The sequence below is a fragment of the Eulemur rufifrons genome, chromosome 8, assembly GCF_041146395.1.
Source record: "Eulemur rufifrons isolate Redbay chromosome 8, OSU_ERuf_1, whole genome shotgun sequence".
In the NCBI taxonomy this organism is placed as follows: Eukaryota; Metazoa; Chordata; class Mammalia; order Primates; family Lemuridae; genus Eulemur; species Eulemur rufifrons.
The window spans coordinates 101,591,562-101,652,509 of record NC_090990.1 but is presented as its reverse complement, the minus strand read 5'-3'; the positions used below and the strand labels follow the sequence as shown (position 1 = coordinate 101,652,509).

The following is a 60,948-nucleotide window of genomic DNA, read 5'->3' as shown; positions in this document are numbered from 1 at the left end:
GGCATGATTCTAATGATCTGTTTTGCACAAGTGGGTCTAAGCACTTTTTTGCGAAGTCTGGCTGATTACTGCCCTTGCGTGAGCACACAGGTGATGCACTCTCAGCTCTGGGAGCTGGCTCCATACCATCTGATGGCGTTTGCTCTGACTGCTTAAGGGTTGGGGCTCCGCTCCCTCACCCTGAATTGCCAATTCGTGGCTAAGCTTCGTATCTCCCAAAGCCACCGAGGGAGAGAGTCTCGGTTCCAGCACCCAACCAAGTTCTAGAAGGAGGGAAGAGGGCAGAGGGCGACATCGCGCATGCGCATCGGTGTACGCAGGCGCAGCCTCTCTCCTTCCTCATCGCCTTGCACTCCCACCCAACCCCGGTGTCGGCCGTCCCGCCCCCCGGGAGCAAAAAAGGGATGCGATTGGGCATGCTGGGTGTCCATCAGACCGGGCTATTTTCTCTTCAATGCAATTGGCATTCGGGGAAAAGGCCTGTCAGCCGTGGTCTTCCTACTCCTTGGAGACTCAGCGCCACCGCGGACGCCGCTATTGGCGGAGGGCAGGGGCAGCGACTGCTCACTTCCGGCGCGGGCCTCGACGATTTCTCCCCCTCCCCCCGCCATCGCCCTCAGCCTTCCTACCCCCCGCCCTTCCACCATGGCCGCCTCTGTGTGGTATAGGGAGAAGCTGGTCCTCCGTGTCCTCCTATAGCGCTTACTGCCTCACCTTTACCCCTTAGGGGCCGGATCCAAAGAAGCCTCGCTCCCCAACCCTCGGGGCACCAGCCAGGAAGGTTTCCTACCCCCTACTTCAGGGGCAGGACTCCTCTTTTCCCCCCACCAGGAAACGGGGTAGAAACTTAGGGTTTTCCCTTCTCTTAGGGTCAGAAGCTCTTAAGGTCCACCACTGCAGGGGCGGAAGCCTCTCCTACCCTACCCATAGGGGCACAGACCTTTACTCCACTATACTTCTGCGCTAACGGCTTTCCTTCAGCATTGCCACTGCAAAGTCAGGACCTAGAGGACCGTCCGCCGTCACCCGCTCCGCAGGCGCGGCCTTTTGGAGGGAGGAGTGGAGCGGACAGGGATCCTTGCCCTCCTCTCCCCCCACTTGTTCCTCTTGCCCCTGGTCCCTGGCAACCCAGAGTTCCCCATTTCTAGGACTCTCCACCCATCCACTCCCTGACCTTTTCCTGTCTCCTGGCTGCAGCCATGGAGTTACAGAAGGGAAAAGGGACAGCAGCAGCAGCTGCTTCAGGAGCAGCGGGAGGTGGAGGAGGAGGAGCGGGAGCAGGAGCCCCAGGAGGGGGGAGGCTGCTACTTTCAACCAGTTTGGATGCCAAGGATGAGTTAGAGGAGGTAGGTGTGGGGGGTGGGAAAGGGAGTTAAGAAATTGGGTTGAGGAGGGATACTGGAGCGGATACGGGGTGAGGGTGGGGGTTGGGGGAGGAGGCCTTCAAGTTTTTTCTGAAGCAACACAAACTGCTCCAGCTTCCTGCTCCTGAAGGAAGAAGTGTGGGCCAACTTCCTGGACAGGTTGTCATAGAAACAGCAGCCACTAGTATGAAAATGGGTGGGGGGCATTGGTGAAGGAAGGGATACAGCATCCCGATGTACCGAATTTATTTTTGACATTCTCTTCCCACATACACACCACAGCTATTTTTTACTGTCAACCCTGTTTCAGACGTAGGTCATATATTGAGTTGAGAAGTAATGTGTGTTTGTATAGGTGTTTGGGGGCTGATAGAAGTGGGCAACAGACCTTGGACCCTCCTGTTAGATGGTTTCGTGAACTTCATGTAGACACAGCCAATTGCCAGTGATGTCAGCTGGGCATTTAGAATGAGTGAAGACTTAAAGAAAAGTGAGTAGTGTTTACTTTGGAGGCATCAGTTACAGCAGTGGGGTGAGAGAGTCAATGGGACCTAGGGGGCTCTCCTTCAGGGCCAGATAGTACACACACAGAGGAGAGAACACATATGTGCTGAGAAAGGGTGGAGTGAGGCAATGTGATGGACCTGAATGGGAACTTTTTGGGACCCCCTCCGTTCCCCACTTGTTCCCCTTGCCCTTGGCAGCCCAGAGTTGATCATGTATGCCTTTCCACTGCTACACAGGAGGTGACATAGTTAGGTATATGAGACCCAGAAGTGGGACATGATCAACTCTTTGTAAGGCCCAGTACATTCAACTCAGTGATTATCCAGGTACAGGATGAAGAAATTAACAGACCCTGGCTCTTCACTGGCCATTTCCCTACTTCTGACTTTGTTACTGCTCTTTATCAGATATTAGAGGGTGGGCAGGCAGATAGGTGAAACTCAAGAGTTTAGATTTGAAAAAATGTTCAGATACAAGATGGTGGAAAATACATGCAAAAGTGTACTTTGTGAATCAAGAGGTGGCTGTATGGCAACTTTGTGGATTATCCACCAGCGAATGTCTACTCACAGTCTGGCTTCCCATCATGCTTTTCCCCAATTCTATGTGCATTTAGATAAATCAGAATTTGTTTTCTGTTGTCTCTTTTTATCAACTAAGGTAGATATAATTAGGAGTGTATATAATACTTCTAAAAATAATGTATTCCCAAAACAAATGAAAATGATTTTACGATTGCCTGGCAATTTGAATTATCCACTTTTTTAGAGATGGCCACTGTCATTGTCAGTATTCATTGAGCCTTGTATTCTAGCACTGGACCTCTAGAATTGTAGAAAGTCAATAGGTGGCTGTTTTAGACCCCTCCACCAGTTTGGGTGGAGGGGAAAAGACCCCAAGGATTGGAATCCCCATCATGATTCTTAGAGGGATCATTGTATCTCTGCTTTCATTTGTACCGCAGGACAGTAAGCATCCTGTTCTGGGTAGTGACATATTTGCTAATAAATCAAATGATACAGCAGGAGGAGACCGCCAAAGAGAGGAAGCATTTATTTTCTTGCTTTTTTAGACTGTCTGAAAATGAACTTTCAACTGTTTCCAGGGAGAAGGGGGAAGGAGGGTCTCTTTGTTTTCTGATCTCCTTCATGATGTGGATGTTTCCTAGCATGTCTCAAACTGCGCCCTTTACTTCTTTGCCCTTTGTCCTTTGCTTTTGAATTTTCCAGCAAGCCTTGTCATGCTATTTTTTTCCCCCACGTGTGTGGTTCTGTTATCCCCACTAGACCAGAGTGTCTCTGAGGGCAAGACTTACTAGCTTCTTCCTCTGGGTCTCCCCACAGATCTCTGCACACAGAAGTTATCAAAACCTGGTGTTGGCCGGGCGCGGTGGCTCACGCCTGTAATCCTAGCACTCTGGGAGGCTGAGGCAGGAGGATCGCTCGAGGTCAGGAGTTTGAGACCAGCCTGAGCAAGAGAGAGACCCTGTCTCTACTAAAAATAGAAAGAAATTATATGGACAACTAAAATATATATATACAAAAAATTAGCCGGGCATGGTGGTGCATGCCTGTAGTCCCAGCTACTCGGGAGGCTGAGACAGGAGGATCGCTCAAGCTCAGGAGTTTGAGGTTGCTGTGAGCTAGGCTGATGCCACGGCACTCACTCTAGCCTGGGCAACAGAGTGAGACTCTGTCTCAAAAAAAAAAAAAAAAAAAACCTGGTGTTGACCGACCGAACTCTGCTTGTTCTGGCTTGGTTATTTTCCATCACAGATCTACCTATTGCCCAGGAACACAGAGTTAGCTTCCTGACCATATATGCTTACTGTGTGCTGAGTCTGGTAGGAAAATAGAATGGGGGAGATCCAAGGTCTGCCTTTCAGAGCGTATCGTCCAAAGGCTTGAGTTAACATACCCACAAGGAAGGTAAAAGGCGTAGTGAAGAGATGGGTCATTATAGCTGGGTGTGTTTAGGAAAGGACCTTTAGAGATCTGGAGTATGAAGCACCATAACTCTTCTACCCTAGGGAGCATTTGTTATATCTTTTCTTCTCTTTGGCCCTGTTCCTCCCTTTGAAGGCGGAAGTCTTCTTGCCCATCCCCTTCCCAGTCTGGGGAGGGAATGAGATAAAAATAGTGCCAGAGATTGGAGAGTTTAGAACATGTAGTTCCTAGTCTCATCAGCCTTTGCAGCTCCTGGTTATTCTGCCAAGGGGGGACCGGTCAGTGGAAGTCAGGTCGAAAGCAGGAGCTGTGGTCCTAGAAGTCAGAATTTCCTTTTAAGCTATGGATAGGTCTCAGGGTTGCATTTAGTTAGAGGTATGACCCTACCGGGTTTTTCCCAAGCAATAATATATGTCCTTTCTGTGAGGAATCTCTAGGGAATGGGTTTCATTTCTAATTTTTGTCCCTTTAAATCGTTATTTTGTATACAAATCACTCTTCGTTGTGGAATACTTAACCCAGTTTGTTCAATAACTCCTTACCAATATGGGTCTTTGCGGATTTTGTAGGTTGGATTGTACCTTCCTTTTCTGAAGATGGTAGAATCCCTCAGGGCCACCGACTTCCCACAAGGGCAGCACTATTTATTATATGCTTATTACCAAACTGTATATTCACCTGGCTGAGAGAGGGGAAATGGAGAGGTGAGAGGGATCCCTCCAACTTGATCTCCAACTTGAGTCTCCAGCTTTGGATATACACTGGCAAACAGAAAGGCCTCCCCCCTTCCTTCCCCATTCTATCTACTGTTGCTGTCATGGAAACCATGGTCAGGTAGTCTTGGTACTAGAAAAATTAGTTCAGGAGCTCCTAGAGATGGTAAATATTTACTCAGCTCTCTGAGGTGCCGTCATGGAGGGCTTACTTTGAACAGAGCCGTTCTGCCCGTAATTGCTGGCAACTGCATGCATGATTCCATCTTTACTAAGGGACTCTAGAGTCTGAAGGAAGAGGGGTACTGTTACTTGATTGTAGGGATCTGGTTTCCTGTGGCTGTCTTTGAGAGGACATGGTCCTTCTGTCACCCTGAATGATTTATAATAAGTTCTCCCATCCTTGTTTAGAAAAGTAATTTCTGTAGTTCAGAAAGAATAGCATCTTCTTTACTTCTGTTGCCAAAAAAGGACTGGCACTCACGTTTCTTTCCCTATTGCATTTATCCACCTACCCAAATTCTGGACTCTCCCACTTTCTGCATCCTTAGCTGGGCCTCCTTGTTCCAAGAGGCCACTTTTCTCGTTCACTGGGCAGTGACCCACAGAATTGACTAAAGCCTCTGAGCAGGGGAGGGGCCTAGAGAAACTGTTCAGTCCAAGGTCTCTTGAGTGTTAGATCGCAGCCAGACTCAGCTAGCCCATAGAGCTATGTAGCCAGCTTTGCAGAATCTTGATACAGGGTATATTAGTCAGAAGGTAGGTAGGAGAGAATTTCAGCCTGGTCAGGCACTTACCCGTGTCCTGTGGTAGGAGTTAGTTTTCAGGAATTTTTTTTTTTTTAAGAGACAGAATCTCACTCTGTCACTTAAGCTGGAGTACAGCGGCGTGATCAAAGCTCACTGCAGCCTCAAACTCCTGAGTTCAAGTGATCTTCCCACCACAGCCTCCTGAGTAGCTGGGACTACAGGTGCACACCACCATACTTGTCTAATTTTTGTATTTTTTGTAGACATGTCTCACTATGTTGCTCAGGCTGGTCTCAAACTCCTGGCCTCCCAAAGTGCTGCGATTACAGGTGTGAGCCACCATACCCAGCCAGTTTTTAGGAATCTTTAAGGACATGCTATTAGAGGTAGTGGTAGATGGGGTCTGGTCCTCATCGATTTAGTTGTATAAATTGCTGAGCTTCCTACAAATTGAACAGAGTCTAATTCTGAGGCTGTATGCTAGGTGCTTTCACATATGATGTCTTGTCTAATCCTCACAGCAACCTTACAGTACAGACATTATCTCCCTTTTTTTGTTTTGAGACAGGGATCTCACTGTGTTGCCCAGGCTGGTCTCAAACTCTTAGACTCAAGTGATCTTTCTACCTTAGCCTTTTGTGCAGCTGGCATTAAAGGCACAACAGTTTAGACATTATCTCTGTTTTTCAGATAAGAAAACCAGGGTTTAGAGAGGCCAAATAACCGAGGATTAGCCTAAGGCTAGCAAGCAGTGGAGGATTCCTTCTATACTGTGTTTCCTGTTGGTCACTGTGCTCTTTAGCTAGCTGCTGTTTGCCTTCTCTTGCCTCTCTGCTCTGTTGATTCAGCAGAGATTTCTCCCTTTGATGGGAAGCAATATCTAGAATTTTAGGATGCTGTGCTACTGTTTGTTCACCATCTCTCTCTACTCTGAAACTGCTTGTTAACCTAGGCTGGATACAGGGTTCCCCCCAGATCTCCCAGCAAGGACAGTCTGGACCTAGCAGCTAAAGTAATTGATCCTTTTCCAGGCCTTGATAACTATCTTGGGTAGAGAGGGATAAGATTTAAAAAGAGAAAATCCAGCCTGAGGTTTTTCCTTCCTGTCCCCTTATATAGGAGTTGGACTAGATAATGATGGATCTCAGAGCTTGTGGGAGAGGTGGGTTGCGAGAGTCACAGCTCAGCTTTCATGTGATCTCACACTTCTTTTTCACAAGTACGCAGGTGCTGTTTATTAAGGCTGAACTGCTGATCTGACCTGATTTGGGGGATACTTAGACCTGACTGATGTAGTACTTTCAAACCCAAGCAACTCTGGGCTTTTTTTTTTTTTTTTTTTTTTTGATATTTCTAACTTTGTTCAGAAGGGCTTATTTTAGGTTGGAGTTTTGTAGCTATGGGAGTTCCTTGCCTTAACACTGAGTTCTACCCTGTGCCACCTTATACTTTTACATAGGATGGACATAGACAACCGGAGAGTCATGGTCAAAGGAGAAACATGATTGTCTTTCATTCTTAGGTCTTTTCCCCATGTCCTTATATGTCAGTTTCTCAAAATGCTGCAATAGAATCACTTCTCAATAAGATATTTGACCTCTAAGATCAGGTGGAAGTAAACCAGCCTGCCTTTGTCCCTGTTTTGCCAGCATCGTTATCACTGGGAATTGGTTTTCCTTAAACAGTTTTTGGGTTAATCTTGAAGATAAAGTTTTAAAGGCCCCAGCAAGTAGTTTAGGTGATGATAATGGAGAGATTCGCTGACTTAACGTGAGATAACATTTTGTCAGTATTTTATGAGTATTGCTTCTTCAGATCAGGAACCAGTGACTAAGATCTCCTTAGAATGTTGAGCACATGCCATGTTAGGGTTGGCCTTTGAAACTGGAGTGGCCCTTGGGTAGGCTTTAATGTGGCTGTCCCCACCTTTGTTTAGCTAGAGACCCTGGCAGGTTTCAGTTTGGTCTTTTGTTCTCCATCACTCCTTTCCTTTCTTCATGCTCTCATTTTTTAAGTTTGTTTTTAACATTTTGGGGGGACATTTTGAACATAAAAAGGAAGAAAATAATATAATCTCCATGTAGCACATGGCAATCTTGTCTTTTTTTCTTTTAAAGTGAAAGCAAGTTTTATTTAGGAAATATAGATCTACTCCACAGACAGGGTAGAGGCTAGTTCTCCCTGCTGAGGAGACAGCATGTTTGGTTTTTTTGATTTTTTAATTTAAGTACTGGCTTCAACAATCTTGTTTTATTTCCCCTCAGCTGCCTCTGTATTATTTTGAAGTAAATGCAAGATCTGTCATTACATCTGTAAATACTTTATATGTATGTCTATGAGAGAAAGACTTTTTTAAAAACTTAGCCACAGCCACAATACTTATACCTAAAAACATTAACAATAATTCCTTAATATAAACACTAGTCAAATAGTGTTCAGATTTCTCTTGATTGTCTCATAAATTTCATTTGTAGTTGGTTTGTTCAAATCAGTAATCAAATGAGGTCCACATTTTATATCCAGTTGATATGTTTCTTTAATTTTATAATAAATTTTTATTTTAAAATAATTTCAAGGCTGGCCTTTAATCCTAGCACTTTGGGAAGCCTAGGCAGGAGGATTGCTTGAGCCCCGGAATTCAAGACCAGCCTGAACAACATAGTGAGACTCCTTCTCTACAAAAAATTTTTAAAAAATTAGCTGAGCATGGTGACACACACCTGTAGTGCTAGCTACTTGGGAGGATCACTGGAACCCAGGAGTTTGACATTACAGTGAGCTGTGATTGTGCCATTGCACTCCAGCCTGGCTGACAGAGCAAGACACTATCTAAAATTTTAAAAAATGAAATAAAATAGAAATAAATTAAATAATTTCAAACTTAAAAAGTATAATTCATAGGACTCTCATAGGACTCTTTACCCAGATTCATCAGTTATTAATATTTGCCACATTTGTTTTGTCATTATCTTTATAAATATTCTTATTTTAACCTTTTAAAAGTAAGCCGCAGCATGATGCCCTTTTAGGTTTAAATATTTCAATGTGTATTTCCTAGGAACAAGAATCTCCTCTTACATAACTACTGTTCTGTTACTAAGATTGGATCATTTAACATTGATATGTTGTTATTATCTCATTTATAGTGCATATTCAGATTTTATCAGTTGTCCAGGCTCACACATTGCATTTAAGTGTCATATCTCTTTATTATTCTATGATCTGGAACAGATTCTTAATCTATGTTTGTCTTTCATGACCTTAAACATTTTTGACAGGCCAGTTAATTTTGTAGGATATCTCTTAATTTGAGTTATCTGAAATTTCTTCCTTTCTTTCTTCCTTTGTTTCTTCCTTCCTTCCTTTTTCTTTCTTTCTTTTCTTTCATCTCGCTCTGTCGTCCAGGCTAGACTGCAGTGGCGTCATCACAGCTCATTGCAACCTCAAACTCCTGGGCTCAAGCAATCTTCCTTCCTCAGCCTCTTGAGTAGCTGGGAATACAGGTGTGCGCCATGACACCTGGCTAATTTTTCTATTTTTATTAGAGATGGAGTCTCGCTCTTGCTCAGGCTATTCTCGAACTCCTGAGCTCAAATGAGCTTCCTGCCTCAGCCTCCCAGAGTGCTAGGATTACAAGGGTGAGCCACTGTGCCCAGCTGAAATTTCTTGATGAATGGACTGAGTTTATGCATTTTTGGCAAAAAAAACCATAAAAATAATGTTAATCTTTTTCAATGAATCGTATCAGAGGCACATGGTGTCAGTTTGTCTCATTATTGGTGATACTAACTTTGGTCACTTGGTTCGGGTGGTATCCTCCAGATTTTCCTATAGTTATTTTTTTCCCTTTGTAATTAATAAGTATTTCAAACCTATGTAAATATTGTCCTCCTCCTGAAAGTTTCAGCTACTGGTTTTAGTGTCCATTGATGATGTTTGCCTCAATCAATCATTACTTCCGCCATTCTTTCTGTGTTTATTAGTTGACATTGTACTATAAGGGAGAGCTTTCCCTTCTCCTTTATTATGTATGTATCTATCAGAATAGACTCATGAATTCTTTTCTTTTTTTTTTTTTTGAGTCAGAGCCTTACTCTGTTGCCCTGAATAGAGTGCTGTGGCGTCAGCCTAGCTCACGGCAACCTCAAACTCCTGGGCTCAAGCAATCCTTCTGCCTCAACCTCCTAAATAGCTGGGACTATAGGCACGCATCACCGTGCCCAGCTAATTTTTTCTATTTTTAGTAGAGACAGGGTCTCGCTCTTGCTCAGGCTGGTCTCGAACTCCTAAGCTCAAACAATCCGCCCTCCTCGGCCTCCCAGAGTGCTAGGATTATAGGCGTGAGCTACTGCGCCCAGCCTATGAATTCTTTTTTTTTTTTTTTTTTTTTTTGAGACAGAGTCTCACTCTGTTGCCCGGGCTAGAGTGAGTGCCGTGGCGTCAGCCTAGCTCACAGCAACCTCAAACTCCTGGGCTCAAGCGATCCTCCTGTCTCAGCCTCCCAAGTAGCTGGGACTACAGGCATGCACCACCATGCCCAGCTAATTTTTTCTATATATATTTTTAGCTGTCCATATAATTCTTTCTATTTTTAGTAGAGATGGGGTCTCGCTCTTGCTCAGGCTGGTCTCGAACTCCTGAGCTCAAACGATCCGCCCACCTCAGCCTCCCAGAGAGCTAGGATTACAGGCGTGAGCCACCGCGCCCGGCCTGAATTCTTATTTTATTCAATGGGTTATAATCTTGGGTCTCTTAATATATGGGTTCCCCTTGCTTTTTTTCCTTGAAATTTATGTGTTAAAGAAATCAGGTCACCTGTCATCGTTTCCACATTGTGGATTTTGCTGTTCATATCCCCATGGTGACTTTACTCATAAACTGGCAATTAGATCTACAGGCACAATCAGATTTGAATTTTTAAATTTTTTAGGGCCAGAAGTACTTCCTAGGTGATGTTATAACACACTTTTCATTTCTTCTCACCCCTTCCCAGAGGTTGGAAAGGTGTATGAGCATTGTGACGTCGATGACTGCTGGTGTCTCTGAGAGAGAGGCCAACGATGCCCTCAATGCCTACGTAAGTAGTATGCTTTTCCCACAGCCGTTTCTGCTGCTGCGAAAGCCCTGAGTCATGGCCAAAAAGACGGAACGACTAAGTAGCTAGGGGACTGAAGTTCATATCTTGGCTTCCAGAACGAGATTTCCCAGCTCCTCTCTCTTACTGTGGGAGCCTCTCTCTTGGAAAATTGGACATCTTTAAATAAGAACTTTTTATTTTTATAGAGACAGGGCCTTGCTGTGTTGCCTAGACTGGAGTGCAGTGACTATTCATGGGTATAATCATGGCACACTGAAACCTTAAACTCCTGGCCCTGAGATCTTCCTGCCTCAGCCTCCCCAACTAGCTGAGACTATAGGTGCACCACTGCACCCAGCTTTATACGTTTTTTCTTTTTCCAGAGACAGGGTCTTACTCTGTCTCCCAGGCTGGAGTATACTGGCACAATCGTAGTTCACTGCATCCTCAAACTCCTGGCTTTAAGCAATCCTCCTGCCTCAGTCTCTCAAGTAGCTAGGACTACAGGCACATGCCACCACACCCAACTAATTTTTGCTTTTAATTTTTTTGTAGAGATGGAGTCTTTACTTTGTTGCCCAGGCTGGTCTAGAACTCTTGGCCTCAAGTGATCCTCCCACCTAGGCTTCCCAAAGTGCTGCGGTTACGGGCATGAGCCACCACACTCAACCTATACATTATTTTTAATATTTTAGCACGTGAAACAAAGTTTTGACTGTGACCCATCACATGAGATCTGTTGTGGAATTTTCCACTTGTGGTATCATGTTGGTGCTCAGAAAGTTTGAGAGGCCGGGCGCGGTGGCTCACGCCTGTAATCCTAGCACTCTGGGAGGCCGAGGCGGGTGGATTGCTCAAGGTCAGGAGTTCGAGACCAGCCTGAGCGAGACCCCGTCTCTACTAAAAATAGAAAGACATTATATGGACACCTAAAAATCTATATAGAAAAAAATTAGCCGGGCATAGTGGCACATGCCTGTAGTCCCAGCTACTCGGGAGGCTGAGGCAGTAGGATCGCTTAAGCCCAGGAGTTTGAGGTTGCTGTGAGCTAAGCTGACGCCACGGCACTCACTCTAGCCTGGGCAACAAAGTGAGACTCTGTCTCAACAAAAAAAAAAAAAAAAAAAAAGAAAGTTTGAGAGTTTGGAGCATTTCAGATTTGCAGATTAGGGATGCTCAACCTGTAACATATTATTCTTATTGTGTCTTCACTTTACAAATTTCAGAAGTTCAATGATTTGCCCATGGGAACAGCTTGGTAGATGTGCTTGTTATTCCATGACTGACTCTTTGCAGCTCTCTTTCTGCTGAAGGCTATTAAGTTCTGATAAAGGTGGTAGTGGAGTAGGATTTTTTGTTTTGATTATTTCCACTTTAAACATTCTTAATTTTCTGCCCCTGTCATGCACCAAGCTTTTGGAGAAAGCAGTAAGAGTTTATCCCTTCCTTCTACCTCTCTCCTAAAACAGCTGCCTCATCCCCTCCCTCCTTTTTATTTTTTTTTTTAAGAGACAAGGTCTCACTATGTTGCCTTGGCTGGAGTGAAGTGACTAGTCTCAGGCATGATCATATCTCATTGCAGCCTCAAGCTCCTGGGCTCAAGCGATCCTCCCACCTCAGTCTCCCAAGTAATTGAGACTACAGGCGTGAGCCATCGCACCTGGCTTCCTTATCCCTTTTAGGAGGAGGAAATCATCAGATTTAAGAGTTGTTGATTACCATTTGCATGTTAAGCAGAAGTCTCATGTATTCTGGGAGAAACTGCTCGAGAACTTTCTACCTATGAGTGACAACTAGTTTTTTCTCATCCTCACAATCCAGGTATGCAAAGGGCCCCCCCAGCATGAGGAAATTTGCCTGGGCCTCTTTACTCTTGTCCTTACTGAACCTGCACAAGCCCAGAAGGTAAGACACCCTGCTCTGGACCCACAAACCCTGCTCATATATGATCTGAGAATATGGTGGAACTTAATAGTTTAACTGGGTTAGTATGAGACTCTTTAACCAGAGCTGGATCACCTTGTTCTCCAAATGTATTTACGCCTCCCTTTTTACTCTCAGTGAATTGGTCATCCTTTAACTAAAGTCATTTCTCTACTTCCAGATTCTGAAGCTAAAAAGCAAGAAAAGGCAGTTGTGAGAGTGAAAAAGCACATAGAATTTAAAACTTTAGATTTATGAGGCAAGGCTAAAAGGATTGGAATTTAATCCAGAGCAGAGAAGAGAACAACTTAACCATGTCCAAGATAACCATGTCCAAGATAACCATGTCCAACATAACCAAGTCCATGCAAGCTCTTATCCAGCAGAGCATGACCTGTAGTTTGCAGGTTCTGCCATTGGCAGGTGAATAGAAAGCAGGCTTAAAATTGCAGCAAGTAGGATTTAGATTAGACAGCTTAATATTACATGATTGATGCAGTAAATAATGTAGTGATTAAGAGAACACTGAGGTACACTGGAGTCAGACTTCCTGAAGAATATTGTATAAAAACTAGTCTGGGGTTCTTCACAAACAGAAGAGTTTCCCTCATGTGGAATGGTTTAAGTAGAGTCCTTCCTTGAGGTGAGGGACTAGACAGGGTGATCTATTTGTATTCTGTTCTGTTTGTAATAAAGTAGCAAAATTCTGTTTTCTGCCTCTCCAGATTTCCTTTTTCCAGCAATTCTGTGTCCTGATATGATGATGTAAAGTCTGTCTCTGGTATCTGGCATTGACTGTGTGACAGTAACAAGAGAAGAACTTAGAGCAGGGGAATTCAGTATTCTCATTGGCTCTTCCCTGAATCAGGGTGATGTGGAAGGAAACAAACGTGCTCTGTGCCCAGCATTCTGTTCAGCTTTATCCAGACAAGATCTCATCTTATCCTTCCCCCAAACCATATGAGGTTGCTGGCTTTATCCTCTCCCCCAGACTACTTCTAGTTTACCTGTGAGGCTTGAAGGTCAGAGATGTTGTCATTTGTTTAATCAAGGAAAACCAAAGGAAAATCATTCCCAGGAACAAGAACAGGATGCTCATGGTCCCCTGGCACAGCTGCTTGAGTTAGCCTCCGGGGAAGGATTTATGGACATGGGAACCTGATCTACTTGTACTTCTCGATGCCAGCTGGAATAGGGTCGAGGATGAGGGTGGGCAGCGAGGCAGCAAGTATTCACAACTCCTTGGTTTCCCAGGACAGCCAAGGCCATTCTGGGCTGGGACCTTGTTGAGTTAAATTGCTATTTCATTTTCATACTGAGTTTATCATCAAGATCCTTGAAGACATATGAATGTCTCCAGGTTGGTGGTGATATGATCCAGTGTAACCCACCTGTTTTAAAGAAATCGTTGGCAACTATGGGGGCAGATGGGTTAGGGTCAAGGTTTAGTCCCCCCCTGCCTTTTTCTTTTTGAGATGGGGTCCCGCCATGTTGCCCAAGCTGGTCTTGAGCTCCTGGCTCAAGTGATCCTCTCACCTCATCTTCCTAAGTAGCTGGGATCACTGTGCCTGGCTAATTTTCTCTGTGTGAATTTTTAAAAATACAATTAAAATCTCATTTAATGATCTCATGCAAATTAGTCTTGTCTGTTAGAAAGCTTTGGTGTGTTTGTTTCAGATGATCTGAATCAGCCAGGGTAAATCACTAAACCTCAGTGAAGGGGCAGGGTGTGTGTGGTAATTCTAGCCCTTTGCCTGGCCTGGCAGTAAGAGGCTCTGCATTGTAAATGCTTGTTATGTCATGAATTTGGCCATCCGGATACAGCAAGAGACTAGAGCATCTCCTCCTCTTTTTGTCCTATGACAACCCCATGAAGGAGGCCCAGGCCCTCTGGGGAGGTGAAATATCTTGCCTTGAGTCTCATAACTGGTTGACAGCTGTGCCAGGATTCATGTTCACGTGCTAACATTTTCTGACTCTGCTACCCGTGAGCCTCCTAGGCTGAGCCCCCAGGTCAGGCCTTTTCAGACAAAGGCAGTAGAGACAGAATTAGGAGGACTCAAGTTTTATGTGAGTGAGGAAGTATCAGGTAGTGACTCATTCAGAGACCTTGAGCCAGGTCAGAGTGTGGTGGAAGAATTAGTGACGTATCTCCCTAGAGCTTTGATCCTTCTCCCTAAAAGAGTAATTAATTACTTTGTAAAAAACTTCTGTCCTGCAGAAAGAAGTTTTAGGTGGGAGTTACTGATGTGAACTGGTCCAAATGCACTGTTTTAGACTTCAGCTTAAAGCAAGGGGACTGTTTTTTAAGGGTTTATATTTGGGGGTGATTCTACTTTTGAAACAGAAACCTCTGGACGGATTTGAGATTTAATTGTCCCTGAATCTCCACAGGCCTAGAGATAGGTGGTGGGGTTGGTAGAGAAAGTAGTAGTGAAAACTGAGTCTTGAACACATTAGAAACCTGCTCTGGAAAAGCATGAGCTGAGGAGCCTGTTAATACTGTCAGGCAGGTTCAAGGAGTCAGGTTCAAGGAGTCAGGGCCAGCTCTCTGGGATTTAGTGGTTGGGATTAGGGTGGATTGAACAGGTGAACAAGAGAACTCAGTTAAGGAGAAAGCAGGTCAGGTATTGGTAAAGAGTAGAATATGCGTAAGACGGATTTTGTTCCAGTTGTACCTTCTTGATTTGCATCTGCTCTTTTGGCAGCTCCTAGGAATGTTTATGTTCTTTGAGTTTATTTTTTTTACAAGCAGGCTCTTGCTCTGTTGCTCAGGCTGGAGTGCAGTGGCATGATCATAGCTCACTATCACCTGGGCTCAAGCGATCCTCCCTCCTTGGCCTCCCAAAGTGCTGGGATTATAGGCATGAGCCACTGTGCAATGCCTCTTGAAGTTTATAATATCCCATTCGGTGTCTGAGCTAAACAGCTGGAACAGGCCTAGGCTGGGGAACTGTTCTGAGGAGGGAGGCTAAGCTGTAGGCCTAAGCTGTGCAGGCACCAGCAGTCAGTAGATAAAGGTAATGGGAAAGGGTCTAACATCAGTGCCAATATCTCTCTTCATCAAAGGGTCAAGGGCCCAGGCAGTTCTTGATGTGGGTGATTCTCCCACCAGGCAGCTCTAGAAAGAAGGTTGGGGGCTATAAAGGCCTAGGCTGGAGCAATACTGCTCTCGACAGGGTCAAAATAGGTGTGCTACCTCAGTGCCAGCCTGTCATATTCTCTTTCTTTTGAGACCCTCTGCTTTTCTTCTCTGTTCTTCGCTGAAGTTCTTTTTCCCCATCTGCCAGTCATCAAACTGGCACAGAGACTGGTAAGACAACTGGTAGCCTCAGGGTTATACTCTTGGTGCCCAGCTGCCGTGTGTAACGAGCAGTTATGGTTAATAAAGTCCCAGATGGAGTATGGAATCAGGCAGACGGTGTCTGCTTTTTTCGTCTGACCCTGTGTCTCCAGAGATACTTGTCCTTCTTCCCTGTCCTGGGTCTATTCTGCACTTCCAGGATTTCTGCTTTCAGTTGAACAAGTTTCTTCTCTGGTTAGCACTGTCTCTATCTTTAGTCTGACACAGATTTTCCTTCTGCCACTTCCCACATCCTCTCTGCCCATTCTGTGACTTACCTGTGGGGGAGGCTCCAGGGTTTCATTACCAACATTTGCTGACCAGCACATTCACGGCAGTTCCCTGGGCCCCCTTATCTCTTCCCTGTTTCCTTGTTCTTTTGATCTCCCAACTGTCCCGCAGATGGAGTCAGAAGGTAAATTCTCCTTTGGGTATAAAAAGTTTGTGGCACATAGGGGATCTCTAACTGTTGGTATTTTTATCGGATCAATTTGTTTGACTTAAGGACAATAGAGGCAGGAGAAAGTAACAGTATCTCATCTATAAGGAGTCCCTTGTCCCACTAAGGCCAGAGGGCAGCTGGTCTTGAGGGGTACATCTCTTTTGAATGCTCAGGATGAAAGAGTTTAGAAATGTAGTTGTCTCAAAACCATCACAAACTCTTACCTCCATCCCTAGAAGCCTCTTTTCCTTCTAGTTATTTCTAACGTTGGTATAAGAGGTTGTTAAGCATGGAATCTAAAATTGGACTGCCTGGATTTGAATCCTGGTTCTTCCTCTAATCTCTGATGTGACCTGGGGTGAATTGCATTAACCTCTCTATGCCTGTCTCCTCATTTGTAAAAATAGAGATAATAATGAATATTATCTATTTCAAAGGTTGTTTTATGTATCAAATGCAATAATATATATTATACAATATAAAGTTTGTCACAGTGCCAGTGATTGTTAGCTATTATTATTGTTATTGTTGATGCCATCTTTGCTACTGGCCTTCAGAGGTTGTGGGAAGCTACCTACCTAATCTCCACCCTTTCTGATGAGACCCTGACAGGACAGAACTCAACGAGTTAAGCAGGTCGCTAATGAGGTCCCCTAAGGTATTCCTCCAGGAGTCCAGCCTCACTATAGAGACAGGGTTAGAAAAGCTCTAAGGGGAAGGGAAGCAATGACTCTCGCAGAAGAAACTGGCATGTCCTCCCTCACCTCCCCCAGGGTTGAGTATGCGAAAGGACCTCTCCTTTTCCAACACTTGGCAGAAGCAAAGGGCATCCCAGTGAAGAGAAGGAAGACATTCGTTAAGGAAGTTCAGTTTTGGTTCTGCCCTTTCTGTCTGGGGCCTGCCCTGATCCTCCTACCTTAGTCCTCCCTTTGCTGCATCTGGCTGGGTCAGTACGGGTCTAAAAACCTCTTTGGGATCCTATCTGGCTTGTTCAACCAACCCCATTCTGAGGTGACCTTTTACTAGCAGATGAAAAGCAGATGGCCTCCACCTGGTTTTGCTCAGCTTGTGGCATCAAACAGTATGACACTTCCTAAGAGGGGAGGGAGGGAGGACGGGGACACGACCAGGAACCTTGCTCAGCAGGCTTTCCTGCCTTATTAGAGGATAGCCCAGTTCCTTTTCCCCACCCTGTGTGACAGAGCAAGAGATAGGTTTGGGACGGAGGAGCCCCGTGGAAGGAGAGTGTTTCACTGCTGCTTGGTATCCCATTGGTGTTATTTAAGTTTAAGAAACTCATGGGTGGGGGTCCACTACAGGTGGGGTCAGGAGCATCGTCCTCAGCCTGCTGGCTGCTCACAGACCTCACTTCTCACAGTGTTACCGCGACTTGGCTCTGGTGAGTCGTGACGGCATGAATATTGTCCTGAATAAAATCAACCAGATACTTATGGAGAAGTACCTGAAGTTGCAGGATACCTGCCGTACTCAGGTAAGGCAAGAAAGAAAAGAGGAACGATGCAGACCTCCTTGGAATGTTTACCTTTGGGGGGAGTTGGGGAGGCTGAGCTCAGCATCATGGGCCAGCCAACTGCCCAGGCCTGGCAGGTACCCCTTTCCTCCCTTCCAAGCCTCCCTTTCCTCTCTCTTACAGGGAAGGAAAGGGGGAGTCGGGGCTAACACACTCCTACCCTTGTGCACCTGAATTATAATGTGATCGAATTAGCTCTTTTCTCAAACTCACAGGCCCTGCTCTTCATCTGTTTTTTCCTCTTTCCTTTAGTTGGTGTGGTTGGTGCGGGAACTAGTGAAGAGTGGGGTTCTGGGAGCCGATGGTGTATGCATGACATTTATGAAGCAGATAGCAGGTGAGTTTGATGGCAGGAGCATAAGGAAAAAAGGAGGGGAGCCCAGAGACTAACTACAGTCAATGGAGAATGTGCCTAAGGGACTCGATTCCTGAGTTGCTTAGACTCTTTTCTTCTGATACAGACATCCTCTGGCCACCTATGTTACTGAAAGAAATTCATTGAAAAATCATAGGAAGTCTTTTGAAGCAATAAGTTTTGCCTCATTTTCTTCCTTGCCAAACCTAGGGCCTGACAGAATATTTGGCCTAATTTAGCCAGTCTTCACTTTGAGGCTTCATGGCATATCAGATCAGGAAGGAATGGCGATGGGGAGAGAAGTGAGAGCAAATAATTTGTTCCCATGTCATTATGCTTTAGGAAACCTAGACATCTTCCCTGACTCCATCCCCATGTTCTGAACACTTGCTCACTAATAATCATAACATCTAATTGGAGCCAGTCTGAGGGACAAACTATGTCACAGAACAGACCCTGACATTTAGGTTGTATTATCATCTTGGCATCGGTGACATCTGTTTGAGCCAATGAATATCCAAGAGGCTAGTCTGAAGATTGCATGTGTTTGTTTAAAAATGACCCTGCCACTCTACCTCACCATTTGCCCATTGGGGCATTGCTTCCTCGTTAGGATTTTATGTAACACTGATGCTCCTGTTTTGATGTGTATGAACCTTAATCTGTGTGATGTGTGACTATGTGAACATTAAATTTTTAAATTGGAACCTGAGGCAAGGCATAGCATTGTGCTGGCTATTTTTATCCTCTCTCCTGGCACTTTCTTCCCTGTTTGGCACTTCCAGCCCCCATTTCTCATCCCAAGAGTTTGGTCTGGCATTGCTGCACATTAATTCTGTCTTAGGAAGTTCCATAGCAAGCACTGAAGACTGTTATCTGGAAACAAGAAACTCTTGGCCGGTTGTGAGCCTGAGCACGGGACTTAGAACATCCAGATGCTGGACTGTAGCTGTTGCCAGCCACCTGTACCTCTCAGGCCCTCTCTGAGATACCATCCCTTCTTTCCAACTGTGGGTTTCTCACACATTCCTTTTCAAGGGCCAGAGTGTTCCCACTCCAGCTCCCAATCTATGGAAAAGTAGCAGCTCTGGTTTCTGGAAAAATCCAGAACCTTCCCTTTCCTTCTCTCTAGAGGGGGAAACTTTAAAGCCTGGCAGAATAGAAGGAGATTATTCTAGCATTCAGGACAACAGTGTTGGAATAACAGTTAGGGTGGACCAGCAGAACGGATGAAGAGATGTATTGGATTAGCTGAGTTGCTAATCAAAGCTATTCTGACTTTCTTTTTCCCCCTTTGAAATCAGGTGGAGATGTTACAGCCAAAAATATCTGGTTGGCAGAAAGTGTTCTGGATATCCTGACGGAGCAGAGGTAGAGTCCACCATGAAGGGTGGGGCAAGAGCCAGATAACGGCCATCAGGGGTGTGAGTGTGGGAAATGGGGATGGAGGGATTGTGTGGCCCAAGAACACCTTCAGTTAGAGAAGGGGAGGAAAGGGGAGGCAGAGACAAGTGTGTTGGTGGCAAGTGAAGGAATTAATGCCATGGTGTGGCCCCATGGATGGAGGAATGGGAAAGAGGTCTTTGCTAAAATATCTCAGAGCCCAGGAAAAACTGGTTTCATCTGATAAGAGTTTATTTTTGATGCAGACCTCCTTGGAATGTTTATCTTTGGGGGGAGTTGAGGGAGAATGAGCTCAGCAGCATGGGGCCAGCCAACTGCCCAGGCCTGGCAGGTACCCCTTTTCTTCCTTCCAAGCCTCTCCATCCAAACCACGCTGTTTTTGAAGTGGCACAGGGGGCAGTGGGCATGAGGAGGTAATAGAGATCAGTGAATCCCGCTAGAGCTTGCATATAGAGCTTGGAGGCTCCGGTGCTATAGAGCGCATAAAGGGGACATATTGGGCTTTCTGGCTGATTCTTTTCCTTCCTTATCAAAATAAAGGGCAAGGATTTTTTTCTTTTTTTTTTTTTTTTTTCCTGAATCTGTGATCCTTCATTGCTCAACCAGAAATTTTAATGAGGGCTGTTCCGTATCTGAACTTGTTTGGGGATAAGGCATTGCCCTTGGCCTCAGTCTTCCTCTTGCTTGACTTCAGAGTCTCTTTCTGGGTTAGGACACCATAGTAGTCAACTGATTGAGAAGGCTAATAGCCCTACTACCGAATGTGGTTTAGAAGAATGGTTCTCCTCCCGTTATTCACGCTGGCTGTGTCCTGTGCTCTGCACAAGCCTAAAAGCTCTGCCAGGTCTGCTATGCAGTGCCACCTAGTGCTCTGGGCGTGGATGTGCAGCTACATCTGGCCCTGCAGCACTTGTTAGTCTTCTGGTTGCGCCGGCACCTGAGATCCTAGCAGTCTCTTAAACAGTCTCTTCTCTTAGATCTCTGTGCCTTTTTAGTGTCCTGGGTCACAGGGTCTCACTTTCATCTCTCTCTTTCTCTTTATTATACCATTCTAGGATTCAGATGTATTTATTACTTCTGTTAACAATCTTCCTAAGAAGTGATTTTTCTTATTTTTTTCCTGGTGCCAGATACCTCCTGTCCCATACCTTAAAGCTGAGTTTTGTACACAAGCGTCACATAACAGCCAGATAACTGCCCCACCTTTTCCCTACCCTCCAAAAACCTCACATCCTTTGGTGAAAGTGAGTACCTAGAAGTTGAAAACTGTGTCTTCCTCTACAACCTCCTTCTCACTCCTTTCCAAGTGTTTCAAGGGCTGTGGAGTTAAAAGGTAGCAGGTGGGGGCAAGGAACCCTCCCCAGTGACCTTGGCTAGTGCTTCTATTCTGTGAAAGGAAAAGGCCAGAGTCTTTTAATTAGGTGGCCTGAGCACTTTTCCAGAATCAGGATGTTGCCTGATTGGATTAACCAAACTCCATGTTTTCTTCCTCCAGTTCCCTGTCCTCCAGCAAGAGTGCCAAAGCCATTACAAACTATTTGCTTGGGGGAGACAGCTTCCTAATTTTGGCACTTAGAGCATTAGAGTTTTGGGAATTTCCTCACTGTGTCCTTTTCTCTACCCCTGTTAAAGCAGCAGGGAACAAACAATTCTTTCATTATACCCTTTTTCCCCAGGGAAATTCTAAAACTCCTTAGGAGATGGGTTTTGCTATCCAGAATGGGGTTCTTTTCTTCAGATTGTGATTTAGGGCTGGTGACTTATTGGTGACTAGAGAGAGAGCCAGGGCAAGGTTTGTGGCATGGTGGGCTGCTAATGGCAAACAGATAACAGGGCCAGTACAATATGTTCTAAAAACTTCAGGGTCCTGAAAGGATCTTGGAACTCCCCAGAGGATTTTGCACCACCCTTAAGAACTAACTGCTAACTTAGGGACACTTAATGAAACTCTTTCCCTACAGTCTGAGCTGAGTAGAAGCGGTAGCTTATCTCTGTCCCTAGTACCTCACACATTTTTTGGTACATGACAGACACTCAGTAAATGTTTGAATGAATGAGCCACAAACAAAGTTATTTTATTCAAAGCTAAGTAGTTATGTGGTAAGAAGAAATTGCTTTCATTCAGCACTTATCTTTATTGGGCACCTGGTAGAGAAAATTAGGACGTTGTCCTTACCTTAGCAGATTGATAGTCCAGGATAGATAATAACAGCATGAGCGAGTGAGCAAAAAACCAAAGGAGCTACTCCCGGTGTCTAATTATCAAACATTGCTGAGGCGCCAGAGGCAAGCCCAGGGCAGGGGTGAATTGGAGGGTGAGTGGGTCTAGGGAGGGTGAGGTGCCAGTGTCTTCCCTCCCTGCAGGGAGTGGGTCCTGAAGAGCAGCATCCTCATCGCCATGGCTGTTTACACATACCTCCGCCTCATCGTCGACCACCACGGGACCGCCCAGCTCCAGGCTCTGCGGCAGAAGGAAGTGGACTTTTGCATCTCACTGCTTCGGGAACGGGTGAGGGTGTTGGACAAAACAGTATGGGGAAGTGAGACCCATGATGGGATACCTCTATAGGTTTTTTTTTTTTTTTTTCTTTTTTTGCTTTTTTCCCCTAGTCTGAGCCAAGCTTGCAACTATAGGTTTTGTGCACCTGGGTCAGGGATGCCTTGTTAGAGATGGAGGTACTTTAAGATCTGATGTTTTTCATTCTTAGGCAGGTGAGGGTAGAGGTGGGGAATCAGTATGGAACAGCTCTAGTTCCTGGAAATGCTAGTTCCCATTATGCTGGCATCCCAGGGGTTTTCCTAGTCAGCTTCATGAGCACTGTTGTACAGCACACGCTAGCTGTCCTTGTGTGCCCACCGTTACATCATCCCCCACCTACCCTCCTGGGTAATTCCCATGTTCAAGTGGGATTATGAATTGTCCACTATCAGATCTTCTAAGAGAGATATCTTAGAGCTGTGCTAATGTGGTGGCCACTGGCCACATGTGGTGATTTAAATTAAAATTAATGTTATGTAAAACTTTAAAATTCAATTCCTTAGTTGCATTAGCCACACGTTGCCGATGGGTTTTGTTTGAACTGCACAAGTATAGACATTTCTGTTACCACAGAGTTGGACCCACAGAATTCTATTGGACAGGATGAGTTCTGGGATAGTCTAGGGCTCAGTTGGCCAATCCCCTTCTATTGGAATCTTAGTCTCCCAAGAACTGGATTGAAACAGTTCTGGGTAAGGGGAATAGATTAACGTGAAAGCCAGTGGGCTCCAGCACTTCCCATTAATCTCTCATTCTTGTTATCAGTCTTTGGCTTCCAGCTCTTTTCCCCTGAATAGCTAGGAGCCTATCCTTTGATTCCAGAAGAAATCTTATAGTCCTTTCAACCCTCTTTCCTTCCCTCCTGAGAACATGTTGTTCCCTTATCCTCCCTCCAGCAGGTAAACAATCCATGTTTTTATTTTCTTTCCTGTCCCCCTCCTTCCTCCTACTCCCCATCAAGTTCATGGAATGTTTGATGATTGGTCGAGACCTTGTAAGACTACTCCAGAATGTTGCTAGGATACCAGAATTTGAACTGCTTTGGAAAGATATTATCCATAACCCTCAGGCCTTGAGTCCTCAGTTCACAGGTAAGTAAGGGCCTGGGCGTCATATCCTTGAGAGGTGGGAGGTCAATGTATATGTCCTGCCTAAATCAAGAAAGTAGAGGTTGAGCTGTGCACAGTGGCTCACACCTGTAATCCCAGCTACTTGAGAGGCTGAGGCAGGAGGATCACTTGAGCCCAGGAGTTTGAGACCAGACTGGACAATGTAGTGAGATCCTGTCTCTTAAAAAAATAGGTAGAGGTTGGTGGGTAAGAGTCTTTGGCAGTCAGATATAGAAAGCTTGGGACAGGGCAGGCTTTGCCAAGTACAGCTGGATGGGGGCAGAGGTGCAGAACAATTCATGTGGTTCTCAGACATTCCCTATTTGGCAGACTCCAGCTGTCATTACTACCAAGAAAAAAGTGAGACAGAGGACTGTGATCCTCCTCCTCCCCTCCCGGCAGCTCCTTGGCTCAGGAGGTGAGCCGATGACCAGTTTCTAGCTTTGCTGAGTCCAGCAGGGGAGTCAGAGGTCAACTCGTGAGACTGAGTCAGCAGAGGGGCTGGAAATAATCCTGTAAGAGAAGACTCCTCCCTGGGAGAAGTCTTGCCTCTAATTCCAAGGACCCAGCTTGTCCAAAATCTTTGGGGGAGGGAAAGAGTCTCTGTGTGCCTCACTTTGACAAGGTCCTTTTCATATGCCTTTCCCTTCCCAGGGTCCTGCTATGGTCTGAACAATAACTGTACAGCTTTGCTCCCCACCCCATCTCCAACACACACATGCACACATACAAACTGAAAGCAATTGTCCAGGACCTGGGAAGTCAGGAAAGAAGAGAGGAAAGTGCTGGGCCTACCTTGTATTGAACATGTGTTGAGTTGCTTTGAGTACCTCCTCTGTGTTAGGCACACGTATGTTAACTCATCTAGTCTTCAGGACAGCTCTGTCAGACGAGTATTTATTTTCCATGTTTATAGATAAACTGAGGGTTAAAGAGATTAAGTAATTTGCCCAAGGCTGCACAGCTAGTAAATGACAGAGGCACAATTTGGATCCATGTCTTTCTGACTCCAGAGCTTGTGTTCATGCCAGAATACCACATTGGTCCTGACCCTTTGATGGGACCATCAGGAGCAGAAAGAGAGGCTACAGTTTCCCATATGATTCCCTTAACTTTGCAACCTGTTGCCAACTGGAATCATGTGGGCAGGGAGCTCTGGAAGGCCAACAGAAGAAGGCAATTAATGTAGCTGAGGCCTGGGGATGGTGGATGGTTGGAGCAGAACACACAGATGCTGGTTAGAATCCCCACTTGTACCTATGCTTGACTTCCCTTGGTCTTGTCTCATTAATCGAATTTCCCCATAATTAAGATCATTGGCCATCAGTACCTGGCCAAGGTTCGCCACCTGTCTTCCATTCCTTCTGGTTCTCAGGCTTTTTTCTTTTCTCTTCCCTTCCACATTTGGTTCAGGTATCCTACAGCTTCTTCAGTCGAGAACATCCCGAAAATTCCTAGCATGTCGTCTAACGCCAGACATGGAGACTAAGCTCCTCTTCATGACATCCCGGGTAAGCTAACCCACTGCAGCGGGAAGAGGGGCTGCGGGTGCTAGCTGGGCTTCTTGCTTCCGTCTGTGGATCTGTTCCCAGTGTACACCACTCTACGGTGGAGTGGTGGCCGAGTGGGTGCCCCTGCTGCCTGGGTGCTGGCTGGCTGCTTTCCTTTGTTCATTCAGTGCCTACACAGCGGCATGGTGCTAAGAATTGGGGGTACGGTGTTGAATAAGAGAGATACAATTCCAGCTCTTGTGATGCTTTCAGTGTCTAAAACAGTCATTAAACCAGTAATTGTATACAAATAATATCATTCAGAAGTGTGAAATGTGCTATAAAAGGGTAGAGTGAGAATGCTCATTCTAGGAAACTCCACAGTTGCTCTAGGGAAACCATGAGCTCTCAGGAAGAGGCTGTGGCCTTTTGGTTTCCAAACATGGCTGAATTATGACAGAATTACCTGAGGAACATGTTAAAGATGCAGTTTCTTGATCCCGCTCTCCCAGAAGATCCGATTGAGGGATCTGTGTTTTTAGCGAACTTCCCAGGCAATTCCTCTACAGTCAGTCTGGCTTTAGGGAACTACTGCCCTAGCCAGCTTTCAGTTTCCCAAGTCATGCAGAACTGTCTAGATCTGTGCCATCCCATGTGGTAGCCATGTGTGGCAATTTAAATTTAAGTTAGTAAAGTAAAATTAAAAATTCAGTACCTCAGTCACAATAGCTGCATTTCAAGTGCTCAATAGCCACCACCATTGCAGAAATGTTCTGTTTGACAGTATTGGTCTAGGAGTATCTTTTTGTTTTACTTTTTATCCTTTTGCTCTATTTTGGTTGATTTCTTCTGACAGATGGGGGATAGAAGAAGAGGAAGACCAGATCTTTTTCCTTATTTGGTGTTACTATTTGTCACCATTTAGGGTCTGTTTAGGGGAAGAACTAGCTGCAAGAGGGTTTGGAGAGTCTATGCTTTGGATAATGGTTCTGTTAGTTTGCTCAACAGCAGGAAGCTCTCAGTCAGTGCTGAGTGGTGAACAGGCTCAGCTCTTGCTCTTGAGGAACATTCCTTGCTATTCACCAGTGGCTCAAGAAAATGAGAAAAGATTATGCTTATGACTGGAGAATCAGTGACCAGTACCAGGAGTGGACTACAGTTGCAGTTGGGGGTAAATTATAGTATCAGCTTGGTGGCAAAAATGAGTGTGCCACTGGCATGTGCGAGGCAAGCTAGAAACTGTCAGCATGCTCTTACATTAGGAAGTCCTCCCAAAAGAGGGGAGACTTGAGAGACAATATGAGCTAATGAATACGATATGGGAAGAAATGGAGGTCTAGGTCAAGGCTAGAGTTGAATGTTGCTTGTTTTCCTCTGTTCAGGGACCCCACCCTTCCTTCTGAGTTTCTTTTTCCAACTTCTTCTAGGTACGGTTTGGTCAACAAAAGCGATATCAGGATTGGTTCCAGCGCCAGTACCTGTCAACTCCAGACAGTCAGTCTCTGCGCTGTGACCTCATTCGCTACATCTGTGGGGTAGTCCACCCTTCTAATGAAGTACTGAGTTCAGACATCTTGCCCCGGTGGGCCATCATTGGCTGGCTCCTGACAACATGCACGGTTAGGGGCGGGGCCGTGGGGCAGAGGATGTTGGGTGGTGCAGGGTGCCTCTTCCTTCGTGTTCCCCATATTTCCATGCTTCCTCCTCACTGCAGGCCTATCTCACCCCTAAGGGCCCCTTTTTCACTCTGGTTCTCTTGAATGCCTTGGCCTTTTGCCCCACTTCCCTTTGAGTCTCTAGAAATTTACTTATACTCATTATTTCCCACCTGGGTTTGGGGTTGAACAGATTCTATTGCCTACCTCCAATGCTTGGATTTCTGAGACATCCCTGCCTTTTTCACTTTAGCTTCCAGAAACTACATAATGGCTATTCCTCTGAATTGTTCCTTTCTTAACTTAGAGCTTGCAGTCTTTAGACCCTCACCTCCATGCCTTTTGGCATCAGCTTGAATACTTCCCTTCTCTGGATGTAGGAAATCTGCAGCGGAGCCATTTCCTTCCCAGCATTTCCCTCCCTGTGCCTGGGGTGGGAAACTGTCCATTCTCTGGCATCTGGCTGCCCCCTGACCTCCTTCTGACAGGGTTACTCCTCCCCGATCTGACTGGGTCTTTGGAATGTGCTGATTCAGATGTGACAACAGGCTGTTCCTCAGGGGTCTCTTCTTCAGGAATGTGCTGAGGGAGCCCAGCAAGGGCAGCCCAGGGGGCTGGTCTGAGTGTTGCCCCAGCTCAGGGGTGATCGGTGGACTCTCAGTACAAGGGTTCTCTCCTGTGGGTATCGGAGATGTGTACTGCTGGGTATGTGAAGAACCCAGGCCAGTCCCCATCCTCTTGGTTGGTAAAGCCACTTACACACACTCATGCATAACACAGACTCAGGTGCCCCTCACCCCGTGGGCGTTCCACCCTGTTTCACTGGGAGCTGACTTTCATAGACGGGGCAGCTAAGTGGGCCCTGGTTCTGCCTTGAGCCTCCAAAGGGAAAGGAGCTGGTTGATGAAACGAGCCCTCTTTTTTTCTCCTCTTTTCCAGTCAAATGTTGCTGCCTCTAATGCCAAGCTGGCTTTGTTTTACGACTGGCTGTTCTTTAGTCCAGACAAGGATAGCATTATGAACATAGGTATGTGACCGAGACCAGGCAGCGCCACTTCCCCATCCCCCAGGTCCCCACTGCCTTGTCTTAGTGATAGCAGTCATAAATCTCAGGGCAGCGTGGCGTGGAGGCAGCTTATCTGGGAGCAGTTCCGCTGTTCCTCGTCAGTTCTCCCTTGACCTAGAAGGAGGATTGCTTTGATGAGGCTGAGCAGTCACTTCACCCCTCTCACCACAGCCTTAGGCTTGGGCTGTGGACGGCCTAGGCAGAGGAAAGGCTGTACCCTGTCCTGCTTTTCCTCTCCTCTGCCTCCTTTCTCCACGCTGAGTGCTGGGGGCAAGAAGGGAGGTAAGGGCTAAGAGCTGTTTGGGGGGCTGTCTACTTTTGGGTTGCTCAGTGGGAATAGGAGGAATAGACACAGCATCCCCAGAGCTGTTCATGTATATTGGCATCCCATGGTACAGAGTTGGAAACTGACTCTCTGATGTGGGGGGCCCTTTAATTCCACACTGTCCAGAACCAGCTATCCTGGTCATGCATCACTCCATGAAGCCTCACCCAGCCATCACTGCCACACTCCTGGACTTCATGTGCCGCGTAAGTGCCCTAGCTCTCTTTTCTCCCCGTGCTGGATGAGCAGAATTAAGTGTATCCCCCCCATCTCCAGTGAATGAGTCTTCTCAGCACCCCTTGACTGTGGGAGCAGAAGTGGCCATGGGTCCTGTCCCCTCAGTGAATGCTTCCCTTCCATACTCCCACCATCTCCAGTGGATCTTCCCATGTTTCCATGGGGTTTCTCAACCACAGGGATGATGACTCATCGTAGAATCTAGTCTCCTTGAGGAGCACCCAGGTCCAGTAAGAGTTTCCCATTTTAGTGGCCCGGAATGGTCAGAAACGCCAATCCTCTCTTCAGCCATACTCCCCTGTGTCCCCTGATCAAACCAAAGCAGCTTTTTAGATCTGGTTCAGCGGAATATTCTGGATAGAGCATCCTGTGCTCATTTTCCCTTCCCGTTCTTCTCTTCCAGATTATTCCCAACTTCTATCCCCCATTGGAGGGCCACGTGCGGCAAGGTGTCTTTTCCTCCCTCAACCACATTGTGGAGAAACGGGTCTTGGCGTAAGAAGTTTGGGGGTGGGGTGGGGGGTTGTTTTCCCATTTTTCATTAGGTCCAGTCACCTGCAGGTCAGGCACATCCAGATACTGCCATACCACTGCTGGCCCTTTTCCTTGACAGGTATAAAAAGTACCGATTCCACCTCAGGCTGCTGGGCGTATGTCCTCCTGACTCTTAGAGGAATTTCTCTCATGCCGTCTTATTACAAAGGGCTTCAAATGCCTTCATGCTCCCTGTTGACCCCGTCCAAGAATCTGAGTGTGGCCCAGTTATACAGATTGGACTTAGACCTATCTCAGTAACTCCATGTTGAGCTAGAAACGAGGGCTCTGATGTTGACCTTCATTTGTGCTCCCCATTAGACACCTGGCTCCCCTGTTTGACAATCCTAAATTGGATAAAGAGCTGCGGGCAATGCTGAGAGAGAAGTTTCCTGAGTTCTGCAGCTCACCGTCCCCGCCTGTGGAAGGTATGGAGCCCTCCCCTTCCATCACCTGTGCCAAAGGAGGGACGCGCCAGCCAAGGCTCAGACCAGAGTCCTGTTCAGGATGTTGTCCCTGCGCGGGTCTCCTCCTCTGTGACACTGCCCATCTCAGCTTTTCCCTCCCCAATTTTTCTGCTTATTCATTTTTGTGTTGTCTCTCTTCATCTAATCTTATCTGACTTTTGCTCATCTTTCTTGCTCTCTTAACTCTAATTTTTTCTCTTACTAACCCCTTCTCAGTAGGTAGAAGGGTTTCTTGTAATGTTTATCTCACTTTAACTTTGCCCATCTCTTCTCTCTGTCGAGCTCTAGGCCCTGGCCCTGGATGAGAGGTCGTCATGTTGGGTCTCAAATCTTGCTCCTGATTCCAGACTGCCGTCTCCCCACCACACTTTTTTGTTTGGGGATGAGGGCTGAAGCCAAGCAGACATCTCACCTTGGTTTTATTTATTTATTTTTTTACAGAACTTCATTTGTCAATAAAGGCCTTAAGCCAAGCAGTACATCCCAACTTTTTTTTTTTTTTTTTTTTTTTTTGAGACAGAGTCTCGCTCTGTTGCCCGGGCTAGAGTGTCATGGCATCAGCTTAGCTCACAGCAACCTCAAACGCCTGGGCTCAAGCGATCCTCCTGCCTCAGCCTCCCGAGTAGCTGGGACTACAGGCGTGCGCCACCATGCCCAGCTAATTTTTTTCTCTATATATTTTTAGCTGTCCAAATCATTTCTTTCTATTTTTAGTAGAGACGGGGTCTCGCTCTTGCTCACGCTGGTCTCGAACTCATGAGCTCAAACAATCGACCCGCCTCGGCCTCCCAGAGTGCTAGGATTACAGCCGTGAGCCACCGCGCCCGGCCCCCAACTTGGTTTTAAATTAAAGAACACTTGGGACTGTCCCTGGTCTTACTCTAGTCACTAATTCTGAGCTGAGCATAGAGCAGTCGTGTCCTGCGCTGTTCTTATTCCTGGCAGCATCCCCCTGTAGGTGGTGGAGGGTTGTGAGGACAAGAGGTTTGTCCTTCCAGGGTCAGTAATCCACATAGGTCATAAACTCCTTATTCTCCTACTTGCCCTCCAGTCTCCCTTCCCAGAAGCGTGGGACATGTTAGAGGACACGGGAGGCCATCAAATGCCTTGTCTTTCTTTACTCCCAAGTTAAAATTGAGGAGCCAGTTTCCATGGAGATGGACAACCATATGTCAGATAAGGATGAGAGTTGCTATGACAATGCGGAGGCAGCCTTCAGTGACGACGAGGAGGATCTCAACAGCAAAGGTGAGGCCAGCAGCAATGGCTCATTCAGGGTCGGCCCGGAGAGACCAATTCGTAGGAGCAGCCTCTCTACAACCTTTCTGTCACCTTTGCCCTGTGAGTTAAAGTTTTGTTAACAGGTTTACTGGATGAGACTCCCAGTGCAGAGCCCTGCACTCAACACTGAAGGCAGGAAGGAAAAAGAAGTGGTTCCTGCACTTTTTTGCTTGTAAGAGCTAGGACATGTGCACACTCAGGGAGACGCTTTAGGCACTCACACCACATTGAGTGCACAGGTGCACACTTAGGGCATGTGAGGAAGGGACAGATGGTTCAGGGGACTGTCTCTGTTGCCAGCATCTGGGCAAACTGACTTCTTTCCCAAATTACTACTTTCAGGAAAGAAGAGAGAGTTTCGCTTCCACCCAATCAAGGAGACAGTCGTGGAGGAGCCTGTTGATATCACCCCTTACCTTGACCAGCTGGATGAGTCCCTAAGGGACAAAGTACTCCAGCTACAGAAGGGGAGGTGGGTGCCGACCTCACTCGCCACCTCAGGAGGTGCAGCCCCAGGCTCTCTACCTGGTGCTTGGTGGGTGTGGCAGGATGGTGGAGGCTGGAGGAAAATGTGATGGGAGTGTGTGGAGAGGTAGTTGGAGCTTCATGAGGGTTTTTTCTGCAGTTTACGTTGGAGGGTATGGGCTGGGAGTGGGGCAGCCTCGTTCCCTAACACATCGGGTTCCCGCTCCATAGATTCTGGGGAGAAGAGCCTTTGAGAACCAAAGCAGGGTTGATGGGGATTTCCCTTCTCTTTGGGCCTCTGCCCAAGAGCAGCAAATTCTGCCCTACAGCCTCCCCCCACCCCCAAGCTAGGATTTTACACAGAGCTCCTTTGTTTTGTCTCTGAGCATGTTGTGCATGTGAGTGTGTTTGTGCACACTGTTCTGGGTGTGTGTCCTGCCCTCTGCTATCGTTATTGTCCCTGGGATTTCCTCTCACTTCTGTCCTGCAGTGATACGGAGGCCCAGTGTGAGGTCATGCAGGAAATCGTGGACCAGGTCCTAGAGGTGAGGAGGAACCCAGCCCCTTAGGGAGGAAGCAGCCCAGCCTGCTCAGCGTAGAGTTCCCCCTGCAGACACCTCCAGGGACGCTGACTCTGTCCTCTCCTTCCTCAGATGGGTTCCCTCTGATGGGGGTGGAGAGCTCACTGATCCTGGAGGTGGAAACATGAGTTCCGAGGCTGTGGGAACTCCGGGGCAGGAAGGCTTGGGTCTGGGTAGTGACACTCCCTCCCTTGTCTCACCACCCAGGAAGACTTTGACTCGGAGCAGCTGTCTGTCCTGGCTTCCTGCCTGCAGGAGCTCTTCAAGGCCCACTTTCGAGGGGAAGTGCTGCCTGAGGAGGTTACCGAGGAGTAAGGCTCGTCTTCCCTGGCCCCCCAACTCGGGAGCCAGAGTGCTCTCTTACAGTCCAAATCCAAGATGCACTTTGCTGTGAACTTAAGAAAAATAATCTATTCACTTAGTGTTTTTATTCTCAAATGTACTGCTTCATTTAAACAAGGGTTTATTTTTGCCTGCTCAACACCGTGTATGCTAGGAGAGGTACACACTCCCTTTGCTTCAACCCCCACTGCTGGGCCCAGTAGCCCCAACCTTTGCTGAATCATGTGGGATTGGACCCTGGACTGAACTCTCTCCCTGAAGGGCAAGAGTCTCACCTTCAATGAGGATGACAACCTCAAATTGTGATTCCATGTTAGAAACCTGTTCTCTGTTACTAAGCCTCTGGAGCAGTAGAAAGTTTGCCTTTTGGGTAGGAAAGGAGCAGGCTGGCATCTGGCCTTAAGCTGGTCCTCCATATCTGCCTGCAGCCCACTGCCCCTCCCCTCACGTGGATTCTCATATGTAACCTTCCTCTTGTAGGTCCCTGGAGGAGTCTGTAGGAAAGCCTCTCTACCTAATATTTAGGTAAGCACCCAACTGTAGGAGATACCGCACTGTCTTCTGTCTTCCCTGACAGCACACATGTGCTCCCATCCTGGAGTAATAGGGCCCCTTTCCAGGAAGGAGGAGGTATACGGTGGGCACAGAGCCCATGGCACCCCAGAGGCTCCATAGGTGAGTCTGCCGTAGGTAAAGCTCTGTTCCTCTCCTCTCACCCCCGCATCTAGGAACCTATGCCAGATGCAGGAAGACAACAGCAGCTTCTCTCTGCTTCTGGACCTTCTCTCTGAGCTATATCAGAAGCAGCCCAAGATTGGCTACCACCTGCTCTACTACCTGAGGGCCAGGTGGGTATGCTCCCCACGTTTCCTGTCTCCTCCTACACACTCACTTTCCCACCCTTGGCTGTCATCACCAGGGCCTTCCATTTGTTTGCTTTTTTTTTTTTAAAATAATAGCTATATAGAAAATTCACCCTTTTATTTATTTATTTATTTTTAATTTTTTGAAACAGAGTCTCACTTTGTTGCCCAGGCCAGGGTGCCATGGTGTCAGCCTAGCTCACAGCAACCTCAAACTCCTGGGCTCAAGCGGTCCTACTGCCTCAGCCTCCCGAGTAGCTGGGACTACAGGCATGCACCACCATGCCCGGCTAATTTTTTCTATGTGTTTTTAGTTGTCCTGCTAATTTCTTTCTATTTTTAGTAGAGACATGGTCTCGCTCTTGGTCAGGCTGGTCTCAAACTCCTGAGCTCAAATAATCCTCCTGCCTCGGCCTCCCAGAGTGCTAGGATTACAGGCATGAAAAATTCACCCTTTTAAAGTGTACAATTCAGTAGTGTATTCACAAAGTTGTACAGCTATCACTACTGTCTAATTTACTGAGTCTATCTAACTTACATCACCCTAAAAAGAAAGCCCATACCCATTAGCAGTCCTGTTCCCGTTCTTCCCTTCACCTAGCAACCAACCACTGATCTGCCTTCTGTCTCTGCAGATTTACTTATTCTGGACATTTCAGATACATGGAATCAATGTCTGATCTTTTGTGACTCGCTTTTTTCACCTAACATAATGTTTTTAAGGTTCATCTGTGTTGTAACATATATCAGTTCCTCATTCCTTTTTATGGCCAACTACTATTCCAGTGTATGGATACATGACATTTTGTTTATCCATTTGTCTGTTGGTGGACATTTGGGTTGTTTCCACTTTTTTGTTATTGCAGATGGAGCTGCTGTGAACATTCATGTACAAGTTTTTGTGTGGACACATGTTTTCAGTTGTCTTGGGTACATACCTAGGAGTGGAATTGCTGGATCATGCAGAAAAATCTGCTTTTACACGGGCAGGGAACTGCAAAACTGTTTTCCAGTGTGGCCGCAGCTACTTTTACATCCGTTGATTGCTCCACGTGCTCCCCAGCACTTGTTGTTATCTGGCTTTTTTTTCCCTTAGTCTCTGTGCTTTTTTTTTTAATTGTCTGACTTTTTGACTCCAGCTATCCTAGTGGATGTGAAATGAAATCTCATTGTGGTTTTATTTGTATTTCCCTGATGGCTAATGATGTTGAGCATTTGTTTATGCGTTTATTGGCCATTTGTTTTTTTTTTTTTTTTTTTTTTTTTTTGAGACAGAGTCTCACTCTGTTGCCCAGGCTAGAGTGAGTGCCGTGGCGTCAGCCTAGCTCACAGCAACCTCAAACTCCTGAGCTCAAGCGATCCTCCTGTCTCAGCCTCCCGAGTAGCTGGGACTATAGGCATGCACCACCATGCCCGGCTAATTTTTTCTATATATATTTTTAGCTGTCCATATAATTTCTTTCTATTTTTAGTAGAGATGGGGTCTCGCTCTTGCTCAGGCTGGTCTCGAACTCCTGAGCTCAAACGATCCGCCCACCTCGGCCTCCCAGAGTGCTAGGATTACAGGCGTGAGCCACCGCGCCCGGCCTATTGGCCATTTGTATATTTTCTTTGGAGAAGTGTCTATTCAAATCCTTTCCCATTTTTAAGTTGGTTATTTGCCTTTTTATTGTTGACTTTTAAGAGTTATTTATATATTCTGGATACAAGTCCCTTATCAGATAGATAATTTGCAAATATTTTCCCCCATTCTGTGGATTGTCTTTATTTTTGTGTTGTTTTTTGTTTTTTGCAACACCAGGAGAAAGGCATATCTTCACTTTTGTGATGGCATCCTTTGGATCACAAAAGTGTTAAATTTTTATGAAGTCAATATTATGTTTTTTTTTTTCTTTTGTCATGTGTGCTTTCATCATGAAGATTTACTCCTATGTTTTCTCTGAGAGAACATAGTTTTAGTTCTGTGGCTTTGGTTCTTACTTTAGGCCTATAAGCCATTTTGAGTTGAGTTTTGTGTGTGGTGTGAGGTGTTATTGCCCTCCTGGCTAGAGCCCAGAAAGCAAGAGAGAAAGCCTGACCTGAACCCTCTTTCTTTTCTTGGTGTTCATCAGTAAGTAGCTTCACTCATTGTGGTCGGAGCCCTATCTGGAGCACTGGGGAAGGGTGGGGAGAAAGAGGAGTGTTTCAGGCCGGGCGCGGTGGCTCAAGCACGTAATCCTAGCACCCTGGGAGGCTGAGGCGGGAGGATCGTTTGAGCTCAAGAGTTTGAGACCAGCCTGAGCAAGAACAAGACCCCATCTCTACAAAAATAGAAAAATTAGCTGGGCATGGTGGCGCATGCCTGTAGTCCCAGCTACTCGGGAGGCTGAGGCAGGAGGATTGCTTGAGCCCAGGAGTTTGAGGTTGCTGTGAGCTACGATGATGCCACTGCACTCTACCCAGGATAACAGAACGAGGCTCTGTCTCAAAAAAAAAAAAAAAAAAAAAAATGGAATGTCTCCTGGTTCCCATAAATTGTCAAGCCCTTGGGCAAGGAGGCAGGGAGAGACATGAGACAGATGCACATCTAGGGCAGACAGGCCATTCCAGAGTGAGAGCCTACTTCAAGGGTGTTTGAAGATGGGTGCTGGGGTGAGGCTACTGGCTTAGGCCCATCTCGTCTTGTAGCAAAGCTGCTGCGGGGAAGATGAACCTGTACGAGTCATTTGCCCAGGCCACTCAGCTGGGCGATCTGCACACATGCCTAATGATGGACATGAAGGCCTGCCAGGAAGACGACGTGCGGCTACTGTGCCACCTCACGCCCTCCATCTACACAGAGGTTGGTGCCTCCGTCCACGTCGTGCTGGGGGGTGGGGACAGCCATGCAGGGGGCTCACGGGAGACTGCCCACCTCAGTGTACACTCTGAGCATCACCTACAGCCCTGGCCTGCCTTTGTCCACCCCTGCTAACTTTGGTAGACTACTGCTTCCTACACCACAGCTGTCCCCTCCTTCTACCTCTCTTTATTAAAAGTTTAAAATTTTCTAAATCTATCAGAATTTTTATCCTTTGGTTTAACTGTGGTGTGAGTTGGGGCCTGGGCCTATATACTTGGCTTCTCAAGTTGGGCCCCATCATCTGGACCCGTGACTGGTCTCCTAATTCAGATCCATGTTTATACATCCCAAGCCCTCCTGCCCTCTGATGGCTCGCCCTTGGATTCTCTCTACTGGTTCCCAAAGACCAGGGCTGCTGTCATGGAGACTGACTCTCATTCCCCTGGTTCACTTGAACTCTTCACTAGGAACTGGGATGCAGGAGGTATCAGCTCTTCCTCCTCTTGGTAGAATTTCTCAGAAGAAGGAAATGAGGACCCAGGATGTGGGCACATTAGGAGGAACTGTGATCTCAGCCAAGCAGTGGAGGGAGGAGGGGTGCAGATGCCAGACACACGGCACTTCCCTTCCCCTGTTCCCCCTCTCTAGATGGGGCCCTGCCCACCCCCCACAACACTCCCACCCCCAGACACTCTACACCTTCTCTTCCTTGGCTGAGGGTCAGCTCAGGTTGGGTTTCTCTGCTGCCACTCCCACACAGAACCAGCCAGCATGTCCAGTCCTTTCAGCTCTGGCTTTATCTCTGTATAGCTCCCTGTTCTTTCCTTACACACACCCTCATAGTGTGCACACATAAATAACAAAAGTTGGGGTCTTCAAGTTCTTGAAGTCTTTCAGCTTCATAGCTGTTGGATATCTGTTTAGGGGGTTATATTAGAGCCTGTGTCTGGCTGACCTAGCCAGACCCTGAGCACGTGATAAGGAAGAAAAACGGGTTATGAGATGAAAGCCAAGGGGTCCACCCTGGACTCTTCCCCTCTCTTTTTCTACCCAGTTTCCAGATGAAACCTTGAGGAGTGGAGAGCTGCTGAACATGATCGTGGCTGTTATTGACTCTGCACAGGTACACATCGGGCCTTGACATCCCCAGAGAGGCCCGGAAGGCAGGACTGGGGAAGTCGGGGCCTCTGCTTTGTCTGCAGGCCTGCAGACAGGGAGCTCGTGCTCCAGGCCCTCTGCTCCTGGTATAGGTGTGTGCACCTTTGGCTGTAGCAACTGGGAAGGAAAGTGGGCCCCAAGGGTGGCACGTGAACCCTGCCTGGAGTTTCCCTCATTCTCCATATTCTGTTTCCACAGGGAAAGCTGAGGGGGTTGTTTGTTTAGCTCTCAACTGGATGCCTTCCCCTTGGCTTCGAATGAAAATGGTCAGACCATTTCTACGTAACCTTTCTACCACGCATAGGTCCCCAAGAGGCTGTAGCTTTGCTTGGGTCCATCTCAAGCCTGAGCAGAGGTCCCAGTTCCCTGTTCTCTTCTCCACTCAGTTCCTATTCATTAAAGAGGAAGCCCAGGCCAGGTGCAGCAGCTCATGCCTGTAATCCTAGCACTTTGGGAAGCCAAGGTGGGAAGATCACTTGAGCCCAGGAGTTCGAGACCAGCCTGGGCAACATAGCGTGACCCCATGTCTATAAAAAGTAAAAAAAAAATAGCTGGGTGTGGCAGCATGTGCCTGTAGTCCCAGCTACTTGGGAGGCTGAGGTAGGAGGATCGCTTGAGCCCAGGAGTTTGAGGTTGCTGTGAGCTAGGCTGATGCCACTGCACTGTAGCCTGCACGACAGAGCGAGACCCTGTCTCAAAAAAAAAAAAAAAAAAGAGGAAGTCTAGCATTCAAAAGTCCTTCCTTTGCCTTTCCCCTGCCCACACCTGTGCTGAGAGCCTAGCCTCCCAGGAGCCTTCCCTCCTCCTCAGGCCCAGACTAAAGCCAGGTAGAGAAGTTCCCTGTTCTTCTGCCATCAGGATGTGGGGGGTGGTTTTCCACAACTATTTTTCCCCAGAATAGGCCTGTGGCTCCCACACAGACCTGTTGCTACCTTACCAGCCCCTCCATCCTTCAGAGACTGCAGCGTTCATCATGCGCCGTCTCCTCCCCACCCCTTCAAACTAGGCTTTCGCTTCCTCTGATTTTTTGCCTTAGGAGCCCTCCTGCTCCTCCCTCCATACTAGCTTCCTGGCCTTTTTTAGAGCTCATGGGTTCTGCCTTCTTCCACCTCCTTAGCTCCAGGAGCTGGTCTGCCACGTGATGATGGGGAACCTGGTCATGTTTCGAAAAGACTCGGTCCTCAACATACTCAGTAAGTGACCAAACCTTTTAGGTACTTGAGAGAGGTGACAGGAGCAGGGTGTCAGCCATGTGTATTTTTACCAGCAGGAAAGCAGGCTCTGGGGCTGGGAAGTTAAGGGGCAGAACGTCGCACCACCCTGCTGTGCGGCCTTGGGCAGTGTCCTTCCGGATCTGTTTCTCGCTCTGTAAATTGGAAGGGCTTGCCCTTGCCCCCTCCGACCTCAGGGCTCATGGGAATACAGAAGCCGTGAGAAGACTGGAAATCAGTGTTGTGTGGGAAGGGAAAGGGTCTAGATTTAGGGTCACTGTCCCTACCTCTGTGCCATTGCCCCATCCCTGCTTGGGGTGCTGGTAGTCAGTGGACGAGCCACATATGTGTGTGTGAGGGGGAGAGAGATGTTCGTTCTGTCTCTTGCAGTCCAGAGCCTGGACTGGGAAACCTTTGAGCAGTATTGTGCCTGGCAGCTCTTCCTGGCCCACAACATCCCCCTGGAGACCATAATCCCGATCCTGCAGCACCTCAAATACAAGGGTGAGTAGGGTTATGGGTTGGAGGCAAGTAGGAGAGGACATGGCCTGTCCATCTGGGGCTCTGGCCAAGCCCAGGTCCGCTCCCTTCCCTGCCACAGTGCACCAGGGCAGGGCCACCGTGAGCCAGGACTGCACAGGGGCTGGGGGCCCGGGGACTAGATAGGAGTGGGGTCGGGGCTGCTTCCTGGCTCCTGGTTGAAGACTGTCCTTGCTCCCTCTAGTGGCTGTTGGTTGGGGGATGAGCGAGGTGCCCAGATTCCTTCCCGGAATCATACATTCCCCTCTCCTTCCCTCACAGAGCACCCAGAGGCCCTGTCCTGCCTCCTGCTTCAGCTCCGAAGAGAGAAGTGAGTTCCACCCCGGGGGCTCTCTAGCCTTCAGTCCCGACACACCAAGAGACACTGTGGTATAAAGGGCTTCTGTCCTGCTCCTTTTGCCATGTTGTTTTCCTGTCGTTGACATCTGCTTATTTTGCCCTTCCCCCAGTGTGACTTACAAATAAGCAGCTCCCCTGGGATCTGGGCTTCCTCTCGACATACCCCCCTGCCCACCAGGAGCTGCCCTTGGAGGTGGGGACGGGGGGACCGGACATCCCTGTTTCCTGCTGCCACAGCAGTTCTAATCCCTGGTGGCTCCCGCTCCCCTCCCCCATGCAAGCCGCCACATGTCTAATCCAAGAGGAGGAAGGGTCAGAGTAGAGGGATCACACACTGTCGTGTCCTCTGCCCACACAGAGCAGAGCCGGCGGAACCCACTGTGCTCCCTGCCTGGGTGGGCGTAGAGGGGAGAGGGCCATGACCCCATCTCCCATCACAGGCTCTGGAGCAGCCTCCCCAGATCAATGGAACAACAGCCGTGTATCTTTTCCTTCCTACCTTTTTGCCCTCCATCCACCTTCTCCCCCTCTTGCCCGAGAGACCAGAAATGGTGCGGTGTCCCGGAGGCGGTGGGAAGGTGGACAGCTGTGTGGGACTGTGGCTCCATAGCCCTCTCTCCTGCCCCTTTCTTAGGCTGGATTCCAGGCTGGCCCACAGCTCCAGCAGGGCAGGGGCAGGGACATGCACACACCACGTGCTTGTCCTTTTGCCTCCCCGGCCCATTTCCTGGCCGTTCTGGGGGGCATAGGGGAGATTTGGTGGTCCTGCTTCCCAACACAAGCGCACACACACCTCCCGCTACCACAGAAACTGAAGAGTGTCACTTCTCATCTCCTGGCTTCCGCAGAGGATGAAACCAGGCATTCCTTGGCCCAAAGAGAAGAGGGAAGGGGATGTGAGAGTAGGAAGCTGCAGTGGGGCTCAGGTGGACGGGGTGGGCACGGCGGCGTTTGGGAAATAAGTGAGTGGGCGGGATCGAGCAGCCCCTGAGGCTGTGTGAGCGGCACCCAGCGCCTCGCCCCACAGGCCCAGCGAGGAGATGGTGAAGATGGTGCTGAGCCGGCCCTGCCACCCTGACGACCAGTTCACCACCAGCATCCTGCGGCACTGGTGCATGAAGCACGACGAGCTGCTGGCCGAGCACATCAAGTCCTTGCTCATCAAGAACAACAGCCTCCCTCGCAAGAGACAGAGGTGGGGCACAGTCCCTGTCAACCCCACATTTCCTGCCCACTGTCAACAGGCCGTCACCAGGGCAGTCTGCAGTGACCGCTGCCCAGTGATAGTGGGGGGCCCGTGCAGTCCCAGCCTGGTTTGTGGGTGACATCTAGTGGTGTGAAGCCACATGGCATGCAGGACCATCATGGCCTCTCTTCCCTGCTTCTAGTACCCCCGTGGCAGGGCTTCCACGTTCCCTGCACACCTCCCTTAGCCGACCCCAGCCTGCGAAGCCTGCCTGTCCTCCCTGTGCGGGCCGCCTCTGTCTTAAGGAGGGACCCTGGTGTGGGGTGGAGGACGCTGGTGGGCTGGAGGGTGTCTCGCATTCCTGGAACGCTCCCGCCACTCAGACTCTGGCTCTCATGCCTTCCTGCGCAGCCTGAGGAGCTCCAGCAGCAAGCTGGCCCAGCTGACCCTGGAGCAGATCCTGGAGCACCTGGATAACCTGCGACTCAACCTGACCAACACCAAGCAGAACTGTATGCTTTCCAGCCCTCCCCGAGTCTAGCGTGTGGTGCTGCCCTGGCTCAGACCGCCTGGGGCACAACGCCAGGGCCAAACCCAACTCTTTGGATAAAACCTTTGGGTGCCATTGAATAAGCTCCCAGACATCTAATTGTTTTTCCTCCCCTGCTCTCCCGTTCTTCTCCCTCTAGTTTTTAGCCAGACCCCAATCCTCCAGGCGCTGCAGCATGTCCAGGCGAGCTGTGACGAAGCCCACAAGATGAAGTGAGGTTCCTTCCACTTTTGGCTTTGGGAAGCAGTGGGGAGAAGGCCTAGAGGACAAAAGGCCTGCTGGGGACACAGACTTACCTAGGCTTGAAGAAAAGCAAAGACCTAGGCCTGGGGGAGAAGAGGATGGGAGGTGGCCACAGGCCCAGCATGTCCCTGCTCAGAGCTCATTCTTCTTTCCCCTAGGTTCAGTGATCTCTTCTCCCTGGCGGAGGAATATGAGGACTCGTCCACCAAACCACCCAAGAGCCGGCGAAAAGCAGCTCTGTCCAGCCCTCGAAGTCGGAAGAATGCCACGCAGCCCCCCAATGCTGAGGAAGAGTCCGGCTCCAGCAGTGCGTCGGTGAGGCCCCCCGCCAGTGCGCAGGAGTAGGAGCAATAGGTGTGGGAGGAGTTGGAGCTGGTGATTTCCCTCCTCCCCCTCCCAATCTCTTCCAGGAGGAAGAAGACACAAAACCGAAGCCCACCAAGCGGAAACGGAAAGGGTCCTCTGCAGTGGGTTCTGACAGTGACTGAGGCCCTGTTTTCCCCATCCCACCCCCAGTTGGACTGCCCGCTTCTCCTTGGTGAATCAAAGGTTAATAGTGGCGGGGGAAGTAAAGGGGAACCAGGCTCTTCCATCCCCAAGCTCACCCGGTGAGAAGGATGAGCTTCCTCCTCTGGCCCAGCCCGAGAAGCTGCCATGCAGCCCCAGCCCCTGCCCTCCTCTGCCGGGGCCGCAGCCCTTCCACTGCTGCCCCCACTGATATTTGGGTTCTCACTGAAGCCAGAGGCTGTGCAAAATAGGACCATGGTGAAAGTCTTCAGCCCCACAACTCCTCCCCAGTCTCTGAAAGAGCCATTTCAACAGAGAAGGGAAAGGAGCAGCTGGCCAGAGAAACTAGGATGACAGTAGAGACTCCCTGTGTAGGTGTCCCTTCCTGCCTCCCCTTCAGGTGTTGATTTGCTCTAAACAGGCATTTTATAGTCATTCCCTCCACGCACCAGTATGAAACGGCTGTCTAATCGGAGTGGTCTGGCTGCCCACTCCCAACCAGGGGGCAGAGGTCATAAGCATTCAGGAAGGAACCTGAAAGGGTGGCCACAGCCCCACGCGGTGTGCCCTGGAGGCTTGGGTTGGCCTGAGAGGTTGGCACCTCAAGCTGGGCCAGAGCCCAGGGTAGTCCCAGAGGCAGGTTCCACAGAACTGTCAAGTGGTCCCATTTCCTTGGGTCTGTTTTCTTTTTCTTTCTTTTCTTTTTTTTTTTTTTTTGGCAGAGATAATCGTGTCTTAAAAGTTGTTTTTAAATGACAATAAAACTAGCCAGAATGTCTTTTGTGCTGGAGTTTCCACAGGCATCAGGCATTTACCTTGTGCATGTCCAGGTGGTCTTGATTTCATTGGCACCCTAGTTGTAGCCTCACAACATCCCCCTTTTCCTTTCCTGCCCGCCCCCGCTTTTGTCTAGAGCAGGAGAGACTTGGCTTTGTCCCCCACCCATCCTTCCTGCCATCACTGGAGGTGGGAGCCAGGCACTGACCTGCCCATGCAGAAACTGATGCTGGCACCATCTCCCTGTAGGCTATCTGCCCGCACCCCTTTCTCCTCCAAGAAACTAGAGGCTTCCAAAAGCTAATGTTTGCCATACTCGCTCTAATTTATTAAGTCTGTAGGCTCCCATTACTGGAGGGCTAACTGCTTGACGGGGGAGCGATGCTCCAACTTGGCTCTTCTGTGCCTGGTGGAGAGTTCAAGCACCAGGGATGGGCGGCCCTCTTCCTTTCACAGTCTGGCCACTTGCTCCACGTGTACACTGGCCATGCGTTTTGTTCTCCTGCTGTCCAGGGGGGTTGGCAGTGGGCTGAGGAGAGAGGAGCGAAGTTTGGGCTAACTGCAGGCAGCTCCTCCTGTTCAGCCTGCAAATGTCTGTTTACAGAATCAAGGTCTCCCCTCCCTCAAAGCTGCTACTCCTTTCTTTGAAAATCCAAACCACTGGAGGCCTCTTTTTCCTTCCTCTCTCCTTCCCCAGTTTCCTTTGCGCCAATTAAAATCAGGATGGAAAGCATTCGCTGGCTGGCCCCAATTATTGTACCCTTGCCCAAAGGGAGGGGCCTCCGCCGTGGCCCCTCCAGAAATCTGGCTGTCTGGGCCTCTCCCCTATTTAATTCTCAGTCCCCACCCATTCCCTGGGGTAGCTGCTGTTGGCAGCTGGCGGGAGGGTATGGGTCTGGCTGTCCTGCTGGGACTTGCAGAACCAAATGGGCCAGGGGCCAAGTTCTTCAGTCTCTTTTGGGAGAGAGCAATGGTATCCTTCTATCAGGAGTGAAAATGATACTGAGGGAGAGACGGCCTGCGATCCAAACGCCCTAGCTCTCCGAACTGGACTCCAAAGTCCAGCCAGATCCCTAAACTGCCCAAGAGGAGAAAGAACTTAAAAAGAGAATGACTCTGGGATTGAGGAAAGGCTCGAGCACCACCCGGGACCTGGTAGGGTGCGAGCCGCGAGCAGTCCGGGAGAGCGCGCCTAGGGCGGAGCGTAGGCTGTGGGGAGGGCCGGGAGTCCGGGGCGGCCCCCCACACGCTCTCCGCGGGTGGGGAGTGGCGGGGGCCTGGGTGGGAGGGGGCGTGCGCCAGCGCACGCGCGCTCCTCCCGAGAAGGAGGTCTCCCTGCTGGAACAATCGGCTCCGGTTTTTCGGAAGGGACTATCAGGGGTGTTCGAGAGTGGCGAGGCCGGACGGTGCCGAGTGGAGGAAGCCGGCTCCATGGCTGCCCTCCTGCTGCTGCCCCTGCTGCTGCTGTTGCCGCTGCTGCTACTGAAGCTGCACCTCTGGCCGCAGTTGCGCTGGTTCGCGGCAGACTTGGCCTTCGCGGTGCGCGCCCATCGCTGCAAAAGGGCTCTGAGAGCTCGTGCTCGGGCGGCGGCCGCCGCCGACCCGGAAGGTCCCCAGGGGGGCTGCAGTCTGGCCTGGCGCCTAGCGCAACTGGCCCAGCAGCGCCCAGCGCACACTTTTCTCATTCACGGCGTGCGTCGCTTTAGCTACGCGGAGGCGGAGAGCGAGAGTAACCGGGCTGCGCGCGCCTTCCTGCGCGCCCGGGGCTGGGACGGGGGACCCAGCCGCGGCGGTGGCGGCGGCGGCGGCGGCGGCGGCGGCGGCGGCGGCGCGAGGAGCGCTGGGGAAGGCGAGCGGGCGGTGCAGGGCGCCGGAGACACAGCGGCGCTTGCGGAGTGTGGAGGGGATGGGGCAGCCACAGGACGAGCCGCGGTCCCTCTGGCACCTGGAGCGACCGTGGCGCTGCTCCTCCCCGCCAGCCCAGAGTTCCTGTGGCTATGGTTCGGGCTGGCCAAGGCGGGGCTGCGCACGGCCTTTGTACCCACCGCCCTGCGCCGCAGCCCCCTGCTGCACTGCCTCCGCATCTGCGGCGCGCGCGCGCTGGTGCTGGCGCCAGGTAAGGCTGGAACGCCGAACGGACTAGGCTGGGGCCAGCCACGGAAAAGGGCGTGTCTGGGGTCACAGAAGGGCTTGGTCCTGTCACCAGGGCGCTGTCTCCCTGGGGTTCAGAAGTGAGTGGGGATGCGAAGCCATGAAGCTGAATCTTTGGTTTCCCGGGGATTCCCAAGGAGCTCAGGTCCCAGACCCATTATGGGATGTCCGTACTCTTCACCCTCACCGAGAGCAGTGCGGAAGGGGACTGGGGGTGCAGGCGTAATAGGGTAAGGGGTGGGGAAGGCTTCTGGGTAGTGGCCAAGCCACTGAGCTGTACTTTCGCACCCTTTCCAGAGTTTCTGGAGTCCCTGGAGCCTGACCTGCCGGCCCTGAGAGCCATGGGGCTCCATCTGTGGGCTGCAGGCCCTGAAACCCACCCTGCTGGAATCAGAGATTTGCTGTCTGAAATGTCGGCTGAAGTGGATAGGCCAGTGCCGGGACACCTCTCTGCCCCCCAGGGCATGATGGACACGTGCCTGTACATCTTCACCTCTGGCACCACTGGTGAGGGCTGGGCACCGTGCTTACCTCCCAGAAACTAAGGCAGAGGGAGGCAGGGGTCTGGGAACTGCACCTGGGACCTCCTCAGCTCCCAAGTCACCCCCTCAAAATCCCCAGAGGATGCTGATCCCAGCAGAACAACCTTTCTCTCCAGTCCTCCTACCAGCTCTTCGTTTCTCCACCTCCCCTAAACTACCCGTGTTTCCAGGACAGTCTGGGTCCTGTCCCAAATTTGTCAGGCCTCTGCCTCTTTCTGTGGGAAACCCAGCAGGGGGCAAACAGGAGGATAGAGTTTGGAGCTCAGACCTCTCCTCTGATCTCCCCGCTACCGCCACCCCATAGGTCTCCCCAAGGCTGCTCGGATCAGTCATCTGAAGATCCTGCAATGCCAGGGGTTCTACCAGCTGTGCGGCGTCCACCAGGAGGATGTGATCTACCTCGCCCTCCCACTCTACCACATGTCTGGCTCCCTGTTGGGCATTGTGGGCTGCTTGGGCATTGGTCAGTCTCCCTGCCACCACTCCCCTTCATTCCTCCAGCAAACATGTATGAAGTACTTACTAGGGTGGGAGTCCTTCGGGGGAGAGGATCCGGACGACAGGGCCCTCCTCTCCAGGAGCTCTGTGCAGTGGGAACTGTTACCACTCAGGCCTACAGACTGAGCAACCAGGGAAGCCATACGGTTCACAGGAGGGAAGGGCTGTGTCTAAGAAGAGGCAAATAGAGAAGAGGTGGGACTTGGGGGCAAGGGTGTGCACAGAGGATGGGGTATTTGGGGCTGCGAAGTAGGGAAAGGGCATTAACCTCTCCAAGGCAAGGTGGGAAAGGAAGAGGGCCAACTGGGCCTGCTGAAGGTGTGACTCTGCCAGCAGGTCCTTCCCAGGGAACTGCACTTGGTGGAGGAAGGGGTCGGGGCTCCCCTCTCTGCTCACAACCTCACCTTCTTCCTCTCTCCTTCCCGCTTCTGGCAGGGGCCACAGTGGTGCTCAAGTCCAAGTTCTCAGCTGGTCAGTTCTGGGAGGACTGCCAGCAGCACAGGGTGACGGTGTTCCAGTACATCGGGGAGTTGTGCCGATACCTTGTCAACCAGCCCCTGGTGCGTGGGCACAGTTCCTGGGCAGAGCCGCTGACACAGGGCTAGGTCACAGGGAGCAGGACATTTGACAGAAGACAGAGACAGTTGTCTGGGAGTTAGAGGGAGAAGAAACAAGGAGAAGAATGGCAGTGTAGGATAAGGGCATCCGAAGGAGGTCACAGAGGGAGGGGCCTGGGGAGTGGGCAGCAAGATTTCCCTTAGGAGAGCTGGCATCTTGGTGTTAAAGCTCCTGCCCCTCTTCCATTCATCTCAGAACAAGGCAGAACGGGGCCATACGGTCCGCCTGGCAGTGGGCAGTGGGCTGCGCCCAGACACCTGGGAGCGTTTTGTGCGGCGCTTTGGGCCCCTGCAGGTGCTGGAAACATACGGGCTGACAGAGGGCAACGTGGCCACGTTCAACTACACAGGACAGCGGGGCGCTGTGGGACGCGCTTCCTGGCTCTACAAGGTAAGGGGTAGAGAGGAAACTGAGAACCCACAGAACAGCAGGAGGCTGGCAGGAAGGGGGCTCATGCAGCTGAAATGACCCTGGTCTCCCTTCCCCCAGCGCGTCTTCCCCTTCTCTTTGATTCGCTATGATGTCACCACAGGGGAGCCGATTCGGGATGCCCAGGGGCACTGTGCGGCCACAGCTCCAGGTTCGTGTTCAGGCGGGGTGGTGAGGCTGGCAGAAGAGGATTGGAATTGGAGAGTGGGCTGGGATGGGGGCAGGAGGCTCTGGGTGAAGTGGGCAGCCGCTCCTGACCCCGGCAACTTTGCCAGGTGAGCCGGGGCTGCTGGTGGCCCCGGTGAGCCAGGATTCCCCATTCCTGGGCTATGCGGGGGGGCCAGAGCTGGCCCGGGGAAAGCTGCTGAAGGATGTCTTCCGGCCTGGGGATGTTTTCTTCAACACTGGGGACCTGTTGATCTGCGATGACCAAGGCTTTCTTCGCTTCCACGATCGTACTGGGGATACCTTCAGGTATCTGTCCATAACGTCCTGACACTTCACCCTGGACATCTGATCTCTGTGACCCAAACCTCCACTTCCTAACCTCTCCTCAGCCCAGCTTCTCATCTAATCTCTCATTCTCGGACCTCCTAAACATTCAGTCGCTATGATAGCCTGGCACCCTGACCTCTGACCTCTTTCTCTCCCCACCAAGCTCTTAAAGCCCTGACCTCCAACTCCCAGTTTTAGATCTCTGCTCTCCAACAGGTGGAAGGGGGAGAATGTGGCCACAACCGAGGTGGCAGAGGTCTTCGAGGCCCTGGATTTTCTTCAGGAGGTGAACGTCTATGGAGTCACTGTGCCAGGTGCCTAGGCATGGAAGGTGGGGGAGGCACCCAGCCCACCACCCTGAATTGGTAATGCTTGGGCACAGGGAGCATGAGGCCTCCATGGTGGTCAGCCACGGCATGGCTTACCCTGGCCCCCACACCCACCAGGACATGAAGGCAGGGCTGGAATGGCAGCCCTGGTTCTGCGTCCCCCCCACTCTTTGGACCTTGTGCAGCTCTACAGCCATGTTTCCGAGAACTTGCCACCTTATGCCCGGCCTCGATTCCTGAGGCTCCAGGTAACCAGCCACCCCCACCCCAACCCCTCACCCCGTACGTCTACCCCATATATCAACTTTGGGAGTTTGATGGCTCCCAAGCTCCAGAAAGGGACCCCCACATAACACAGTCCCTGGAAAGAATAGTACCTTCCCAGACATGTGCTCTTCACCCCACTTCTCTCCCTGTACTCTTCCTTCTCCCAGCCTGGCTCTTTCTCTTCCCTGTCACCTTCTCTCCTAAACCTTGACCTCATAACCCCTTTCCCCAGACTTGCTCCTTAGCAAAATTCAGGCCACTCACTTGAACCCACTGGGCGGAATACCTTTTCCTTCAACTCCCTTAAACCCCCTCCTCCTCTCCCCAGGAGTCTTTGGCCACCACGGAGACCTTCAAACAGCAGAAGGTTCGGATGGCAAATGAGGGCTTTGACCCAAGCGCATTGTCTGACCCCCTGTATGTTCTGGACCAGGCTGTGGGTGCCTACCTGCCCCTCACGCCCGCCCGGTACGGTGCTCTCCTGGCTGGGGACCTTCGAATCTGAGACCTTCTGTGCCCAAAGTGTCTGAAGGAGGGACTCTGTGGGATGGGGGCCATTGCAGGTGCACCAGGGGCTGTCAAGAGATCTTCTATATACCAGATTTGTATTCATTATTTTGTAATAAATGGGCTGGAGCCAGTCTGGCTCTGTCTTTCTGATTTATTTTTTTTTTTGTCTGTCTGTGGAACTGCTTTTTCCTCAGAAGTTGGCTCCTGACATGGAGCCGCAGGCCCCGGCATTCCTGCCCTGACTTTATGTGGGCTTGAGCACAGTGTCTGGACCTTGGTGTTTTTCCTCTCAGATGACCCTGCCTGATCCTTGTCCTTGGGGAATCCCTGGTGATTGGTGATTGTGCTCATGTATGTCCCCTCCCAGTTTGATCCCTGAGTGCTCTGTCTTGGGAGCTGGAGGATGGGGGTGGGGAGAGGGGCAGCAGGGTGATTTGGCTCAAATGGCAGAGGTGGACTGAGGCACGTGGAAACACTGCCCCGTGGCCAGCTCCAGTCCCCTGTGCTTCACAGCTCTCTGAGAAGCCAGTCAGTGAGGGGGAAGGGTGGGATCACCCAGCCTCCAGGATGTGGGTGTCTCCTACTCCTACCCGCTGGCTGTCAGGCATTCTCAGAAGGAGCAACTCAGGTGCCCCTCAGGTTCTGGTGGTTTGAATCCCCCGCCTTGGAGTAGGGCTCAGAGTGCCTGTGTGTATGTAGTGGCAGGACGGATGGTGGCCTCTCCTTGGCCCCTGAATGAGGTGTCAAGAAAGTTCATCACCTAAAAGCTTGAAATGGTAAAATTCCTGCTTATCCTAGGAACTAAAGTCCCCCTCTGTTTTGAGCTGAGTCCTTAAAATTTTCTGCTACTTTCCCTTGGGTGTCTTTCCCCTTCCAGCCCCTCTCCTCAGCATGAGCGGTCAGAAGGCATGCCCCGTCGCCAAGCTTGGATCCCTATTGCCAACGCTCCGGTTCCTGTACGACACACCCCCTTCCACCACCAAGCCTCACTGGCAGACTAGCAGAGGCACACGCTAACTGAGGTGTAGGAGGCATCTTCACTCGCTGACCAGTAAATGAGGGATTTAGTTCTTTCTGCTCACCTCTCTCATCTGCCCCAGGAAGTGTACAGTAGTTAGGGTATGCCTGGGCGTGGGGTGGGGAGGTGGCCACTTGGCTGGCAGTGCGGCACCTCCTGCAGTTGCTCTGCTATATCCTTAGCCCCGATTTCCCAGGCCCATGAGCTCAGCAGCCATCTCCTCCCTTGTGAAATCATACACCAAGCTCTTCTCCCCACACGTCCTCTTTCATTTGGTCTAAATCTGCACTTGTTAGATACAGTAGCTGCTAGCCACGTGTGGCTACTGAGGGCTTGAAATGTGTCTGGTCTATAGTGAGATGGGCTGTAAATGTGCAATACTCACCAAGTTTTGAAGGCATAGTCCCAAAAAAGATGAAAACATTCATAATTGTTTTATAGCGCTTACATGTTGAAATACTATTTTGGATGCATGGAGTTAAATAAAATATAATAAAATTAATTTCACTTATTTTTGCTTTTAAAATGTGGCCACTAGCCAGGCGAGTTGGCTCAAACCTGTAATGCTAGCATTTTGGGAGGCTGAGGTGGGAGAATCGCTTGAGCCTGGGAGTTCAAGACCAGCCTGAGCAACATAGTGAGACCCCATCTCTACAAAAAATAGAAAAATTAGTTAGGTGTGGAGGCATGCGTCTGTAGGCCCAGCTACTCAGGAGGCTGAGGCAGGAGGATCCCTTGAGCCCAGGAGTTCTGGGCTACAGTGAGCTGTGATGATGCCACTGCACACCAGCCTGGGTGACAGAGTGAGTGAGATCCTGTCTTAAAAAAAAAAAATATATATATATATATATATATATAAAATAAAATAAAACATGGCCACTAGAAAACCAGAATTACATATGTGGCTCACGTTATATTTCTACCGAACAGTGCTGGTCTAAATCCTGACCCCACATCTCACCGCAGACCCACAAATACCCAAGTGTAACACATCAGTTGTACCCATGTTATCCCTGCTCTTGAGAGTCTGCACTTAAACAAGGGCAGCTGGGAGGAAGGGGATTTTGGTAAAAGGGGCTGAGCCCAATGGCTGGCACTGGCATGGGACTGGCATTCTGTCTTCCAGACCTGTGTTCAGCTTGGGGCTCAGCTCTTTGAACTAGGTATGTCACAGAGGCTGTAACTAGCGGTAGAAATAGAAAACTGCAAAAAGGCTGACTTTTGATTCAAAAGAATTAGGTTTTCCATTTACCACAATTAAAATAAATTTTAAAATAATTGGGTTGTCCTACAAAAAAATCAACTGAAATAAAATTAAATGGGATTATGAGATCTTTTGCCAAGATGAACTAGGTTGGCCCTCAGGTGGTGAGTTCCCTTTCTCAGGGAGGTTGGACAGCCACTCCTGGGACGCTGGAGTAGGATGGTGGAAACAGAGACCATACAATGTTCTTAGCTTTGTGTTTATGGAACCTTCCCTGGGGGTAGTTTAGGCCACGTGTCCTTGACAAATAGAAGAAAAGGTAATCGGCACCAATCCCCAACCAGCCTCAAAGGCAGGAGTTAACAAGTTATGCCTCCTGTTTTTGTACGGCCATGGCCATGGAGCTAAGCATGATTTATTTTTAAATGGTTGAAAAAAATCAAAAGAATTTCCTGACACGTAAAAATTATAAGGGATTCAAAATTGGTGTCCATAAACAAAGTTTTCTTGGAACACGGCCAGGCTCATTCGTTTGTAATTGTCTACGGCTGTTTTTGTGCTGCCAACAGCAGAGCGGAGTTGTTGAGACCCTTTGGCCTGCAGAGCATAAAGTATTTACCATGTCGCCCTTGACATAGAGTTTTTGGCTGCTGCTCTAGGGCCTCGTCCCTCTTCACCGCTGGGCTACGGGGTTTTTTTGTTTGTTTGTTTTGTTTTGTTTTTTTATGAAGGGGTGGGGGTTGTAGGGAAGGGTGTTCAGTTGCCTTGTTTCTTTTGTTGTTGAGACAGTCTCACTCTGCCACCCTGGGCAGAGTGCAGTGGCGTCACTGTAGCTCATGCAACCTCCAACTTCTGGGTTTTAAGTGATCCTCCCGGGTAGCTGGGACTACAGGCAAGCGCCGCAGGGCCCGGCTGGGGTTTTTTTGTTTTTGTTTTTGTTTTCTTTTTTTTGGTAGAAATGGGGTGTCATTCTTGCTCAGGCTTGTCTTGGGCTCCTGAGCTCAAGCAATCCTCCTGCCTCAGCCTCCCAGAGTGCTAAGATTAAAGGCGTGAGCCACCGCGCCTGGGCTACAGTTTTACTTGTGAGCGCACAGGGGTGGGAAGCCCACCCGCCCGGGGACGCCTGGGGTGGCCGCGTGGGATCTCGCGGAGAGGAGAGATGGTGAGGCAGGGAAGGTGGGGAGGCTCCCTCGGCGACCTTTGGTGACTTCTCCCAGTGGAGCTCGGCAAAAAGTTCGCTGCCTTGGGCGCTGCCCGAGCCACACAGGCGCAGAGTCGTGAGGGACCAGCACCTCGACCTACTCTGGATGGCCACTAGCGCTCTCCCCTCGGTGGCTCCCGCAGCGCCGCCCCGCGCCTACGTGAGCCCGGCCTCGCTGCGCAAGCGCAGACCCCAGCCGGCCAAGGGAGGCGGGGCAGGCCGGGGAGCGGAGGAGTCGTGCTCGTGGGCGGGGCGAGCTGCTCCGCGCCCCCGCCCGCCGCCGCTGCTGGCCCCTCATCCCTGCGGAACAGAAAGACCGAGGCGCGCGCCTGTAGTCCCAGCTGCTCCGGATGCAGGGGTGGGAGGATCTGAGCCTAGGAGTGCCAGGTTACGATGCGCTATAGTCACGCCACTGTACTCCAGCCTGGGCGACAGTGAGACCCTGTTTGGGGAAAAAAAAAAAAAAAAGATACATGGAGGGGTGGAAACAAAGAAGTATCTGGAGTTCTCCCAAGCCTCTCGGAGACAAACGCCAGGATAGATTTTTCTAGATTGAGATCTAATCCACATACTTTTAAATTCACCTTTTTATTTTTTATTTATTTTTATTTTTCTAAGACAGAGTCTCGCTCTGTCGCCCTGGCTAGAGTACTGTGGCATCAGCCTAGCTCACAGCAACCTCAAACTCCTGGGCTCAAGCGATCTTCCTGTCTCAGGCTCCTCCTGCCTCAGGCTCGTGCCACCACGCCCAACAATTTTTTTCTATTTTTAGTTGCCCAGCTAATTTTTTTCCTATTTTTAATAGAGACGGGGGGGGGGGTCCTCACTCTTGCTGAGGCTGGTCTCAAACTCCTGACCTCAAGCTGTCTTCCCTCAGCCTCCCAGAGTGTTAGGATTACAGGCGTGAGCCACCACACCTGGCCAAAATTCAACCTTTTAAAGTGCAAAATTTAGTGTTCTTAGTATATTGACGAAGTCGTGGAAGCATGGATACTGTCTAATTTAGTACATTTTCATCACTCCAAAAAGAAGTCCCAACCCATTAGCAGTCAATATGGAGACCCCCCCCTTCACCCTATTCTTGGCAACTACTAATCTATTTTCTGCCTCTGTGGATTTGCCATTTATAGACATAAATGGAATCATACAATATGTGGCCTTTTGTGTCTGACTTCTTTCACTTAGCATAATATCTCAAGGTTCATCCGTGTTGTAGCATGTATCAGTACTTCATTCCTTTTTATGGCTGTATAATATTCCAGTGTATGAATATACACATTTGTTTATCAATTTGTCTATTGATGGACTCTTTCCACCTTTTGACTGTTTGAATAATACTGCTATCAACCTTCATGTACAAGTGTTTGTGTGGATATATATGTTCAATATTCATGGGTATATACCTTGGAAAGGAATTGCTGGGTCAAATGACAACTCTATGTTTACCTTAATGAGGAACTGCCAAACTGTTTACCACAGTAGCTGTGCCATTTCACATTCCCACCAGCAGTGTATGAGGTTTCCAATTTTTCCATATCTTCACCAACACTTCTTATTCTCTTTTTTACTGTAGCCATCCTAGTGGGTGTGATGTGGCATCTCATTGTGGTTTTGATTTGCATTTCCCCATGGCTAACGGTGTTGAGTATCCTTTCATGTGTTTACCGGCCATTTATATATCTCCTTTGGAGAGATGTCCATTCAAATTCTTTGCTCACTTTTCAACTGGGATGTTTGCCTTTTTATTGTTGGATTTTAAGAGTTTTTCTTTTAATCTGGACACAAGTCTCCTATCATATATAGTTTGCAAATATTTTCTCTCATTCTATGGGTTGTCTTTTTCACTCATGAAAAGTATCCTTTGAAGCACAAAGGTTTTTCTGTTTTGTTTTGTTTTGATTTTTCAGACAGGGTCTCCTTCTGTTTCCCAGGCTAGAGTGCAGTGGCTTCATCAAAGCTCACTACAACCTCAAACTACTGGGTTCAAGCAATCCTCCTGCCTCAGCCTCCTGGGTATCTGGGACTACAAGCATGCACCACCATGCCTGGCTAATTTTTTTTATTTTTTATAGAGACAGGGGTCTGACTATGTTGCCCAGGCTGGTCTCAAACTCCTGGCTTCAAGCAGTCCTTCCACCTCGGCCTCCCAAAATGCTAGGATTACAGGCATAAGCCACAGCACCCAGCCACAAAGTTCCTAAATTTTAATGAAGAACAGTTTATTTTTTTGCACAAGGAGAAAAGTTTTTCCCTAAGGAAAAATAAAGATCTTACATTTCATTTGGTAGTGTACTTGTTAATAGTAATATGGGTATTATTAGGTATTATTATTTGAAACTATTTTATGACATATTGTATCAGAAGACACATACTAAGAGTCGTCATTTACAGAGCAAAAGAAAAAAGACATGAGTATAAAATAATACAAATAAAATTCCTGTAATGTCACTGACAAGGCCTTGAAGTGACAATCACATGGAAACCAACTCCTTGGAGGAATGAATGATTCCAGGTCTGGGGCAGGAAATACTCAGAATGAGCCTGGGGCATATTGTGCTGGATACAAAGATACCCAAGAATAGGATAACCAGCAAAAGGACACGGAGTTCCCGCTGGCCTAAGATAGGGGAGTTTGAACATCAGAAAGATTGCACTTGAAACATTGAATATAAAAAACACGCCAGCTCAGAGTGATACTAAAGCAAGGAGGGATAACAGAGAGACACATTCCATAGAGTTCAACTCCTTACTCTGAAAATTGGCAATTAAAGGAAAGAAGCAAGCATTTGTCCCTGCTTTCCTGTGTGAACTGTATTTCAGGGTTACCAGCTTTGTCCTAGTTGATGTGCGAAAGTTCTTCTTTACAGAATTCCAGTTGATAAATGAAAAAGGAATGATAGAATTGCAAAAATCACCATTTTGAAACTGCTAATGAAGTAATTCAGTCAGGCAGTCACCATCCCTGGATACAGCTGTGGGATGAAAGGTTGATGGGGACTCTGCACAGGAGGGGTCAGGCCGTCAGCACCTGAAGCCCCCAATGCTCTTATAATCACTAAAAGTGAGAGCACCGGGCACTGTGCAGCTCCCGAAGAGATGCAATGTGCAGCACAAAGCACCACCTAGAAAGCCTTCTTGCCTAGAAGTGGAACCTGAATAAGCCAAACCTCCAGAGCCACCATCATTTATAGAGGAACATAATAGCACGGAAAAAAATCAAATAGACAAATCCAGAATATGGGAAATTCTACTGGAAAATTTACCCAGTCTCTTCAACAACTCAATGGTGTATAAGGCTACAGGGTGGATGGGGTTTGCTTTTGATTAGACCCTTAAGAGATAAAACAACCAAATGTAGTATATAAACCTTGTTCTTCTTTTATTTTTATTTAAAAATTTTTTTTTAAAACAAGGTCTCACTATGTTACCCAGGCCGGTGTTGAACTCTTAGTTTCGAGCAATCCTCCCACCTCAGTATAAACATCATTCTTGATTTAAAAAAAAAAAATAAAAAGTAGGGTCTGATGTGGTGGCTCATGCTTGTAATCCTAGCACTCTGGGAGGCTGAGGCGGGTGGATTGTTTGAGCTCAGGAATTCGAGACCAGCCTGAGCAAGAGCAAGACTCCGTCTCTACAAAAAATAGAAAAAATTAGCCAGGCGTGGTGGTGTGCCCCTGTAGTCCCAGCTACTCAGAGGCTGAGGCAGGAGGATCACTTGAGCCCAGGAGTTTGAGGTTGCTGTGAGCTAGGCTGATGTCATGGCACTCTAGCCTGGGAAACAGTGAGACTAAAAAGATATTTTTGAGACAGGGAAATTTGATTATGGACTAGGTATTAGATGATACAAAGGAATTATTGTTAATTTTGTTATATATGATAATGACATTGTGGTTATGAAAAAAAGGTTTGTGTTTTTAAAGATATAAACACTGTGAAATGACATGATGTCAAGGATTTATGTGGAAATGCTTTAGCAAAGAAAGAGGGAAGACTGAGGAAGATGTGTCCAGCAGAGAGAACAGGACATGAAGCCTGTCCTGGACCCAGGGCCAAGAAGAGTGGGGCATTGGCTGGGACTGGGTCCTGCAGAGCCTTGGAAGGAACTTGACGAGTTCAGACCTCACATTGAGGGCAGTGGGGAGCCTAGCAAGACTGGCTGTCAGATGACAGATGCCATACGGAGTGTTCGAACGCACGCTCGGGCTGCAGGATGGAGGGTTGTGAGGGGCAGCCCTGGAGCCAAGTGGGGAGACGAGGAAGCCTGCTGCCTCCACACAGCTCTGTGCTGGGCTTCAGAAAAGGTGCGTGGACCAGAGTGGAGGAGGTTCCGGGTATGGGTTTGCAAGGCCAGTGGCTTTCCTTCTCTTGAAATCGCCCTTTATAAAATTACTAAAGGGCCACAAGGTGGGAACTGTGGTAGGGGCAATATATATATATATATATATAAAACCAGCCACTGCTCCCCAGCTTGCTTTCATACAGCTGCTCACTATGCAGGAGTCGCATAGCTGGTGGTCATATAGATCCTTATCTGTCCTCATTGCTCCCATAGACAACATCCCCCTTGGGAAACCTAAGGCTAGGTTTTTTTGTTTTTTTTTTGAGACAGAGTCTCACTCTGTTGCCCAGGCTAGAGTGAGTGCCGTGGCGTCAGCCTAGCTCACAGCAAACTCAAACTCCTGGGCTCAAGCGATCCTCCTGTCTCAGCCTCCCGAGTAGCTGGGACTACAGGCATGCACCACCATGCCCGGCTAATTTTTTCTATATATATTTTTAGCTGTCCATATAATTTCTTTCTATTTTTAGTAGAGACGGGGTCTCGCTCTTGCTCAGGCTGGTCTCGAACTCCTGAGCTCAAACGATCCGCCCACCTCGGCCTCCCAGAGTGCTAGGATTACAGGCGTGAGCCACCGCGCCCGGCCTAAGGCTAGTTTTTGAGGTATGTCCCAGACCCTGCATTCCAGTGGACCAGCTGACCCACCCAGACCAGTGGCCCATACCAAGGAACTGACTCAACTGGTCTTGTTGAGTCCCCCCCACCCTAAATGGACTCAGCAAAGAAAACAATTTCTACACCCCTGTGGTTCTACCCCAACCCAGCCAATCAACAGACCCAACTGCCTAGTCCTTTGCTCGCCAGAATAACTTTAAAAACCCTTTCTCCCAAATCCATCTGTGGGGGTGGGGAATGGATGTAAGAACTTCCTCTCATCTCCTCGCACAGCACGGCCCGGGCAACAGTAAGCTCTTTGCCTGCTGTCCAGTGTACTGGCTTCCTCTTGAGCAGTGGGCAATGAACCCGGTAAGGCTATGACACTCTCCTCCTCTGAACAAATATTTACCGAGAGCCTGTCATGTGCCAGACTCTGCTCTGGGATTTGGGGACACAGCAGGGAGCACAACAAAGTCCCTGCCCTCATGGAGCTCACACTCCAGTGGAGGAGACACAACAGAAAAAGCAGGTGTGAAACGAAATGTGCTGTAGTGACAAGGAATTTTATTAGTTTCCTGTGACTGCTGTAACAACTTAGCACAAATGTAAGGGCTTCAAACAACACAAATGTATTATCTGACAGCTCTGCAGGTCGGGTGTCTGACATGGGTCTCACTGGGCCGACACCCGAGTGTCAGCCGGGCTACTTTCCTTCTGGAGGCTCGAGGGGAGGACGTGGCTCCTTGTCTTTCTCGGTTTCTAGAGGCCACGTGCGTCAGGTGGGGGCCTTCTCCAGCACACCACCCCGACTTGCTTCTGTGCTCACGCCTCCCGCTACTCTCCCCTGCCTTCCTTGTCTGCTTTTAAGGCCCCTCGAGATTACATCGGGCCCACCTGGGTAACCTGGATAATCTCCTTATTTCAAGATGAGCTGATTTGCAACCTTAATCTCCCTTGCCCCATAACCTAACATAGCCATGGGTTCCAGGGATTAGGACTTGGAGCTCCCCGAGGGAGTATGCTGCCGGCCAGATGGGGAGACAGATGGAGAGAGACAGAGAAGGGTGGAGTCGGATAAAACAGCCCAGAGAGAGACAGACCGGGCTGAGACGAGAGATGCAGTGACTGAGAAGGGAGACAGTGTCCCAGCAGTGACTGAGAAGGGAGACAGTGTCCCAGGTGTGCTTAGGGCTTCTAGGGGGGTGTTATCTCCCAGCTGAAAGTTTCCAGGGAAGTTGTTCCAGAAAAGCCTGGGGCAGCTGTGAAACCCACGTCAGTTGCTGGAGAGCGAGGAAGAAGCTCTCAGCACAGGAGTCTTTTTTTTTTCTTCTTCTAATTTTTAGAGATGTGGGGGGTTTCGAACTCATGACGTCAAGGTCAAGGGATCCTCCCACCTCAGCCTCCCAGAGTGCTAGGATTAGAGGCCTGAGCCACCGCGCCCAGACCAGCACAGCAGTCCTGCCAGCGTTTCCCCAGCATTGCAGCTATTCCGGCCTCCACCCCTGGGGCAGCACTTCCCGGCCTGGGGCAGGACAGCATTCGCGGATGTGCAGGCGAATACCGGTACATCCTCTTAGTGGCCCAAGGTGGGCTTTCCTCAAATTCTCAAAGTGACCTGGGACCAATAAGAAGGTGTTTTTTGTTTTGTTTTGTTTTGTTTTTTTAAAGGCTGGTCAAGCAAGGCCGTGGGAATGGAGAAGGAACAAAGGAATCATAACTGGTTGTGTTCAATTAGTTGTAAACACCACTGCACTAGGACCAACCAGGGACCCATAAAAAGTTAATCTCTATCTTGAGGTTACAAAACAAAGTGCTTGAAATGTAAAATGCTGCAGTCACTGTGGAAAACAGTTTGCAGTTCTGCACATTGCGGTCAGTTCCCGTGGGACCCGGCGACTCCACTCCCAGGTGCATGCCCAGGGGAACTGAAAACATACCTCCACCCAAAAACTCACCTGGGAACCTTTGTAGCAGTATTGTTCAGAACAGCCAAAAGGGGGAAACAACCCAAGTGTCACCTCCTTGATGAGCAGAGAAACAAATATCCGAGAAATGGACTATTACCCAGCCATAAAAAAGAATGAAGGTCTGACACGGGCTGCGACACGGATGAACCTTGAAGACAGTATGCGAAGTGAAATAAGCAGACATCAAAGGAAACTGCTGCCTGATTCTGCAGTACGGGAGTACCTCGAGCAGTCAGATTCACAGAAAGCACAGCAGGGGTTGCCAGGGGCTGAGAGGCGGCACATGGGGAGTGAACGCTAATGGGTACTAGGTTTCTTTTTGGGGTGATGAAAATGTTCTAAAATAGATTATGGTGATAATTGTGTAACTCTGTAAATAGACCAAAGGCCACTGAATCGTACGCCTTAAATGAGTGAACTTTCTGCTATACAAATTATGTCTCAATAAAGCTGGTCTTAGAAAAAACAGGAATGCTTGCCCCTTAAAGAGGACATGTCATTCAATCCCCACAACTCTGAATGGTGGATCTTGACTTCTTCCTTCTTACAAGTGAGCAAATTGCAGAGAGGTGAAGGACACTAGCCCAAAGTAAAACTGCTGGTGAGTGACAGGCCTTGGACTCAGATCTTCTGTATTGGCCATTTTTTGTCCTATGAGCCACGCTGGAGTGTGAATTCGGAGGTGACGAGGTGCAGATAGCAGGTGGACAGTTCTGACAGCCACAGCGAGCACCAGCTGGGGAAGAGGGGTTGTCTTGAGTCAGTTCAGGCTGGGAGAACAAAATACCATAGACTGGGTGGCTTAAACAACAGGAAGTTTTCACAGTTCTAGAGGCAGGAAAGTTCAAGATTAAAGTGCTGGCCAATTCCGATCCCGGTGGGGACCCTCTTCCTCACCTTGGAGACCCTGCATTCTCACTGTGTCCTCACATGGCCTTTCCTTGGTGCTGCACGTGGAGAGGCCTCTCTTCCTCTTATAAAGTCACCAGTTCTATCAGATTAGGACCTCACCCTTATGACCTCATTTAACCTTAACTATCTCCTGCAAATTCTACCTCCAAATACAGTCACACTGGGGGCTAGGGTTTCAACATATTAATATAGGGGGGACAGGGGACACACACTTCAGTCCACAGCAGGGGGCATAATCAAATATCAAAGCGTACTCACGTGTGGCACACTCTATGCAAGCCCTCACCTCATTTCATCCTCCTAGTTATGGGGGAAGCTGTTTCTGTCGCACATCCACCTCCATTTTACAGACAAAGCAGGCTCAGAGAGGCAAATTAGCCTGCCAGAGGCCCCTCTGCGGAAGAGGAGGGAACCCTCATGGAGGCTCTAGGACAGAGAGCTGCAGGGTTGGTGGGACCCCAGAGGGAAGCTCCAAGCTCTCCTCTCCCCTGGCATCCATCTCTTTTAGGGGCAGCCCCAGCCTGGGGCACAGACACTGGGGACTGCTGGTCTGGGGGGAGGAGGCTGAGCCAGGAGGGACAGAGGCCTGTGGGTTGATTCCAAATTGCCCATGAGCAAGGTGGGACGAGCCAGCCAGGAGCTGAGGATGGGCACTTGTGCTGGAGAGCAGGTTGGGGCAGCCTCGCCTGGCCTGAGCAGGGCAAAGTCAGACACAGAAGCTGGTGGAGGTGAGTGGAGGTGGGGACAGGTGGGGAGAGACTGGGTCAGGAGCCAGACTGGCTGGGCTGCTGGGGGTGGAAGACTGGGTGCTAGTGGCCTCAGGTTCTGCACACATCTGACACTCCCAGCCCAGCCTTTTGTCCTTATCTCTTCTTACGGAGACCCCCATGCTTCCCAGGAACCACTCTCATCTTTCTAGAAGCTCTGCTCTTTGGAGGAAGGCTGGAGCTTAGGAGAGGGGAGTCCTGCAGAGATAGCAGGTCTCACAGTTAGCTCTTTTCTGAGTCCTGGCTCCTTTGGCAAAAGGGTCACCCCCTCTTTTTGCATGTTTTAGGCAGTCAGCCTGGCCAGGGGAGGGAGGTCTGGGCTTCTTTCTTTCCTTGAGAATGGGGCAGGCGGGTGGAGGCTCAGTCCCCCACCTCCTGCTGGCTGGCAGCCTCCTGGCCCCTGGTGGCCCCAATCCATTGTCCCAATAAGAATAGAGAGAACGGCTTTGGAAAGTGACACTATGAATGGGGAGGGGGCTGCTGTGGTGGTGACTGAACTAATGGGATGAGGTCCTCCACCCCAACCCTGTCTCAGCACCTGAGACAGCGACTCTGCTAGGAGGGTGGGGGGTCTGTACCCTCCTTGGGACCCCCAAATCAGACTCCAAGCCACCCCCGTCCAGGCCCTGGGTACCCAGGGAGGGGCTTCGAGGACACGATGCCTCAACTCCTCCCAGAACTTCACTCTTGTTGAACCGTAGATTGAAAGGGAGTGAGGGGTGGGTCTGATGGGCTGGGAAAGGGGCGGGGCTGACCCCCCAACTTTGCCCCACTCTCGTTGGCTCTTGCCCCCTCCCCTCTCCCCCACAATTGTTGCAGTGTCTGGGTCCTGGGCCTGGGAGGAAGGGACAGTCCTGGGCCAGGGTTAGGGGTGGGGAGGGGGCTCAGGCTGAAAGCAGAGAGAGAGCCAGCTTCTAGGGGACAGAGGGAAGGATTGCAGCCTCCAGCCTCACCCCAGACTCAGCCCCTGCAGGTCCTGGCTCCCCAAAGCAAGGCCAGAGCCTCTTTGCTGCACCCCTGAGTGTGGGGTGGGGAATGCCCATAGCCCAGGGGCCCCCAGGCTGAAGGCAGAAGACCAGGGCTGCTTGGGAAGTGGCCCGGACCAAGGGGGCCAGCAAGGACATGGGGCTGGGGCTGCTGCTGCTGCTGCTGTTCCCAGACTGGGGTAAGGGGATGGGTGGGGAGGGGTGGGGCAGCAGGCGGGGGCCATGGGAGCAGTGGGAAAGCCAGGGGCAGGGTGGAGATGTTGAGGCAGCGAGTTGGGGGCAGGATGAGGGTGGGAAAGCCTGAAGGACAGTGAGGGGAGAGGGGTGGCAGGAGGGAGCCACAGGAGGGAGTGCTGAGCAGCTGGGAGGGGAGCTGGGGGCCCTGTGGCGTGGGGAGTGGTCGGTTGAGCCCATCCTCCCTGCGGAGGGTCCTGCAGGCACCAAGGCTGGCTGAGCCCTGGCCCGGCCCGCGGAGGCGCCG

At 49.5% G+C, this 60,948-nt stretch overlaps 2 protein-coding genes across 3 annotated transcripts; both read left to right on the top strand.

Annotated features, from left to right (window-relative positions):
* The first annotated feature begins 610 nt into the window (after positions 1-610).
* Positions 611-42,373, top strand: INTS3 (integrator complex subunit 3). Its single transcript, XM_069480574.1, has 30 exons — positions 611-1,346; positions 10,273-10,356; positions 12,178-12,261; positions 17,443-17,556; positions 17,848-17,932; positions 19,255-19,321; positions 21,719-21,863; positions 22,855-22,984; positions 24,416-24,513; positions 25,920-26,111; positions 27,087-27,174; positions 27,665-27,744; positions 28,179-28,270; positions 28,631-28,737; positions 29,905-30,024; positions 30,400-30,529; positions 31,013-31,067; positions 31,311-31,414; positions 31,926-31,970; positions 32,174-32,293; positions 34,976-35,129; positions 36,184-36,252; positions 37,405-37,480; positions 37,889-38,002; positions 38,300-38,348; positions 39,405-39,572; positions 39,975-40,075; positions 40,253-40,325; positions 40,515-40,671; positions 40,767-42,373. The coding sequence occupies exons 1-30, from the start codon at positions 1,200-1,202 to the stop codon at positions 40,842-40,844; spliced, it is 3,126 nt and encodes a 1,041-aa protein (XP_069336675.1). The 5' UTR covers positions 611-1,199; the 3' UTR covers positions 40,845-42,373.
* A 555-nt stretch (positions 42,374-42,928) lies between these two features.
* SLC27A3 (solute carrier family 27 member 3) lies at positions 42,929-47,571 on the top strand. 2 transcript variants are annotated; one of them, XM_069478707.1, is made up of 10 exons: positions 42,929-43,756; positions 44,089-44,298; positions 44,638-44,796; positions 45,267-45,391; positions 45,645-45,839; positions 45,939-46,029; positions 46,154-46,352; positions 46,590-46,687; positions 46,820-46,950; positions 47,298-47,571. In XM_069478707.1, exons 1-10 carry the CDS (start codon positions 43,072-43,074, stop codon positions 47,472-47,474), a joined length of 2,070 nt encoding a protein of 689 aa, XP_069334808.1. In that variant the 5' UTR covers positions 42,929-43,071; the 3' UTR covers positions 47,475-47,571. The 2 variants fall into 2 exon arrangements, with proteins under 2 accessions (XP_069334808.1, XP_069334807.1); XM_069478706.1 differs by having other exon boundaries at positions 43,072-43,756; positions 47,403-47,571.
* Positions 47,572-60,948: the final 13,377 nt, after the last annotated feature.

Coding starts and splice junctions, on each gene's coding strand:
- INTS3 (XM_069480574.1), top strand. CDS start 1,200: ATGGAGTTACAGAAGGGAAAAGGGACAGCAGCAGCAGCTGCTTCAGGA. Junction 17,933..19,254: donor ATTTATGAAGCAGATAGCAG/GTGAGTTTGATG, acceptor CTTTGAAATCAG/GTGGAGATGTTACAGCCAAA. Junction 37,481..37,888: donor CTCGGTCCTCAACATACTCA/GTAAGTGACCAA, acceptor TGTCTCTTGCAG/TCCAGAGCCTGGACTGGGAA.
- SLC27A3 (XM_069478707.1), top strand. CDS start 43,072: ATGGCTGCCCTCCTGCTGCTGCCCCTGCTGCTGCTGTTGCCGCTGCTG. Junction 43,757..44,088: donor CGCGCTGGTGCTGGCGCCAG/GTAAGGCTGGAA, acceptor CACCCTTTCCAG/AGTTTCTGGAGTCCCTGGAG. Junction 46,353..46,589: donor CGTACTGGGGATACCTTCAG/GTATCTGTCCAT, acceptor GCTCTCCAACAG/GTGGAAGGGGGAGAATGTGG.